The sequence below is a fragment of the Labeo rohita genome, chromosome 5 (genome assembly GCF_022985175.1).
Source record: "Labeo rohita strain BAU-BD-2019 chromosome 5, IGBB_LRoh.1.0, whole genome shotgun sequence".
NCBI classification, from domain to species: Eukaryota; Metazoa; Chordata; class Actinopteri; order Cypriniformes; family Cyprinidae; genus Labeo; species Labeo rohita.
In genome coordinates this window covers 45347899-45408846 of record NC_066873.1, presented here as the reverse complement: position 1 = coordinate 45408846, position 60948 = coordinate 45347899, and the positions used below count along the sequence as shown (strand labels likewise).

Here is a 60948-nt window from a genome sequence, read left to right as displayed (position 1 = left end):
TATGCTTTTATTTTATATCTATTAAAGTTTTTCAATTAACAACTATTGTATTAATATAATTTTAATTATAACCCTGGTGCAGCTGACCTCAAACTTACTGACATGAATCAAACCCATTCAATTCCCATTCTGATTCTATTTAGCAAGCAAACACATCCTGAAAACGCTCCTCTCATTGTTTGGTGTACTGATTTATAACATATCCAGAAATGGGACTGTGGAATGGAGAAAGATAAGACGTGCAGGTCTCAAGAACCTTCTTTGAGACGTACTGAAGTGTGAGTTAAAGGTGCAGAAGTGCAGAACGACTGGAGACGATCAAACAGCGGAGAAACGCAGAGATCAGCAAAGAAACGGCACATGCGTTTATTACTCGCACCTCAATCTGAAAATGCATTGTGAAGCACAAAACTGCCTCTCAACGTGGTACAAAAGCAAAGTTCAGCAGACGTTTCTTCATGAAAGAACATGGGAATGTCATTATTCCACTGTAAAATACAAAAACGCTATAAAACATTGAATAGAACTAAATTTTTCAGTCCTAAGGAGACACTCAGAGTCTTTATTTGATGGTTTTGCTGATGTTGCTGTATCCGGCTCCCACACACGTCATCAGGACCTTCTCTCCTCCTTTCTGTTCATCTTCTCCAGGTTTCTGTTGCTCGATCTTGAACATGATCTGAAAGAAGTCTCTGATGTGTCTCAGGAATTCGATCCTGCGTGGAAAACGGTGAGAGTTAAAAGATGCTTTCAACAAGGAGAAATCACTGCTAACAGTGTCGTTACCATAGTAAGGGACCAAAAAACATGGTATTACCATGGTACAAGAGCATGGTAGTAGGATTTCTCTGAAACTTTATTGCAGGGAGTTTGAGAGTTGATTTAAAGCTAATAATAAGCCAAGGAAATAATTTTCGTTTAGCTTGCTGTGCTAAAATAGCATACTAAAAACTGGAATAAAAATGTATTTAAAAAACAAACAAACACTTAATGTACTAAAATAACAAGCACTGAAATAATTAATAAAAAACACTTGATGTACTTATATAACAAAAAATGTAAATAAAATATTAATAAAAATGAAAACAAAAAATAATGTAATAAAACAAAAACAAAATTAATAATTAAAAACTTCATGTATTAAAATAAAAACTGAAATAAAAAAATGTATAAAAAAAACACTTGATGTACTTTAATAAAAAAATGTAAATAAAAATAATTAATTAAAAAAAACACTAGATGTACTAAAATAACAAAAATATAAATACAATTAATACACAATGAAAAACTTGATGTATTAAAATAAAAACTGAAATAAAAATTAATTTAAAAACACTTAATGTACTAAAATAACAAAATTGTAAATAAAAGTAAAAAAAAAAAAACCACTAGATGTACAAAAATAACAAAAATGTAAAACGTACTAAAACAAAATTAATAAACAATGAAAAACTTGATGTATTAATAAAACAAAAACTGAAATAAAAATTAAAAAACATTTTGATGTACTAAAATAACAAAAATGTAAAAAAAATTAATCAAAAACAAAATTAATAAACAATTAAAAACAATGTATTAAAATAAAAAAAATTAAAAAAAAACCCCGATGCACTAAAATAACAAACTGAAATAAAGTTATGAAAAAAACACTTGATGTACTAAAATAAAAACTCATGTAAAATTACTCAAATAAAAAAAACAAACTCATATACAAAATAAAACTGAAATAAAAATTAACAAATAATTTTTTTAAATAAATCATGAACATATTAAATAAGAAGAAAATAAATGATTAATACATAATATAGCTAATATAATGTAAAATTCGATCAAAAATAACGTAACGTAAAACACCAAAAAGGGTTAACATAGTTAACTAAAATTAAAACTAACATCAGAAAACATTTTTGTTATTTCAAATAAAATAAATGTTAACTGAAATAAAATAATATATTAAAAAATGATTTTTATCTCAGTTAGTTGCCAAGTAAAAATTATTATTTTTTCCTCATTTTTCATTTAGTTTAACCTGATGTACTAAAATAACTAAAATATAAAAATAAAAACAAATTTAAACCATTAATAAAATCTATAACAGTATCTTAATGCTACTAAAACACACTGATCAAAAGGAAAATATTCTGATAATTTTTTCAGCACAAATCTCCTGCGCATTTATGGAGCTGGAGTCCACAGGAGTCGATCCACCGGAGGAGAAACACGTGTTGGCACCGTCAATCTTCAGTTATCATAGTACTGTACTTGACAGGCACACAGCACCGGTACCATGATAACTGAAAATGGACAATTCATGTAAGAGTATCCATGTCAAATGGCACCAAGGTAATAGTAAAAGTAGAGACAGCAGCTTTTCTGCATCACATGGAAAAGTTGCAAGCAGCTTGAAATGACATTTGATTCTTTTTGTATTCTGCATTTCATTTTTGAATGTTTACTTGAAAACATTTCATCTGCTTTTAATCCTTTAGTTGTGTGTGTGAGCGCTTACGTGTAGGGTGAAAGGGGTCCTAACAGTGTTTTAGACACATCCTGCTGGCCTAACGTCATGTACAAGAGAGCCAAACTCTGATTGGTTGAATCCACGCAGCCGCCCTAAAAGAGACAACAAATAAAGGTCAGAATTAAGCCAAAGTAATGCAATAGTTAAATGAAACTAAAACAAACAAAAAATTATTTGATTTTAGCTAGCTGCCAAGGTAATCATTTTCATTTAGTTTAGCTTGAAATAAAAGTTAATAAAAAACACTTGATGTACTAAAACAACAAACACTGAAATAATTAATAATAAAAAAAAAAAACAAACACAAAAAAACACTGAAATAACTAATAAAAAACACTTGATCTACTAAAATAAAAAATAAAAACAAAAAAACACAAACTAAAATATAAAATTAATAATAAAACAAAAACTTGACGTATTAAAATAACAAAAACTGAAATAAAAATGTACAAAAAAGAAATTTGATGCACTAAAATAAACTGAAATAAAAAAATGATACACTAAAATAACAAAAACTGAAATGAAATAAATACAAAAAAACAATTCGATTTACTAAAATAACAAACACTGAAATAATTAATAAAAAACAACAAATGAATAAAATGAATAAAAAACACCTGATCTACTAAAATAAATATGAAAAACTCATGTACTAAAAATGTACACAAAATTTATTTAAAAAAAACCCAAAACTTGATGTTCTAAAATAACAAAAACTAAAATACAAATTAATTTAAAAAAAAAACTTGATGCACTAAAACAAACTGAAAAATAAATATATACATATATACATATATACATACATACATACATATATATATATATATATATACATATATATATATATATATGTACACACACACACATATATATACATACACATACATATACATACACATATATATATATATATATATACTAGGGGTGTGCAAAGCAGCCTTTATTTGTATCTGTATTTGTATTTGTTGAGGGGGGAAAAGTATTTGTATTTGTATTTGCATTCGAGTAAAATTCAAAATAGGCGTAAAAATCCATTTTTTTTTGCGTTACACTTCTACACACTTTTTTTGGAGGACCAAGAGATCTCAGCAACAGCCACACTCTTTTCTATTTGGTTGCCCAAATCCATGTGAGGAGTTTCAACTAAGTTAATGGGTGACGGGAAGCTATGCTAAGGTGAACTGGGGAGTCGATCTCTAAACGTGGGCTATTAAAATTGCTTTTGAATGCGCGCGCGCGTTTTACTTTCGGTTTCGTTTTAACAATGGCGCGAAACTCTCGGCGGTGCTAAGCGTGCATTCCACAATACAAGACATTAATTTAACAAAACTATTCAAAAGTGGTGGGACACAAACGGGATTTTGAAAAGTGTGTCCCCAGTGGAAATTACGCCCCTGCGTGAGTGGAGTTATCATTTGATGTGAATGTATGCCAGAACGTGCGCTGTAGCACAAAATATAGTATATTTCTTCAAAAGCAGATTGTGGAGACATTTTAATTGTCCACAATCAAAAATCGTCATATCACACACCCCTAATTGCAATGTAGTTTGTGCAAATCCGGAACAGAGGTTGGTTAAGAGAGAGAAAAAAACGGCCGGTTCCGAGTTTCAGCGGAGCAGTGTCAGTGACAGGGAGTGATTGACGACTAATATCTAAAATCTGTTAAGAATGTACAGATCGAGTTTCATTAGTTATGGAATGTTGGAGAAAACGGCGAAACTGTCACTGTATCAGCTCACAGCGGTCTGGGCAGTAGTTCGGCTAGCGAAAGTTTTGTAAAGAAATAAAAACAAGTCGCACCGCAACGATTTCTCGCACTCGCACAAATGCTTCCAAATATATTTTGAGGTCGCGCAGATTAAATTTTGGGAGCATATGCCCTGCCCCCAACCCCTCCGACTCCTGAATGTCACCCACTCACTCGCTCATGCGGGCGTGCACTGCGGTCTCATGAGGAAACGCAGCTTTTTTGATATAAAGTTTTTCTTGTTCCCGAATACAAATATTTTTTTAAGTATTTGTTCGAAATAAGTATTTGTAAAAACACGCTATTTGTGCCTTTCCGAATACCGTATTCGGGTTCGGCTCCACCCCTAATATATACATATATACATATATATACACACACACACTATATAACTTGATATACTAAAATAACAAAAACTGGGAAAAAATATATATAGATAAAAAAAAAAAACCTGATATACAAAAATAACTAAAACTGAAATAAACATTAATGATTACAAAAAAAACAACTTGATGTACTAAAATAACAAACACTGAAATAATTAATAAAACCAAAACAAAAACCACGATGTACTAAAATAATAAAAATGGAAAAATTCATAAAAAAAAAACAATGAAAAAAAAAAAAACGTACTAAAATATAAATATTAATTTAAAAACAATTGATGTACTAAAATAACAAAAACTGAAATAAAATGTTTAATACGTTAAATGTTTTAATGTATTAAAAAATAAATAAAATAAAATAAAATAAAAAGTTATGAAAAATATATACATAAACTTGATATACTTAAAAACTGAAATAAAAATTAATACAAAAAAAAAAAACTTATCCTAAAAACAACATCTTAAATGAAATTAATACTGTAAACAACTATTTAAAAAATGTAACTACATTTCAACCAAAAATGGAAAATATAAAAATTAATTTAAAAAAATTAAATGGAAACTATAATAGTAGCTCTAAAACACTACTAAAGTACTAAAATAACACTGAGTGGAGGTTTGTTTAGCAGGTCTCTGCATGTCAAAACTGTTTCTCTGGTGAAAATCATTCACAAGCCTCTGAACACGATGTCACTTTTGTGTAAACGACTCACTGCAGCTATAAATGGACTAACAGCAGTAATCAGCGGGAGAACGTGAGATATTCAGACAAATTTTTCTGGATCTAAAGTCTGAGAGCTTCTCTGACACCAATACATTTATTCTGATACAGCTCCACATTAAACTAATGTTTTACACACTGTAAACCACAAATGCAAAATACATAATTACAGCTTGATCCGTATGCAAACCTGAACTGTTAATATGGTAATATCCACTTTAACCCTCACACAAGAAAAACAACGTAAGAACATGATAATATCTTTGTGTCATTCAATTTATTAGCACTGTGCAAACTCACAAAATGAACCCGGTCATGCAATTAACTAAAAAACACAATTGTACGGTATGTCCTCATTTAAACAGACAGCGACGTGTATCACTAACAAACTGAAAAGTAAAACACATTTGCATTTAGAGCAACAAAATCCTCACCATGAACTGCCACTCCAGTAACATCCAGAACAGACACTCATGTCCAGATGAACAGCTTGATTTGATCATCTAATGTTCATTTTCTGTATCATGTTTGATGAGAAATGATCTAAAACTTTCCCGTAACACCTGGTGGAAAAGTCCCAAACATTTCGCTCCATGAGCGTTAATGAAGGTGAGACTCGAGCCCCGAAAACCTCTCCGAGACCTCGACGCTCCCCACGTGATACTGCTGTCATATTCACCATCTGCGGCTGCACAAATCGTCAAACGTAATTATGAAGCCGCACACTGAACGTCTTTGTCAAACCTGCATAACAAGCGGCCGCATGTTTCCAGGACATGAGATCTCCAGAAACAACCGTCTGTGCTCAGAATCAGGCATACGTGACCATGAAGATCATGGTTCAGCAGAAAAATTCATATTTATTTAACACTTCATCAGCAGCAGAACGAAAATTAAAAAAAGATTTAAAAAAAAATAATTAACAAGGCATTTAAGACAAAAATCCTAAAATACACTAAGGTGCTAACTGCAAAAACTGCTTTTCCTATTTATATACAATATTACATACAACATATAAAATTCTTAAATCAAAAAGGAAAAATTGCCTTGATTTCAGAAAAAATTGACAAAAATGGGGAAGCAAAATAATTTTACTTCAAACAGAAAACAAGCAAAAACTCACTTAATTTTGACTTTAAAATTAATTAATATTTAATATTTCATAATTAATTTTTACTTGTCTAGAAAATCCTTATTGATTTAAGAATTTTTAGACATTTTGGCTGGTAAAAAGTAAGTAAAGCATTTTTTGTAAAAGCATTTTTTGTAATATATGCAACATTGATTTTTTTTTTTTTGTATATTTTGCAGAAAATTCAGCCTAATTTAGACTAAAGATTTTATGCATTGTGGCATTCCTTTTAATAGAACGTAAACACACGTCACCCTAAATTTCTCATTAGTGCAATGTAAAAAAATATATAAATATATTTACATATTTGTTACATATTTTATCCAGCCGTATAAGTGTTAACTAAAACTGAAATTTAATTTAAAACCATTAAAAGGATATTTTTGTTATATGAAATGAAATAAATATGAACTGAAATGAAATAAAATTAAATTAAATTAAATAATTTAAAAAAATGTTTAATTTCAGGCAACATTTCTCACTGTAATATAATTTGATGTACTAAAATAGGAACGAATAAAAAAAGAATAAAACTACTAAAAATAACACAACAAAAAAACAACTTTAAAAAGAGTCAAAACATTAAAAAGGTTCAAACATTAATAAAACTATTAATAAAAATATGAATAAAACTAAGCATCTTAATGATACAAAATTAATTATTTCATTTTCTTTTTTCATTTTTATTTCATTTTATGTCATTTATTACCGATTATATATTTTAATAATAAATATTAAACAATCTGGTGTAAATGTTGCAGCTCAGCATAATTTAAAAGGTAAATAATGTTAAATACTGTCATGATGATGTAGAAATGCTTTACCAAAAATAAATAAATAAATAAATAAATAATAATTAAAAATAAATAAATAAATAAATAAAATAAATATATATATATATATATATATATATATATATATATATATACACATATACATATACATATATACATATATATATATATATATATATATATTTCTATGACAGGTTGATGAGAGTCATACAAGTGGACGCTCTTCTGGACGCGGTCAATGCTCTCGTCCCACTGACACAAACAAGGACAGGAGTGTGTCAGTGACCGTACCGCTCTGCCAAAACACGCTCAATACAAACAAGCGCATGCGTCATTCAGAAAACTGCTGAAAAGAACCAACTCATTCTCAAAAACACACAAAAACAACATCTAGGAATGCTGGCTGATCTGTGACTGACAGACAAAAAAAAAAAAAAAACAACATCTAATGATAGAAGAGATCATTTAAGTTGGCACTTTGATCCTCATCAATGAATTTTACCAAATGAAGATTAAAAATTGCACAATTGCACAATTATGCTATTGTGTTATTAACATGTTTGAGCAACAAAAACAGGTTTCATTTTGGACAAAAACACTCCCATATTTCCTGCAATGCTAGCACAAAAACAGTTTAATTACTGCATGATAAAAAGCCTTTTAAAGCTGCTTTGTGCAGCTTTGGCACCAAAAAAAAATTGCAAAAATAATGACTGTTTTCAAACAGGTTTCAAACACTCCACCTGTCTGCCACTGGATGAAAAACAAGTGGCTCCGCCCCCAACATCACAGCATTGGCTGATGTGTCCTGTCAGCCCATTTAAGAAACTGACTGCTAGTATTTATAAAAATATATTTATTTTAAAAATACAAAAATAATATTAATTAATAATATAAAATTAAAAAGTACTTGCTTTTATTTAAAACTAAAAATATTAATAACTAGCTACTTATTTCTGTAGTTAATGAGCCAAAATTAAAGAAATAAACAATTAATAAAAACATAATTATATATAAAGATTTAAAAATAATAATAATAATTAAAAAAATAAAAAAAAGAACTTGCTTATGCATTTTATGTGCAAAATAAAAAAATAAACAAATTAAATTAAATTTAAAATTAAATAGAAAAAGTAAAAAAAAATATTAAACAAAAAGAACTTTCTTGTATTAATAACTAAGTACTAATAATGGGCTAATAATAACTAATTATGTATTTAACTAACTAAAAATAAACTTGAATTGATTAAAAAAAAAAATACAATAAATTGCTAATAAATTGCTACTCATGCACTTCATGTTCAAAATAAAAGAAACATGCAAAACACAAATATGATAAAACATTTAAATTAATTTCTTAATATTAGCAAAAAAAAAAATTCATAGAAATGCATTAAAAGCAAAACGTGCTGAATGTGCAGACAGTAAGCAAACATCGCTTCCATTTAAAACATAAAACCAAAAAAATCTACATTTTTAAAGATTGCAAAAAGACAGAATAAACTCACATCATGTTTTCTAGTTTATCCAAGCGCAGCACAGTCAGAACCAGTCTGCATTCAGGAGCTGTTTACTACAGCGACCAACCACCAGCTACTGATTAACCTCAACACAAACAGCCGTGTACAAGCGCGCACACGCACACACAAATGCATGCAGTGGCTGTTGTGTGTGATCAGTGTCTTCAAATATTAACAGCCCTAAAAAGACGCCCCACAACAGCGCTGCCGTCCAGCATTCAGTATAAGACAATCTGAATCAGCCCATTTTAACTCAACTCACATGCCTCACAGCGAGAGACTCGTGGCGTTTGTCTTCCCCGAGAAGCGTATGCTGAGTGTTTATCTGGTGTCAGTACAGTGAGTTACAGTGGATTACGGTTAGACGATGGTAATCCCTTTAGCAGAGCGGATCTAAGCTGCGGCCCGCCGGCACTATCAGCCTGTTCTCAACCACAAACACACACTTTCTCCTCCAAAAACCTTCTCTCATAATAAGATGTAACAGATAAGAATCTATTTCAGTCACCAGGAGACTGTAAACAACCAAATGTGGCATTGATTTTAAGATTCAAATGAAAATGTGAGTGGGAACAAGCACACTTCAGAGTAAAAATCAGATCTTTGAACTTTTTGAAAGTTTGAAACACCCCCTCATCTGTCATTGATTAAATGAACTGGTTGCCCCGCCCCCAAACCACCCAATTGGTTGAGTTCATGATGTCACGTCTCAGTCTGCCATTCAAACAAAAAGTCTTTTCATGTCACTAAGGAATTACAAACTTCAGTTTAATTAAAAAGAATTAACTAGGGCTGTCAGTTTAACACATTAACTTAATTACTTAGATATAAACAAAAATTTTTATAATGTATATTTTTAAAAAAAAAAAAATAACGCAATTCAAATATGCTAACGCAGTTAACGCGTTGGCTCCTCCCCCAGATCTGAACATCATATTTCATACAGTTGACTGTTGACAAATATGATGCAGGGCAACGACTCCATAAATGCAGTTACACTCTAAAATTCAAGATACTGGTACAAAAAAAAAAATCTCATATTTATATATATCACATATCACATGGGCAGCAAGAGCAAAATGACACGAGTGCTGATTTTGTCCCGATCTATCGCGAGCTTAAATGTGATTTCATACAACAGTTGAGAAAATAAAAAGTTGATATTGCATTATATTTTACACACAATATTATGTGTTTTGCTCAAATTTGCAGATAATATATTACCTTTGAAGCCATGGCAGAATTGTTGTGTGTCTTCAAGCAACACGGCAGTGGTTAGTTTCTGAATGAATCCACGTTTTGAACGAATCATGTGAATCAAAGATTCAAAGGCCCATTTATAAAGTGAGCCATTTACTTCATTCCTAAATGAATCGGCCGTTTGAACGAATCGAATGAGTGAATGACTCAAAGACATTTACGGCAACCTGCTGGCAGATTTAGTTTCTTATTTGGAGTATCATTTCCTTAAAAATAAATAAATAAATAAACAAGCAAATAATAAAACATTAAAGGGATAGTTCACCCCCCAAAAAATGTTATTCTGTCATCGTTTACTCAGCCTCATGTCGTTTCAAACCTTTCTTTAGTGAAACATAACAGCAGCTGTTTTGGTTGCCAATGACTTTCATTATATGAACTAAAAATACTGAGATGCTTCTTAAATGATCTTCTTTTATGTTTCATATTTTATGTTAGGTCATTGCAGACTAAATGTTTATGTGTAATAACTTTTATGTTGAATCAAATAATATATTTCTTTCTAAAGCTACAATTTGTAATGTCTACTTGATACTTTCTCATTTAACACAAAAAAAGCTTTAAATAATCGTTTGTGGGTATTTTCACAGTCAAATCTATTTTGCGATGAATTAATTGACATCATGTAATTAATTAGATTAAACATTTTAATTGACTGAGAGCCCTAGAATTAACAAAAATATCTGGCAACACTTTACTATAAAAATGTAAATATGTTCGTTTGCATAAATCAGTGAGCACATTTTTAATTTTTAAATACAAATATATTTATTTAATGTGTATGTGTTTGTTTGTGTGTACTTGTGTGTGTGTTTTGTTACACCCATGAAAAGTTTCTGAAAACCAAAAGTGTGTGAATGTGTGTGTGTTTGGTGATGCTCACCCTATAGATCTCCTCCAGCAGTAGTTTAGCACAGTTTTTGCCCAAGTCCTCCGGCAGCACCGGAGCTCCCTGACCCTGCGGCGTGGACATGACCTCAGCGCCGAGAAATGTGCCGTTCACCGTCTCAGCCACCAGCGTCAGACCGAACCCTGGAGACCTGCACACAAAATACAGTGCATTAGTCACTTCACCATAACCACTGAATCACTAGTTACTAGCACGAGATTAGGTTGTTACTATGGTTACTGAGGAGTTGGCTAGGTCATTGATAAACAGTTCAGCTTTAAACCATCAGCTCAGACTGACTGCAGTAACTCACTTCCCAGAGCTGGCTCCCTTCATGTGGTCGGTGTAGATGTAAATATCTGGGATGAATTTGTTGAGGATGCTCCTGGCCGAGTCCACGATCCTGTTGGCCATCTGAGGAGAAACTCGCACTGAGAATCTGGTACATGTTTGTCAAGGATCAACATTAAACTCTCGAAGGCTCTATGTCACTGCTTTGATTTAACCGGTTAGTATTTAACTTTAAAAAGTGTTCATCAAAAACTGGGGCCATATTCACAAAATATCTTGAGGCAAATAGTAGCTGCTAATTTGTCATTTTAGGAGAAAATCTTAAAAATAATGGTAGTGCCAGTCCTAATTTAAGTTTGCTCTAATAGTACTTCACAAAGTGTTTTAGTGCTAAAACCTGTAGAAGCCTGTTTCAAGTTGCAATTACCTTTTTTTATTTATTAAGTGGCAAAAACGGGCTTCCTTAAAAACCAGCTCCCAAATCTGTGAAATCTTAGCTTACATTTTAAACTCTTGATTTAAATATGGCAACATTTTATTTTAAACTTGATTTGAATATGGCGACATTTTTATTTTAAACTCGTGATTCGAAAATGGTGACATTTTTATTTTAAACTCTTGATTTAAATATGGCAACTTTTTTTATTTTAAACTTGATTTGAATATGGCGACATTTTTATTTTAAACTTTTGATTTGAATATGGCAACGTTTTTATTTTAAACCCATGATTCAAATATGGCGACATTTTTATTTTAAACTCATGATTCGAATATGGCGACATTTTTATTTTAAACTTTTGATTTGAATATGGCAACGTTTTTATTTTAAACCCATGATTCAAATATGGCGACATTCTAAACTCGTGATTCGAAAAAGGCAACATTTTTATTTGAAACTCGTGATTCGAAAATGGCGACTTTTTTTTTTAAACTTTTGATTTGAATATGGCAATGTTTTTATTTTAAACCCATGATTCGAATATGGCGACATTTTTATTTTAAACTTGATTCGAAAATGGCAACTTTTTTACTTGAAACTCGTGATTCAAAAATGGTGACATTTTTATTTTAATCTTTTGATTTGAATATGGCAACGTTTTTATTTTAAACCCATGATTTGAATAAGGGGATATTTTTATTTTAAACCCATGATTCGAATATGGCGACATTCTAAACTCATAATTTGAATATGGCGACATTTTTATTTCGAACTCGTAATTTGAATATGGCAACATTTTTACTTGAAACTCGTGATTCGAAAATGGCGACATTTTAACTTGAAACTCGTGATTCGAAAATGGCAACATTTTTATTTTAAACTTTTGATTTGAATATGGCAACGTTTTTATTTTAAACCCATGATTCGAATATGGCGACATTTTTATTTTAAACTCGTGATTTGAAAATGGCGACTTTTTTTACTTGAAACTCGTGATTCAAAAATGGCGACATTTTTACCTGAAACTTTTGATTTGAATATGGCAACGTTTTTATTTTTAAACCCATGATTCGAATAAGGTGACATTTTTATTTTAAACCCATGATTCAAATATGGCGACATTCTAAACTTGTAATTTGAATATGGCGACATTTTTATTTTAAACTCGTGATTCGAAAATGGCGACTTTTACTTGAAACTTGTGATTCGAAAAAAGGTGACATTTTTACTTGAAACTCGTGATTCGAAAATGGCGACATTTTTATTTTAAACTTTTGATTTGAATATGGCAACGTTTTTATATTAAACCCATGATTCGAATACGGCGACATTTTTATTTTAAACTTGTGATTCGAAAATGGCGACATTTTTATTTAAAACTCGTGATTCGAAAATGGCGACTTTTTTACTTGAAACTTGTAATTCGACAATGGCGACATTTTGAAACTCGTGATTCAAAAATGGCGACATTTTTATTTTAATCTTTTGATTTGAATATGGCAACGTTTTTATTTTAAACCCATGATTTGAATATGGGGATATTTTTATTTTAAACCCATGATTCGAATATGGCGACATGCTAAACTCGTAATTTGAATATGGCGACATTTTTATTTCGAACTCATAATTTGAATATGGCAACATTTTCCTTGAAACTCGTGATTCGAAAACGGCAACATTTTTATTTGAAACTTGTGATTTGAAAATGGCGACATTTTTATTTTAAACTTTTGATTTGAATATGGCAACGTTTTTATTTTGAACCCATGATTCGAATATGGCGACATTTTTATTTTAAGCCCATGATTCAAATATGGCGACATTCTAAACTTGTAATTTGAATATGGCGACATTTTTATTTTAAACTCGTAATTCGAAAATGGCGGCTTTTACTTGAAACTTGTGATTCGAAAAAAGGTGACATTTTTACTTGAAACTTGTGATTCGAAAATGGCGACATTTTTATTTTAAACTTTTGATTTGAATATGGCAACGTTGTTATTTTAAACCCATGATTCGAATATGGTGACATTCTAAACTCGTAATTTGAATATGGCGACATTTTTATTTCCAAAATCGTGATTAGAAAATGGCGACATTTTTATTTCGAACTCGTGATTAGAAAATGGCGACAATTTTATTTGAAACTCGTGATACGAAAATGGCGACATTTTTACTTAGAACTCGTGATTTGAAAATGGCGACATTTTTATTTGAAACTCGTGATACGAAAATGGCGACATTTTTACTTGAAACTCGTGATTCGAAAATGGCGACATTTTTATTTGAAACTTGTGATTCGAATATGGCACCATTTTTATTTTAAACTTTTGATTTGAATATGGCAACGTTGTTATTTTAAACCCATGATTTGAATATGGGGATATTTTTATTTTAAACCCATGATTCGAATATGGCGACATTCTAAACTCGTAATTTGAATATGGCAACATTTTTATTTCGAAATCGTGATTAGAAAATGGCAACATTTTTATTTCGAACTCGTGATACGAAAATGGCGACATTTTTATTTTAGACTCGTGATTCGAATATGGCAACATTTTACTTTTAAACTCGTGATTCAAAAATGGCGACATTTTTATTTGAAACTCGTGATTCGAAAATGGCGACATTTTAATTTGAAACTCGTGATTTGAAAATGGCTACATTTTTATTTTAAACTCGTGATTAGAAAATGGTGACTTTTTTTGAAACTCACAATTGGAACAGGGTGACAATTTTATTTGAAACTCGTGATCCGAAAATGGCAACGTTTTTATTTTAAACTCACCATTTAAATATGGCAACATGATACTCCTACAATATTTCTCTGATTATATGAAATACTCTTCCCCTATCATAGTTTGTAATCTTGATGACATCACCCATAGCAACAAGCTCAACCCCGCCTTCTCTCTTAGTTTAGGATTTCTCCCCATTCCTTATTAAAAGTTGCTCTCAGCAGCTTTGTGAAGAGGTTTGATGAGGAGACTTTTACCTAAGAACATTAACTGCTAATTAGAAGTACTCTTAGTGGTAAAATAAAATGTTTTGTAAAATGGCCCCTGATGCAGAGTTGTGAAACTGGTCACTTGCATTGGAATCCAATAAAATCGTGCTCCCTTAAATACAGAATTGTCAGAATTCCTGGTAACTGGTTTTATTATCAGCGGAAGGATACGCCGTTCCTCGGATCCTCTTGATTTTTCCCGGTTCCGTGAGCTGAATGGGTTTCATGGAGCGGCGAACAGGACAGGTGAAGAGCACCTCACCTCCTCCTGCAGGAGCCATGCCTCGCTTCACCACCTACAAACACCAACACCACAACGCTAGAACACAATCCAACCGCATTTATGCATGTGCCAGATGCTTTTATCCAAAGCAACTTGCATTGCATGCAACATAAATGCTTAATCAGTTCATGCATTCACAGAGAAATTAAGCCAAGTTAATAGGTTGACACACACACATACTGACAGACCTTTATTTCCAGACTGTCTCCATCAATCCCAAACTGCTTCATCAAAGGAATAGCAGTGAGCTTCAGAAGATCCACCTAGAGAAAATGGGCAATTTATACCAATTATTAGACATCAAAGTAGAAGAATCAAATGTGATTACTATAGTATTACACACACACACTCAATATAAAGAATATAACGTGCTTTAAAAAAAAGTTACAAAACAAAATATGAACAAGAATGAAATTTATTAAGATTAACAGTGTCTTTAATTAATTTAAATTAAATAATAATAATAATAATAATAAATTAGTTAAATTAAGTAAAAATATAAATATTAAAAAAAATATATAAACTATAAAAAAATATATACATATAAAAAAGGAAAATAAGAATCCAACAACAAGAAATGGAGAAAAATAAACATTTATAGAAATAAAATCAACTTAACTCAAGTGTAATTCAGTATATGATAAGTCCATGCGCTCTGATATAAATTTTCAGTTTTTAAGATGTATATATTTTACCTTATTCTTATGTTTCATTTGCAAAAAAATACTTCATAGTGTTTATTTTGTAAAAAGACAGAAAATATTGTAAAATTATAAGCAAAATGATCAAAATCATAAACCCTTGCAGCAATTTCACATTAACAAGGCTGATATTAGCATGACTTTTATTAACTTAATAACAAGATTGACATAACATCACTCATATTTATCTCAATAACTCATCTCAATCACAACAATAAAAGCTCATTGGATCTGTGACGTCACATTTTTTATTTAAAGGGATAGTTCACCCAAAAACAAAAATGTAGTTATTACATTTAACATTTTTTACTAATGAGTTTCTTCATTCTGTTGAAAACAAAAGAAGATATTTTAAGAACACTGACAATCAAACAGTTGACGGTAGCCATTGACTTCTATAGTATGGAAACAAATACTATGGAAGTCAATGGCTACCGTCAACTGTCCGGTTTCAAACATTCTTCAAAATATCTTCTTTTGTGTTCAAAAGAAGAAACAAACTCATATAGGTTTGAAACAACATGAGGATGAGTAAATGATGACAGAATTCTCATTTTTGGGTGAACTGTCCTTTTAAAATGACAAATTAAAAATAAAGGTTAGAGGTTTCCATCCCTGACCAGACCGCACAGTTTTTTCTCAAGGAGTTGATTAATGGGCGGAAACTCACCGATGGGTCTGTGGGGTCGTTGGTGACGCCCTTCAGCACGGCTCTGAGCGGCGCCTTCATGAACGGGGCCAACATGAGCAGACCCTCCAGATAATACCCGATAGACCGCTGGACGTGACACTCGTGCTCCACGGAGCCGCCGTACAGCAAACCCGGCTGATAGAACAACACCGTTCCTGCGTCAACACACACATGACGTCAAAGAACAACCAACACACCTGTCAATCAGTCAATCAATGTTCAATAAATCTTACCCGTCTGGTTGATTTCGATTCTGGTGCCGTTGGTCACCTTGTCGAGGAGCCTGATGAAGCTCGCTTCAAAATCTGAACAAACACATTTGATGTTTAGATTTCACTCATTCTTTATCAACAGAGCAAAAACAGATGCACATTTTGAAACACTTAAAAATAAAATACAATAAACAATAAAACAGCCACATTTAAGCCACTGTCGGAAGTTGCTGATATAAAGGCTTGTGCTTAAATGCCTAAAACCATACATTTGCATATGTCTTTTTTATTTATTTATTTATTTTTTACAGAACTATAATGTAGTACAATGCATTTAAAGTGATGTGATGTACAGTGAAGTAAAGGGGATCATGAAGATCATCTAAAAGAGTAAAAAAAAAAAAAAAAAAATCTGAAAAATTTTAAATAATAAAAACAATACATTCACAATAAAGATTGTTATTTTAATTAAAAAAAAATCAAAATATGGTGACAATAACTTATTTTATTTAGAAAATAAACCAGGCAAATAAGTCTATAATAAACAGAGTACAAAAGACAAACAAATAAATAAATTAGTAAAAATAAATAAATAGGACATGGAGTAGTAATTACAAAAAAAAATTTAAATGGGCAAATAAGTCCAGAATAAATAGAGTACAACAAGACAAATAAATAAATAAATAAATAAAAAGGTAATAGAGTAGCATTTTATTTAGAAAACAAAAAGGCAAATAAATACATCTAGAATAAATATAACATAGAATGGCAAATAAATAAATAAATAAATGAGAGAATAAACAAATAAATAAATAAATTAATTAATTAATTAATAGAACATGGCGTAGTATTTTATTTAGAAACTAAACTGGGCAGATAGGTCTAGAATAAACAGAGTACAAAAAGACAAATAAATAAATTAGTAAAAATAAGTAAATAGGATATGGAGTAGTACTTCACAAAAAAATTAAAATGGGCAAATAAGTCTAGAATAAATACAGTACAAAAAGACAAATAAATAAATAAATAAAAAGGTAATAGAGTAGCATTTTATTTAGAAAACAAAAAGGCAAATAAATACATCTAGAATAAATAGAATACAGAATGGCAAATAAATAAATGAGAGAATAAATAAATGAGAGAATAAATAAATAAATAAATAAATAAATAAATAGAACATGACGTATTTTATTTAGAAACTAAACTGGGCAGATAGGTCTAGAATAAACAAATACAATAAGAGTACAAATAAATAAGACAAATAAATAAATGAGTAAAAATAAATAAATAAACAGGACATGGAGTAGTACTTAAAAAATAAACTACGCAAATAAATCAAGAATAGTGTACAAAAGACAAACAAGTAAATAAGTAAAAATAAATATATAGCACATAGAGTAGCATTTTATTTAGAAAACAAAAAGGCAAATAAATACGTCTAGAACAACGACAAATAAATAAATAAATGAGAGAATAAATAAATAAATAAATTAATTAATTAATTAATAGAACATGACGTAGTGTTTTATTTAGAAAATAAACTGGGCAGATAAGTCTAGAATAAACAGCACAAACAGACAAACATATAATAACTAAATAAATAAATAAATAAATAAGACATGGAGTAGCATTTTATTTAGAAAACAAAAAGGCAAATGCGTCTAGAAACAAATAAATAAACAAACATATAGTAGTATTTTACTTAAAAATAAAGAAAAATAATTAAATAAAAACAAAAAATGACAAACAAATAAATAAAAAGTAAATACATCGAAAAAAAGAAACAGACACGCAAAAAACGCAGAATACTGAGACGAAAAATCGTCAATCTGAATCAGAGAAGGAATCATAATTCGAATCTTCATCTCAAAAGTACATCACACAACATGTGCTGTAGATAAACGATTCTGTAATGATAACGCATTTCATATAAAGCCTGTACATTTGTTTTGATGGTGATGAAGAGCTGTTGTTGTTGACTGATTACATACTACGTCACATGTGTCATGTGTGATATTGTGATATAAACGCACCTCGCATGCCAGGGTTGTCATCTTTAGATCTGATGTTTCGTATTTTCACTCGTTTTCCGCTCAGTGTGGACAACACGAGTCTCTGTCTGAAACAGTTACAGCCCTCAAACTCCATGATGTGACGAGACACACGTGTTTCTGCAGCGAACGAGACTCAACACGGACGCGCTACGGGAGCCCGCGACTGACAAAACACAAAACGCGAAGGCGAAAAGATGGCGTTACATCTGATGACAACAAGAGGGCGCCAACTTCCTCAACTTGGACACCTTAGAATAGAGATACACTGTAGAAAATGCATTTTAAATTATTTCAATCTATGCGTTATCATCATGCTAAAGAAACTTATAATTAAATAAGTATTAAATAGAAACCAATTGAAAAGCATAAAATATTTAAAAAATAAATATATTTCAATACTTACATATAAATTATAAAAAATTGTGTTTACAAAATAATATTTTAGTGATTTAATATCTTTGTCATGAATATTAATGCTACATTATTTATTTATCTACTGGTATTGTATCACATTTATTTGTGATTATTAAAATGAAAGACTTTACAGGCATTGATTGACACTTTTGAAAACTTCTTGTTTGGAAAAGCAACGGTACATATACTACGTACGATATTTTCATATTCATTAGTGTTTTTGTATCTTTTTTAAACATCATTTTACAAAACCAAGACAAAGCACAAAAATCAAGGAAATATTATTTAAGGTATAGCTCATTTATTAGTTAATCTAATTTCAATAAAACACAAATATGACATTCATTCACAGACCTTTTGTGAATTTACAGCGGATTCAGGTTAGTATGTATTCAGTGACATATTTTATACATTTTATAATTAGCTAAGCAGATGCATTTTCCCTAGTGAAGATATATTTTCCAATTTTAGACTACCACATTAAAAGCATGACGGTTTAATCCTGCCTTGACCTCCTTTAACTTGTCAGAAAGCTTCACTGCATTTATCAGACACATTGCATAAAGCGAACTAAGAAAAAGGAACGACACAATCATGAAGTGAAAGTGTAAATGAAACAAAGTGTGGAATTATAATGAGTTTCCTTGAAAGACTGGTCGAGAGGAATGCTGTAGATCTGCTCAAATAACATGCACATTTGATCTCACTATAGGAAACAGCACATATAAACGTTTTAAACGAACACTTATGGATGTTCATTTGTAACAGATAAATACCAAATGCTAATAATATCAAAGGCTGGATGTTACAAATGTTGCAACAAACTGTGTTACACTCACACTGTATCATTAAGACACTGGCCTAGAGTTTTTATTAGGTTAGCTTGAGAAAGCCCACTGAAAGATCTACTGATCTGCTACTTAAGCTTTTTATTCTTCTTCTTCTGAGCCAAATTCCTGAACGCTACTCCTCCTAGAGCTTTCAAGCTAGAAACACCAAACTCAGCCCAGCTCTTCAGACTGATCTGACTCGGGTTGCTGTCTCTTTTCTAACTGATCCGACGTATAGTTTTCATAAAAGTAAAGATGAAAAATCATAAAAAATCCCTTAGACTTACATCGACGGAATGTTCAAATGAGCAACACTATTCAAACTCCAACTGTCAAAATTCAAACTTAAACTCCCAGAATCCCTTGAGACTTAATCAATCTAACTAACTAGCCAAGCCTAGCAACTAAAATCATGCTAGTAACTTGCTAATTATGCTAGACAAATGCTAGTAACATGCTAATACCTTGCTAATCATGCTAGCAACATGATAGTAAGATGTTAACAATGCTAGAAACATGCTAGCAACTTGCTAATCATGCTAGGAACATGCTAGCGACCTGATAATCATGCTAGGGACATGGTAGCGACCTGCTAATCATGCTAGAAACATTCTAGCGACCTGCTAATCACTCTAGGAACATGCTAACAACTTGCTAATCATGCTAGAAACATTCTAGCGACCTGCTAATCACTCTAGAAACATGCTAGCAACTTGCTAATCATGCTAGAAACATGCTAGCGACCTGTTAATCATGCTAGGAACAGTCTAGCGACCTGCTAATCACTCTAGGAACATGCTAACAACTTGCTAATCATGCTAGAAACATGCTAACGACTTGCTAATCATGCTAGAAAAATGTTAGCAACTTACTAATCATGCTAGAAACATGCTAGTGACCTGCTAATCATGCTAGAAACATGCTAACAACTTGATAATCATGCTAGAAACATGCTAGCAACATACTAGGAACTTGGTAATCATGTTAGAAAAATGCAAGCAACTTGCTAATCATGTTAGAAACATGCTAGCAACTTGCTAATCATGTTAAAAACATGCTAGCAACTTGCTAATCATGCTAGAAACATTCTAGGGACCTGCTATTCACTCTATGAACATGCTAGCAACATGCTATCAACTTGCTAATCATGCTAGAAACATGTTAGCAACATATTAAGAACTAGCTAACAACTTGTTAATTATGGTAAAACATGTTAAGAACTTGCTAATTATTTTAGAAACATGCAAACAACTTGCTAATCATTCTAGGAACATGCTAATTACTTGCTAATCATGCTAGCAACATGCTAGTAACATGCTAATCATGTTAGAAATAGACTAGCAACATGCTAGTAACTTGCTAATCATGTTAAAAACATGCTAACAACTTGCTAATAATGTTAGAATCATACTAATTATCTATCTATCTAAAAAGACTGCATTCAAACTTTAACCTTTTAAAACTACTTTAAACTTCAAACTATTTCAAACTGAAAACTATCAAACTTAAAACTTTTCAAAATTTCTGGTCTGACTTTCTCAAGCCAACTTAAAGTTTATCTTGACAAACGTTTTTATCTAGTTAACCTTTTGAATTATTTTTGTAGTTTTTGTTTTAATCTTAATGTTTCTTATTTCAGTTTTAGTTTAATATTTTTGTACATCAAGTTAAACCGAGAAATGTTGCCATGCAGCTAAACTGAGAAATAAATAAGACATGCACCAAAATTATATCAATTATCTTCACATAATTTGTTTATTTTAATCTTTGTTCAGATTATCACAGTTTTGAAAATCCAGTAATAGCCTATTTTTATAATGGATTTTCATATCCCAAGATAACAAGGTTTAAAGTGACCTGAAGACAAAAGCTGAAATCCGTTTAATCAAAATTAAACTCTGGGACATAAAAGTTGTTGTACTGTAAATTATAATGTACATGAAAGTTAGGTAACACAATTATGCAACAATTCAGAAGTTCCCAGATGAATTTTCAGTTCCTCCTCCTCCTCCAGTTATTAGTGTTCTGTTTTTCACCCATTTTCATGATTCCCTCCCCCCTTGAGGATCTACAGTCAAAAGATCTTCCACAACACAACCACTGTTGTAATTGCTCAAACTCAGGATCTTCAAGACTACACAAAAACGGTGAGTATGTGTTTTAAAGACCAATTCCAATGACCTGCAAAGTAAAGACTATACTACAACAGTGACCTAATAATTGATAACTGATTGATAATTTGAGGTATGAAGTATGTGTAAAGCCTTTTCCTAATAATTTTAAAATGATAGATATTATAGATATTTAATGTTCACTCTGTTGTTTTACAGATGAGTGCATCCAAACTTCAGGAAAGGTTTGTTATCCTCCTCAGATTTATAAAACAATGAACTGCTTCATATAAACTCACAATTCTGACCTTTATTGTTCCAATTCAGACTTTTTTCCTTGCAATTACATGAATAAATTCACTATTCTGACAGTTTCTCTCAGAATTCTGACTTTTTCTCAGCTGTTACAAAGTCAGGACTGTGAGATATAAGCGTTATGAGTTTATCTTGCAATTCTGACTTTTTTCTCAGAATTGAGAGATATAAACTGGGAATTCTGACTTTTATTTTCACATTTGCATTAATAAACTCACGATTCTGACCTTTTTCTACCAGAATGGCATCATATAAACTCACAGTTCTAACTTTTCAGTTGTTACAAAGTTGGAATTGCAGGTTTATCTCCTAATTCTGACTTTTTTTTTCAGAATTGAGATATACTGTAAACACAATTCCTGCTTTTTTCTTGCAAATGCATGAATAAACTCTCGATTCTGACATTTTCTCTTAGAATAGCATCATATAAACTCACAATTCTGACTTTTTCTCAGTTGTTTCTCAGTGTTTATCTCCTAATTCTGGCTTTTTTCTCAGAGTTGAGATATAAACGTGCAATTCTGGCTTTTTTTCCACAGAATTGTGAGATAAAAATGTGAAATTCTGACTTTTTCCTCCTAAGTCTGACTTCTTTTCTCAGAATTGAGAGATATAAACTCGCAATTCTGACTTTTTTCTTGCAATTGCATGAATAAAATCACGATTCTGACATTTTCTCAATTGCAACAAAGTCTTGCGAGATATAAACTTCACGAGTTAATCTCCTAATTCTGACTCTTTTTTTGTCCTCAGAATTTAAATATAAACTTGCAATTCTGACTTTTTCACAGAATTGTGAGATTTATATGTTGCAATTCTAACTTGTTTTTCGCAATATAAAAATCACATTTTCGAGATACAATGTCCAATTCTGAGGGGAAAAAAAGGTGACTTTTTTTTTTTTTTTTTTTTTTACAATTGCGAGATATTAAATTGCAGTTCTGACAGAAATTAAGAACTGTGAAGTAAAAAGTTGCAATTACATTTTTAAAATTTTTAATTTATGATTAAGGGGAACTAACCCTGTCAGTCTGGTGTTTATAGCCCTGAAATAGCAGTAAGTGATGTTAAATTCAGCACTGGTCTGTCTGTCTTTGTGGCCAATGCAGTGGTGAGGTGAGAATCGCAAACTCTCTACACACGAACGAGAAGGAGTTTGTAGCCAGAAGGAGAGAAAGTGTTTTTCAAAGCCTGCAGAAACTCAAAATACACTGCAGTCAGGTCAAACATCTTACACTTCATATATCTGCCTGATATTCCTATTACCTCTTTAAATTACCTTCAAATGGTTCTGTAGCTGATGAATGCAAAACCAAGCTTGTGCGTTTCAGGATGACGTGCCGAACATTGCATTACTGGGTTCTGGAGGAGGACAAAGAGCCATGGTGGGTTTGCTGGGATCCCTGATTGAGCTCGATAAAGTGGGTCTTCTGGACTGCATCCTTTATCTGAGCGGAGTCTCTGGATCCACCTGGTACGAACCCTGAGACACAACAAACACAAAGAGATTAAATTGGGTTAAATGTCAAAAATGACAGCAGTATGTTCTTCTCTGAAGGTGCATGGCCTCCTTATACAAAGAACCAGACTGGTCCACCAAACTAGACACCGTGAAAGACAAAATCATCAAGAGACTCAGCGGTCCTAAAGTTAGCCAGGGAGATGCATTTGAAAAACTGAAGAAATATCACATGAAAGACAACTTCACCTTGACTGACGTCTGGGCAGCGATGGTCATCACAGAAAATGTGAAAGAGGTAACTATTCATAACACAAACCTGCATGATCAGACAGTCACATTCAGTCTTAAACAAGTACTGTATTTTTTTAATAGACCGTTGATCATGGGGTGCCAAGGAACCTGAAACACATATAAACACATACTGCAACATTTTTCTGATTACAAACCATTGCAAATCTACCTGCGATAGGAAACATGCAGTGGGGTTTAAAGTCTGAGAGTGAGACCACATTAAAAATAAGAGATTATAATCTGAAACTGGAGATAAAGAACATTTTTGGACTAAAAAATATAAATAATTAATTTGTTATAAGAAATTGTGAATGTAGGCTACATTATCCCGCTTGGACACAAAATACAGATTTAAGTTGACATATTTTATTAGCGCATTAAGCGCAAACCTTCCGCGAAGAAAAAAAAAATCCTAGCAAGTGGTTCGGAACAATTTCACATAAGATGAACATTTTAATATACCATTTTATTATACAGATTTTTTTCACCAATAAATAATTATGGAATTGAAATATTAATAACAATAATCCTTAAGAGGTACTTGAAAAGTGCTGAAATATCATTGTTTTTTTTTCTTTCAAAAAGCACATATCTTTCCAGGCAACATTTATGCAAAAATATCATACTTTTTAGCTTATTTCAATTAATGTCATAAAACTAGCAAGCTAAGCCAGTAGTAGCACTAACAGTGTCGTGTAAACAAGGCTGAAGACGCGAAAAGAGGAACAGATGGACTGAATCAATTGAGTGAATCATTTACGCTGGAACCGCTCCGATTGACTCAAACTCGTGACTTCGATCATTCAGTTCAATCGATTCACTAGGAAAAACCAGGTCAAATTAAAAGATCGTTTTCAAATTTCGACATCGCTTGTTAACGATTTTAAAAAGCACGTATAGTAATGAGAGAAGCGGAGCTTTACGAAACTCAGAATCATGAAAGCTCCGAAATGATTCACTATTTCGAAGCGCTCCAATCGGATCGCGTATCATCATGAATCATTTGATTTAGATCGGAACTTCGAGCGGTTAATGAATCATTTTGCGAATTAATGATTCGCGATCCACGCTCCGAGTCCTGATCTGAAATGATGGTTCGCAAATCAGATCGAGACTTAATTGCGAATCATTACATTTAGATCGGAACTTCGGAGCAGGTTTGCGAATCGTTTGTTTTAGTTTGGAACTTCGACTGCAGCGCGATTCGCAAATCAGATAGCAACTTCAGAGCAGGTGAATCATTTCGCCAATGAATGACTCACAGTCCGCGCTCCGAGTCCTGATCTGAAATGATGGCTTACAAATCATTACATTTAGATCGGAACTTCGGAACAGGTTCGCGAATCATTTGATCCAGATCGGAACCTCGATGCGGGTTTGCGAATCGTTTGACTCAGTTCAGGACCTCGGAGCACGTTTCGTGGATCTTTTTTTTCTGATTTTATTTACTAAACAGTAGAAAACATCAAACCCTTAAGGCAGTAGAGTTCTAAAAGAATTAAAACAAATAAAAAAGGAAATAAATACAAATCCCTTAAGAAAGCTAACCATGGTTTTACTATAGTAAAAGTGTAGTAACCATGTTTTATTTTGTGTAACCACAGTTTACAAATACCATGGCTTTCTACAGTAAAAAAAAAGTGTAAACTAGTGTAAAAAAAATAAATAAAATAAAACAGTGGTTAATTTATGATTACAAAGGTTTAATTAGTATTTATTTATTTATTTTATTTTATTTTTTTGGAGTAAGGGATGTGTTGCCAGGTTAACAAAAACAAAACACAAAAATTAATATATTTACACCTTAAGAGCAAACATAGGATGTATACAGAGATACATTTTTTCGGATTAACAAGCAAATCAAACAATTAAATGTCTGCTGTCGGCCATTATGTAAAATAAATAAAAAAGTAGCCCAATTACGTTACCTAAAATGTAATGAAAATGAACCCCTGACAGCCTTTAAAGCTCTTGCAGGAGTCTACTCTGTTTTGTAAGTTCCTCAGTGATGTTGCACCAGTGTGGCGATCTGAAAAACATAAAATGGAGCCTTGACTAACATGATAGATAGTTATATAGATAGATAGATAGATAAATAAATGAATAAATAAATATATTTTCTCTACAGATTGATGAACTCCCGCTCACAGATCATTGGGACCCTCTCAGTAAAGACCCGTTTCCCATCTACACAGCGATCGACAATCAATGCAAGCAGGAGGAGGGTGGAGGTCTGTGTTGGATTGTGTATGAAAGAAAGCTAGTGTTCTCATATCAGCTGTTATATGGCCATGTTTCCTGTCTGCAGACCCCTGGTTTGAGATCAGTCCACAAGAAGCAGGTTATTCGCTCACTGGAGCATTTGTAGAAACATCCAGCTTCGGCAGCCAGTTTGACAAAGGCTCAAAGAAAAAACCTCAGCCTGAAATGGACATGCTGTACCTGCAAGGTAACAAACTCTGTCACAAAAGATTATTAATATTGTAATATCAATGTACATTGAACTTGCAGTGTGTGTCCAAGCTGAAATATAAACATTACAAACGCATTGTTAAAGCACATTGTTTTTCATTATTTATGGTGAACAATTTCATCCTATATTTTACATTTTGTAAAAGTGATACGTTTTTGTTCTGCAGCTCTGTGTGGCAGCGCTTTAGCTGAGAAAGACACGATCCGTAAATTCCTCTGGGAAAAAATAAAAGGTGAAGCTGCATTTAAAGATTCAGTTCTGCCTAAAGACGACAGTCATTTCATCATCATGTGAACTCTGATTACATTTGATTTTTCCCCAGATTTTTTGCAACATGTAACATCTACAGTAGAAAGGGATATGTCTGAGGAAATGAAGACAGGTGAAGCATATCTTTGCATTTATGCTTTTATTTATGGATAAGACTTATTTTTTGTCTATTTATGTGTTCATGCTTCCTGCTGAGAAATGAAACATCAAGATGAAAAATAAAAGATGAGCTGCAGAATAAGCATACTGTGTCACTTTAAACTAAAATTCATGTTTTTTTTTTCAGTGAAAATGTTTCTAAAGCATTTATTGATCTTAAGTGATCTTAATGTCAACATTTACTTATACATAAAAATCCAAAATCTTAAATTACTTTTATCGGCGATACCGACTGTTGGCCGATACATCGGTGCATCTCTACTTTAAAGTGTTACCAAATAGATCATGAGAATAAGTGTATACTTGCTTGTGCAAATGATAAATTTAAGGGTGTAAAGCGCTTACATTCGAGACATTTTGCAGTGTGTTCATGTTTGTTCAATGTGTGTTTTCTTCAAAAGATCCAAAAAACACACTTGTTTACAAGTGTTACCAGGTGCTTATGGGTCTTGTGGACATGAATCTCTCGGTTTTAAATGGCAAAGATTCTTTTGATCTTGATCAATCAATCATTGACACACTGAAAGGTGAGCTTTTTGGCAGAATTCATTTATAGAAGTCTAGATATTTTTAGTTCATTTTACAGTAAAGTTAGTTCATACTAATTTGTATGATCTGCTTATGTTTAGGGGTGGGCATTCATTCTTTTTTTCTTAAAAAAAAACAACAACAATAAAACGAAAAAACATTTTAGGTACATATAAGTACATAACTTGTACAAATTCAAGGTTGCTTGGCTCTTCAGCAAAATTTAAACCATAGAACAAGAAAAAACTAATAAATGGAATAATTGCACAATACAACGTGCAAAAACATCTGAAACCAGAATTATAGAACTCAATAATTTGTTTCCCTCATTCACAGAGCTCGGTGGAGAAAAAAGTCACCTGACTTTTCTAGGGCAAAAAAACAATTTTGATGAAAAACAAGCTGCAATATTGCATGTCAAGGAATTCACTGAGCAAATATGCAAAGATTTGAACTGGTTCCACTCGGAGACTCTCGGTAGGTTGAATCGTCTGTACAGTTGATTTTTATATTGTACTTCTTTTGTGATTTTATATCCAGATTAATGTTTAAACCAAGAAGTGCTTTACTCTAAGAAATAGGTTTTAACCTTTGCTTTAGACAACCAATTAAATGAGTATAGCAATAAATAAATACATCAATCCAAATACTACTACTAATAATGATTATTTAAAGAGACTCAAAAAGGATATTCTGTCTTCATTTAATCACCCTCATGTTGTTCCAAACCCATAAGACTTTTGTTTATCTTCCAAGCACAAATGAAGATCATTTTCATGAAATCTGAGAGATTTCTGTCCCTCCGTTAAAAGTCTGTTCACCCAAAAATTTGACGCTTCAAAACATTTATAAAGAATTGTAAAATAAACACACGGCACACAATTGTCTCGATTATTGTGTTTTCACAATCATTGAAAGCCGAAAGTGAAACTAAAATTTGATTAATCACACAGCGCTGCAGTATTTTAAACTCCAAAGAATCATGTAGTCAGGTGAAAAACAATATGTAAAACAATATCAGAAATGAAGAACCATATACTAAATTTAAGAACCAATTTTGTATTTCAGATCTTTCCAAGAGAATTTTGACATGCATGCATCACTGGATCTGGGGCAGGAATTATAACTTCCTCCACAAAATAACAGGTGAGAAAAGACCTGCTATCAAAGACATTCAATGTGAATAATATAATAAACAGACTCATTTAGTGCTGTGATCCTTCAGATCAATCTGTGCCTTCGGCTCTTCTAAAAAGTGAGACGAGAGACTATGAAGATGCAGGACTGTTGCTGAACTCACCCTACTTCTCAGTGCTGAGAGAAGAAAGACAAGTTGATCTCATCATTTCCCTGGATTTCAGTGAAGGCGATCCTTTCATGGTATTACACACATTTATAAGACGACATACTCTAATAAAACTTAGTCTAAATGTTTAGTTCACTCCTCTGTCATCGATTCTGTCATCATTTACTCACTCACATGTCGTTCCAAGCCCACAAGATTCTGGCTGATGTCTGTTTATACACATTTTGAAGCATCAGGTTAATCTGGATCAGAATCATCTTGATATGGAAATCCCATGTTTTGCTATCCAGGGGCCAGTTGTTCAAAAGTGATCTGATTGGATTTTGGCCATCGGATTGGATCAAATCTTGAAAATGGGTTGCTCTACAGTGCCCCTGAAGTTTTGCATTGTAGTTGCATTGCATTTTCACAAACAACTACTTCTGACTGGTCCATCTCTGATGATTGTGCCAATGTAGTTTACAATCAGTGATAAAAAAAAAAAAAACACTAAAATTTAGGGCTGTCAATACATGAATGCGTTTGTATTTATATATACATGATAATTACACAAGACACACATATATTAGGCAAACTCAAACTGAGATTTTATATGCAATGAGTCACGATTAATTGTTAGACGGCCCTAAATTTTTAAGTGTTTTTTTTTTAATCACTGATTGTAAACTACATTGGCACAATCATCAGAGATGGACTAGCCAGAAGTAGTTGTTTGTGAAAATGCAATGCAAAACTTTAGGGGCTCTGTAGATTTGAGGATTTTAAAGTTTTAAATTGTATTAAATGTTCGTTCCTGAAGTCTGCCCTTCTGCTGGGATCAGAATAATCCTTTTTTTTTTTTTGGATCAAAAGTATCCTAATCTTACTAAAACATATTGAACAACACAAACTGAGGATTTAATCCAGATCAAAAACAAGATTAGATTTTGTGTGTTTTCTTTAGAACAACCCATTTTCAAGATTTGATCCAATCAGATTACTTTTGAACAACTGGCCCCAGGTTTCAAGGGAGATTGTGCTCTTTGGCCGCTTGGTATCAAAAACCTGCTTTTTATTGAAAAACTAGAAAGCATTTAAGTCTTGCTAGTTTAAGCATTCAAATGATTTTAAACCGTTCCAGTGCAATAATAAGTGAAACATTACTCGCACACACACAGAGAGCCTTTTTGCAATAACTAAAAAAAAACGTTATCTGTTGCGTCCAGAGCTGGGTAGTAACTGACTACATGTAATCTGGATTACGTATTCAGATTCTAAAAATCGAGTACATTGCATTTATAATCAGAATATAGTTACTTGTGGATTACATGATTGCATATAATTCATATTGTTACATATTTCTTTCTTCAGTAGAAAACGACAGGAGATGTTTTTTTTTTTTTTAATAATCTTGCAGTTTTTTTTACTTGTGACCATCAGAGGTTGCACTATCCTTAAAAACACTGACAGATAATTACAAATATGGTAAACAGGTATAAAGCAAGAAAGAAAACCATTTAAATGCGTATGTGCATATACTATCATGTAAACCGTGTTTATCTATAGAACCTGGAGAGAGCATCCGTTAGCCTTCCCGTTCTCACACTGCTCCGGGTGTGTGTTCACGGTGTGTGTGTGCGTGTTTGATCACTTCTCACTACTGTGTGTGTGCACTTGGATGGGTTAAATGCTGAGCACAAATTCCGAGTATGGGTCACCACACTTGGCCACATGTCACTTTCCTTTCCTTCCTTTCCTTCATCTCAAGCTGATGATTTAAGAGAATAAGAAATAAAAATTTCCAGCCCTTTTAATGAAGTGATACCGCTGTGCTTTTTCTATTACAGTCAGTGACTGACACTCACAAATTGTGTGAGGAACTAAACATCCCTTTCCCTGAAGTCAACATTCCTAGTGAAGACCTGAAGAAACCGAAGGACTTCTATGTGTTCAAAGGCAAAAACGCTCCAACCGTGATTCACATCCCTCTATTAAATGTGGTCAACTGTGGAGGCAAGTTTGGATTGTCTATTGAATAAAACTGAAATATCAACTGTTTTCTGATGTAAGTGTGTTACTGTTTCAGATAAACTTGAGACCTACAGGGACAAATATAGGACTTTTCAACTTCCTTACACCCATGACAACATCACTGAACTTATGGAGCTGGCTGGACAAAACATCTTAAACAACAAGGAGAAACTGAAGAAGCAGATTGGTGATGCTGTTCAGAAAAAAACAAAAGAGTGATGACAATCTTAATATCCTTCATGCTTGACGTTCATTCAGCAAATAGATAAGCATTAATAATTAAATCAGCCATAACACAGATGTGATTACAATTATGATTGCTAATTAAAATGTTGTATTACTCTAAGTCTGTTCCAGTGAATTAATAAACCATTCTGTTAAAACAACGTTTTGTCCTGGTCACTTGATTTCAAACAGCACAAATGCTCATTATCATAAACTGTTTAGTTGTGAGGAGCCACGCCCCACACTTACCCCATTGGCTGAATCAATAATGTCATGTCCCAGACAGCCATTTAGTGATCAGTGATCATCTCAGGGCTATTAGGACCTTGAAAGATGCCATATTTGTTCCTCCAGTCCTCAATATCATCTGAAGAAAGCGCAGAACACTTTAATGAGAACATATCTGAAAATTCCGTTTATTTAACTAGACAATCTTAACTTGCCTCTACAGTTGGCCAAATTAAACAGTGGGTTGAGAATCGTGGTTGGAGTGTTTTGACTTTTGACCACATTGAAGTCTTCTGGTTTCTGTGAATTCTCACTGGTAATGTCAATTTCAGAGAAAGTGATGTTTAGTTTCTTGCACACATCAGCAGTTTCAGTCACTGTCTGCAGAGGAAAAGCACAGCAGGATCAGTTCATTAAAAGGTTAAGAGAACCATAATTTGAGTATTCACTGAAATCATAAGGTTGAGATAAATAGGAATGCTAGTGGATTCTCTCTACTGGTATTATAGATAAATAATGTTAAAATGAAATCATATGCACTTATGTTTAAATGATACACAGCATTTGTAATGATCTTATCTTTTCTTTTAAGGTTAGTGTGACCTCTGCGGGTCATGAGAAAAACAGTGGTTTTCTACCGAAGATCTAATGTCATATGGGTTTTAACCATTATACTTCATGTATGGTATATATACTTTATGTGTGGTATGTTATTTTATTGTTTGTGTGTGTGTGTTTTTTTAATTATATTCATTATTTGTATTATTTTTGAATGTTTGATTGTGTATATGATATGACTTTGTTAAATGTAGTAGGATATGAGGGCTTTAGCTGTTACAGTGTGTTGACACGTTCTTTAGTGGCATTTTTCGACATTAGCGGCATTTTTGCTGTAGAGAAAAAAACTGCGGATCTGGCAATGCTGGCTTGAACTACGGGTGATTCATATAGTCAAATGACCTGCTTTAATGTGGCTATTTGTAACTGTTAATGCCTAATTGTCACGTTAATTTTGACAGCCCTAAATTTAGACATTTTCTCCACTCACAGTATGAGTTGCAGTCTGACCCGCTGCCTTTCGATTGACAGGATACTATAGTGAAATAAATGACTTTTATCGGCGATACCGATTGTTGGCCGATACATCGGTGCATCTCTACTTTAAAGTGTTACCAGATAGATCATGAGAATAAGTGTATATTTGCTTATGCAAATGATAAATTTAAGGGTGTAAAGCGCTTACATTCAAGACATTTTGTTTTCTTCAAAAGATCCAAAAAACACACTTGTATACAAGTGTTACCAGGTGCTTATGGGTCTTGCGGACATGAATCTCTCGGTTTTAAATGGCAAAGATTCTTTTGATCTTGATCAATCAATCATTGACACACTGAAAGGTGAGCTTTTTGGCAGAATTCATTTACAGAAGTCTAGATATTTTTAGTTCATTTTACAGTAAAGTTAGTTCATACGAATTTGTATGATCTGCTTATGTGTAGGGGTGGGCATTCATTCTTTTTTAAAAAAAAAAAAAAAAAAAAAAAAAAAAAAAAACAATAAAACGAAAAAACATTTTAGGTACATAACTTGTACAAATTCAAAGTTGCTTGGCTCTTCAGCAAAATTTAAACCATAGAACAAGAAAAAACTAATAAATGGAATAATTGTACAATACAACATGCAAAAACATCTGAAACCAGAATTATAGAATAATTTGTTTCCCTCATTCACAGAGCTCAGTGGAGAAAAAAGTACAATCGATTTTTATATTGTACTTCTTTTGTGATTTTATATCCAGATTAATGTTTAAACCAAGAAGTGCTTTACTCTAAGAAATAGGTTTTAACCTTCGCTTTAGACAACCAATTAAATGAGTATAGCAATAAATAAATACATCAATCCAAATACTACTACTAATACTAATTATTTAAAGAGACTCAAAAAGGATAATCTGTCTTCATTTAATCACCCTCATGTCGTTCCAAACCCATAAGACTTTTATCTTCCAAGCACAAATGAAGATCATTTTCATGAAATCTGAGAGATTTCTGTCCCTCCGTTAAAAGTCTGTTCAACCAAAAGTTTGACACTTCAAAACATTCAGAAAGAATTGTAAAATAAACACACGGCACACAATTGTCTCGATTATTGTGTTTTCACAATCATTGAAAGCCGAAAGTGAAACTGAAATTTGATTAATCACACAGCGCTGCAGTATTTTAAACTCCAAAGAATCATGTAGTCAGGTGAAAAACAATACGTAAAACAATATCAGAAATGAAGAACCATATACTAAATTTAAGAACCGATGTGTTTTTGTATTTCAGATCTTTCCAAGAGAATTTTGGCATGCATCACTGGATCTGGGGCAAGAATTATAATTTCCTCCACAAAATAACAGGTGAGAAAAGACCCGCTATCACATTCAATGTTAATAATATAATAAACAGACTCATTTAGTGCTGTGATCCTTCAGATGAATCTGTGCCTTCGGCTCTTCTAAAAAGTGAGACGAGAGACTATGAAGATGCAGGACTGTTGCTGAACTCACCCTACTTCTCAGTGCTGAGAGAAGAAAGACAAGTTGATCTCATCATTTCCCTGGACTTCAGTGAAGGCGATCCTTTCACGGTATTACACACATTTATAAGACGACATTCTCTAATAAAATAATATTATATAACATTCTCTATTAAATAAATTATCTAATTATCTGTCGATGCTTTTTTTTTAAGGTTAGTGCTGTTTTCTACTGAAGATCTAATGTCATATGGGTTTTAACCTACATGAGAGGAAATAAATGATCACTTATAGGTGATCTATTCCTTTGACTATTATTGTAGTATAACGAACCCCAGTGTGGTATGTTATTTTATTGTTTGTGTTTTTTGAACGATTTCGTTATTATTTGTATCATTTTTGAATGTTTGATTGTGTATATGAAATGACTTTGTTAAATGTAGTAGGTTATGGTCGAGGCCTTTAGTTGTGACAGTGCGGTGACATGTTCTCACCAGTAATTTTGCCATTATTGCATATATGTTGGGGTGTGATTTTTCAATGTAAACAGTCACAGGTTTTATTTATGAAATATATACACATTTCATTATTTACACATTTATGAGTACGTAACCCAAGCCCTGCCCCTAAACCTACCGTTTGTTAATAAAACACAACAACTGGCAGATACGGCTACAGTCATAATTTATACAAAAAGTATTAATATTCCAAGTCTTCTGAGGCAAAAAGATTGATTTGTGAGAGGAATAGACGCGATCTGTCACCGTCCGCGATAAAGCTCAGTCCGTTTGTGCGTAAATAAATTCAAAAAATGCCGCCCACCAGAAGAAGCGTTACGTCAGCCTTGGTTGTTAAATGCCATTGGCTCTTGTATGTCTCGTGACCGATTGTGTGCCATTAATGTTCGGGAGTATCTTTTTGAATGAGATGCGAACGCGTTAACGGAACAGGATCATTTTCAGCGATTAAAACTTAATATACTGCTTGTTTTTGGTCTGTTTCTGCAATAAATACCGGTGACTGTACTTGTATTTGCCTCTTGCCTGTTTTAAATTGTTCAGAAGTGGGTAAGTTTAGGGTAATGGTGGGTTTAGGTCAGGGATGGGCAATTAATTTTCCCAAGGGGCCACATGATGAACTTAGGCGTTTGCAGAGGGCCGGACCAATACACTTAACTCAGTTCTGCCCAATATATGTTATATCTCTTTATAAAAACTAAATAAAAAAAACATTAAACAAAACATTACAATCAAACAATGCAAATGTGGAGCACATATTTATATTACTTTTTAATTAACATTAACAAAAACAGTTCAAAAAATATTGCAGTTTTCAAAAACTATACCATCACAACTTTGTAGGAAAAAAGCAAGTATTACAAAGATTAGCATGACGCAGTTTCAGCGTTATGGACGTGACATTTGCAGTCAAAACCTGAAACATAAGTTCTCATAGAATGCATTCATACCAATAACTTGTACAATCTATTTTTCTAAAACCCTGAGAAAAAGCATCAGTATAAAAGCAACAATATCCGGTGAATGGAGAAAGGTTGGCAAGTCACAAAACATAGGCTATATGGCTTTTTTGTTTTCTTCAAGAAATTCGTTTCATGTTTCTGAGGAAAATATCGAATTTATCCAACTACGGAAATCCGTATGAAATGCTTTAAAAATGCAACCTTCATACAGATTACATAATCAGGGGATATTTGAGGGGGTTTTAAAGTAGACATTTTTAACTTTCTATATTTCTCATGCATGTGAGGCAGTCATACGATGAGTTTCAGTTCTTTTTTGTGACGCGCTTCAGAGACAGATGGGAGAAAGCGCGTCCTGTTTGTTCTCACTCTACGAAAGCAACATTTTTTGTTATTATGAGTTTAAAGAAATAAAATTAGTTTAATTATCAGGAAAAATGCAAGTGATCGCGCGGATGCTTCTCTGTCATGCAGGTGAACTCCACACTCCGCATAAAAACGCACACTCCGGTTTATTCAAATAAATCTTGACCAGTCTACATCCGGGACATATGCAATTTGACGTTTTAAAATGATCTTATGGACGGATGCCGCTTGTTGATCATTATTAGTTGCTGTCCATTAAGATGTGGCTTTAAAAAAAATAAAAAATGCTAGCCTATGTGAATAAGACTGCAGTTTCACATTTTGCATCTGCATAACAAAGTACATTATTTTTAACATGCAGTGATACGAAATAAGACCAAACAAGACGTGTAATGAAGAAAAATATTTAGACACAAATAAGAAAAAAGAAAAAAAAAATGAACCTCTTACGGTTAAGGGCAAACTCACATTTCTTGAAAGCTATATGATCACGAACATATTTGAGATACGGTTACACGAACGGACGCAATTGTTAATAATAATAATAATAAAATAATAATAGCACTTTGAAAATAAAAGCAGTGCGGTTGTATTTCGTGCACATAATTACACTTATTTGCGATTGACTTTTAAGGGCCGGATGTGGCCCGGGGGGCCGTACAATGCCCAGGTCCGGTTTAGGTGCTCCAGTTAAATTACAAATTTATATAAAAGTGTTTATATTTTTTACAAATGCACGCAAACCATTAAATTAAGGCAAACAACTGAAACCAATGGAGGACGCTGCACGTCCAAAAGTGATGCTAAAGGGGTACCTTGAACGTCAAAAAACGACGCCAAGTGGACATGACATGCGTACATCTGGAAAATGCCAATCAAGTGTCTGCAACGTGCAGAAGTGAAATGCATGGTTGTTGTCCACACCGGAACTACTAAAGCACAAGAAAATCATTTAGCCTTTTCCAAGACCAATCTTTACAAACTACAGACCTCTGGGAATCCATATTCTGGTCTCATGAGACCAATTCAATCATTTTGGATTTAATGGCATCTAAAATGCTACAGCGTTGATAAGAGTACAGTGAGAAGTGCTTTAAGTGAAGTTCGGTGATAGTAAAGCTCTTATGGTATATATGAGTGCTGAAGCTGTGAGGGAGTTGTGCTTTATCATTGCTGTCATGAATTTATACATCGTATATAAAAACTTGAAACGGAAAATGCCACCCTCTCCTCATTCCCTGCATTGCTGGATGTTGTTTCAACATGACAACAAGAATCGTCTAGGTTACTTATAGTAACCCTCGTTCCCTGATGGATGGAACGGAGACGTTGTGTCGAGTAGTGTACGACACTAGGGGTCGCCCTTGGGAGCCCAAACACCTCTGATAGTTTGAGAAAAGGCCAATGAAATTGGGTGTGCAGAATTTGCATAGCTGAAATCATTGTTGAAACATGCATTTAGCCTGTAACGTTTCGAATAAAAACACTATAACAAAACAGCACAAACAATTATTAACTGTGCAAGGCAAATTATATGTCTACAAAGCATAAATCTTTCAGTTTTCAGAATGAGCATTTTGTCATTTGTAAACATGGTGAACGTCCGATGTTTATCATGTTCATGATGTTCGCTACTGTAATGTAACTTTTTAATAAGCAGAGGGAATTCCCGACATTAAACAATAACCGTTTACATGCTTACAACATTTGCGTTGTGAGAATGTACAGTGAGATGTCTGATATGAAAACGCTGACTTGTTAGGTGATGTTTTCTCATTAAAGTTGTATTATTTCCTATTCATTCAATAGAATGTTTGCAAATACTAGGGAATAGCAATATGGCGGCGCAGTGGCTTCACTTCTATGACGTCATGAGCTATCCAGTTCTCTATTATAGATCAGTGGTCTCAACTCATTCAGAGGCGGTCCAGAGTTGGCATGGGGGACACAACGTCTCCGTTCCCTCCATCAGGGAACGAGGGTTACCATACGTAACCGAGACGTTCCCTATCTGTCGTACACTCCAAGTCGTGTCGAGTAGTGTACGACACTAGGGTGTTAACAAAGTGTTAACATAAATAACATAAAAGCCAAAGTGTTCACCTCTTCGTGACCTTCCAACGTCCAAGAACTGACCTGTCACAGGCAGGGTTACCTGCAGCCGGGCCTTTCCTCAGTGGAGCGGCTGAGTGTCTTGAGAACGTTGGGAAAGTGCCTGTTTCCCGCAGGAAAGAAAGGCACTACGGAGATCACAACCTGCCCAGAGGGGGGATATAAAGTGAATATCATTAGATATGGGACCTGAAGTGGGTCTCACGCTAAGGGAGACTACCAAATTCAGATCTTGGAGACAAACCTGTCTTCAGGGAAAACACCGCACCATAGAGAGTTATAGGTGGAATTACACACATGGGGCCACATAAGGAGCCACTACATATGGGGCACAAATCCAACCAAGAGTTAGTAAAGTAACCATACCTCGTGTGGGGTTTTTGCAGCGAGTTCCTCCACCGAACTCTGCCTCGTACTGAAACTTAGAAACGTAATCACCATTAGAAAAAGCGCTTAAGCAAGCAAGCAAGAACTTGCGTGTTTAAGACTCTAGCCAACACTGGTTCCATGCGCAAATTGTAAAATCTGGCAAGTATATAGGTGTAGCCCAACCTGCAGCTCTGTAGATGTCTGTTAACGAGGCCCCATTCGCAAGAGCTGCCAAGGCAGCGATGCCCCTGGTCGAGTGGGTTCTCACTCCCAGGCCGTACGGATCGCATCCACAAGACAGTGGGAGATCCTTTGTTTGGAGACAGCCTTCCCCTTCTGCTGTGCTCCATAACAGACAAAGAGCTGACCAGAACGTCTGAAGTGCTGAGAGCGTTCCAGGTAATGCGTGGGACACGGACCGGGCATAATAAGGTCAGGTTGGGGTCATCTTCCTGGGAAGAACTGCTTGCAGGGTCACTACCTGGTCTCTGAAGGGGGTGGTGGTTACCATGGGCACGTATTCAGGCCGGGTTCTCAGAACAACGTGAGAGTTTACCGGCCTGAATTCCAGGCACAAATGTTGATGGAGAGGGCTTGAAGACTTCCCGCTCTTAACAGAGGTGAGCGCAGTCGGGGAGGCCGTCTCCATGGAGAGGGCACAGAATCAACCGACTGAAGGGCTCAACAGATCTTACTGTAGGTCAGAAGGACCACAGACAGATCAAGAGGGGATATAGTGCTACCAGGGAGGGTTCACCTTCCGGGCACCTCTAACAAATCGTGCCCCACGATCTTCCGATCTTCTACCAAGTCACGGGTGGCTGTACACGGGCCTTGGTGTAGAAGCAGAAAGGTGCCTATCCAGGCCTCCTTGGAGGAGGGATAGCACAGATTCTGATGCCGCAGCTCCGTGGGTTCTACCCTTAGGAAGAACCGCTGCGCCATTTCCAGGACATGCCACCGCCTGGTGGAGGGGGCTCAGTCCTGTATAAGGTGCTTACCACTGCGGGTGGAAGGTTTCCGGAGGCTTCCTGGTCACGTCCAGGGACCATAGAAGGAAGTTCCAGAAATCTGAGCGCGGGTGCCAGATTGTGCCCTTCACCTGAGGAAGGAGGTTCCTTCTCAGGGGGATGTGTCAGGAAGGAAACGATGGTAGGAGCACGAGCTCCGAGAACCAAGTTCCGTTGGGCCGAACAGGGCTACCAAGAGAATATGTTTTGAGACCTTCCTGACATTGCACCGTGTCTGTGCAATAAGGCTCACTAGGGAATAAGCTGTACGGTCAACTGAGTGCCAATGGATCTGAACCGAGGGAGTCCTTGGTCAGGCCGTACTACCACTGGCAATGAGTGGATTCTGGTGAGGCAACAGATCTACCTGTGCCTGGCCAAATCGACTCCAAAACAGTCGGACCGTCTGAGAGTGGAGCCTCCACTCACCTCGGGGCGAACCTACCGCCCGGAAAGTAAGTGGCGCACAGAAGCCTGAGTCTGTGCTGGCTCTAGGGCAGAAGATGGCGGGTGAGTTGTGACATGCGAAAGTAGCATACACCGTCTTGACGGTCAGTGTCTGCCACAGTCGCTGTGTTGTCAGCGCCGACCAACACATGCTCGCCCTAACAGAGGCTGAAACCCCTTCAGGGCCCAAAGCATTGTCAACAACTCCAGGCAATTGAATGCCCAAACAGCCAAAGGGCTATTACTATTACAGTTTTTATTAATATTTTGAATGTTTTAGAAATTGTGCTTCTTTAGAAATGAAATATCCATTTTTAAATTATTATTATTTTATTTCAGTTTTGATTTGGTCTTTTGGTACATCCAGTTAAACTAAACTAAAGACATACAGTACATGGTACTTTTTGAACCATCTGAAATAGAATGAGCTATAGAAGAAATAGAAAATAAATATTTTATTTTATTTCAAGCAACAATATATATTTTAAGTTTTATTTACCTTTAACAACCCTGCGCCAGATTCACAAAAATCCCCTAATTAAGAAGGATTTCCTTACCTTTTCTATTCAACTTCTGCATTCATGGATGAAATCTGATTCTATCTATGCAAGCCTACCCTGTGCAACAATTCACAGCAAGTCACCACACAAGATTTTTTGGATGTTTTCTGTTTTTCCGCCTGATCTGTGAGAAAAGGGCAGCGGAGTTGTTGTTGGTGAATCTCATGACTTTACAAGACTAATCAAGAAAGGTGAGTATATTATTTAAAGCTTTTACAACAGGCAAGCTTAATGTTATTAAATTTATAGTGACACCAATAATGAATTTAACTCTAATTAAAACTTGGCCAATACCAAGAACCTCCAAAAAAGGCTATATACACAGTGGTTTAATAATTGACATTTGATATGGCTTGTGCAATTTTTCCTGAGTTTATCAAAAGACAGAGTTGGGGTTGGGGTCTCGAATACACGTGTCACGGACTTGAATGCATTTGTAGTCGGACTCGAGCCTTTCGGACTATAACCGAGTCCAGGCACAGTTGACTGAAATGGCACTGAACCGATGCATTATCACGAAAGTGATATTAAGTATTTGCACGAGTTTTGTGTCCAGTACTTGAAAGCTGATGTGTCAAAATATTTGATCTATGCATCAGATTTTAAAGCGTCAGCAGCGTAAACCTGCAGCCGTTTTAACATTTAATCTAAAAGCCGTATTAGTATCTATTTTCATGCTACTAGTACTTATTCTTTAGGTACTAGTATCTTTTGTAAAGTTACTACTGATTACTCAGATACTAGTATATATTCCAAAAGTGACTAGTATTTAGCTACACTCTTCATGTTAAGAAAAAAAAAAAAAAAAAAGAACTATTACTTTATTTTTAGTTACTAGTAACTTTTTAGATTTTACACCAGAGATATCCTGAACTTAATAGATACTAGTACTTTTTGAATTTGCATTTCTGCCCAGTATGGTCATCGTACGTTGAATATTAATGAACCAGCAATATATAGCAGAGAGATTAGATGGAAACAAGGAGACAGATGTACTTTTTTTGGAGGAAACCACATAGAAAAGATACAATCATTTGTACTCAAGCACTTAGAAAACATATTTTTGTCAGTTTTGTAGACACTGTAATTTCATAAACATAGTAGCCTAATGTGTTTGTTGGTCATCGGGTGACCTCTGGTGGCAGGATGGAGATAAGACACTATTTTTATTATTATTAATTTCCTCTTTTTCCTCCAGTAAAAACAATTAATATCATATCAGGGCTGTACGTTAGCTTTTGCATATAGTACTGGTGCTACAGACACTGAATGTTTTACATTAACGTTCTGTACAGAAATAGATTAAAATCCAAACCTAATGGTTTTCAGACAAACTTAAATTATTTTTCTAACATCTTTGCGGCAATAGTTTTTATGGGTCCAAAACCACCCTGAGTGTGCATGACTTTCTAATAATTCAATGGCCTGTCATCAATTATTCCTTACATAATATAATATATTGTAATGAATGTAACTATAAATGCATTCAAAAATAAAACATTTGAGTTGACTGTGACTTATGGAAAGTATCTGTAGGGCTTTTAAACACAGTTTTATACACATATCCCTCACAGCCTCATTTTCATCCAAGAAAAAAAAAAAAATCAAAATGCCCTCTCTAAGGTCTAATTTTTTGTCAAATAAAACCCAAAACGCACACAGTCACAGAGATAAGAGGTGAAATTTCTGCTCTTAAGGTCCCATTTACCAAGATACCTACTCTATTTATTGTATGGATAAATAAAGTCCCGCCTTATAATTTTTCACATTCTAAAACCCGTTTCATTCTGAAATTTGTCACAATACATAAGTCAGCCATAACTTCTGTTACATGACTTTAAGTTTGCTAAGCAGAGCAGGACACTAATTGAGATGGTGTGAAATCAAAAATCAAAATAGCAAGATCCAATAGAAGTTTGCTTTTTGATTTCAACTGACATTGTGTTTTTCTAGTTGTAAAGGTTAAAACAATCTTAAGATACTGACAAACAGTAGTGTTTCATTGGACTCGGACTTGACTTGGACTCGACTTAGGTGGACTCAAGCCCAACACTATCAAAAGACTTTCCCTAGCAGTTTTCAAATTATTTTAACTTTAATGTCAACTCTTGTGTTTTACAGATGAGTGCATCCAAACACCACGAAAGGTTTGTAACTGTGCTCAGATTCCTAATGATGGAAGCTGTGCACTTCTTTGTAAATAAATACTGAATGCTTGTTACAAACTGGAACATTCTGTGAACAAATTCAAAATGAACTTTAGAGTTAAATTCAAATCTAAAATCTAATATATATTTAATAGCACAAGGCCATGAATGGAGGGGTGTCTTTTTATTTAATGGATGATTAATTTAAAGAAATTAAATAAAGGATTTAAAAGGATTAGGGATAAAATATGCATGTAAAATTCAATTGTCAAAACTGCTTCTTGTCTCGTCACATTCAATTATGCATTACATGAATCATGTAAATGCCAGACCATGACTGGAGAGTACTGGATATTATTTGGTTTTCAACAAAAATGTAAACAATATTTAATGTTTATCTTACCTTGCACATCAATAAGTGATGTTAAATTCAGCACTGGTCTGTCTGTTTTGTGGCTATAATGCAGTGGTGAAGTGAGAATCGGACACTCTCTACACACGAATGAGTGGGAGTTCGCAGCCAAAAGGAGAGAAAATGTTTTTCAAAGCCTGCAGAAACTCGAGATACACTGCAGTCAGGTCGAACATCTTATACTTATACATTTATGAATTTATTCTACAAATGCATGTTTGCACATTCAGACTGTGTGCATTTCAGAATAAGGTGCCAAACATTGCATTACTGGGTTCTGGAGGAGGACAAAGAGCCATGGTGGGTTTGCTGGGATCCCTGGTTGAGCTCGATAAAGCGGGTCTTCTGGACTGCATCCTTTATCTGAGCGGAGTCTCTGGATCCACCTGGTACGAACCCTGAGAAACAACAAACACAGATTGAATTGGGTTGAATGTTAAAAATGACAGCAGTATGTTCTTCTTTGAAGGTGCATGGCCTCCTTATACCAAGAACCAGACTGGTCGACCAAGCTAGACACCGTGAAAGACAAAATCATCAAGAGACTCAGCGGTCCAGGAGTCAACTTGACAGATGCATTGGCCAAATTGAAGAAATATTACTATGGAAAAGACTTCTTCAGCTTGACTGATGTCTGGGCAGTGATGATCATCACAACGTACATGAAAGAAGTCTGTAAATAATTTGTGCATGATTTCCGGTAGTATTTGTAATAAACTGCTGGAACAGGTGCAATCATTAAAAAATGTTTTTCCTACAGATTGATGAACACACACTGACAGATCAGTGGAATCAACACAGCAAAGACCCGTTTCCCATCTACACAGTGAATGACAAGCAAAGCAAACAGGAGGCAGGAGTAGGTCTGTGTTTTTGCCTGAAAGAATTAAAGAGTTATTGTGCTTGCGTCAGCTGTTATATGGTGGTGTTTTTTATGTTTACAGACCCCTGGTTTGAGATCAGTCCATATGAAGCAGGTTATTCCCTCACTGGAGCGTTTGTGGGAACATCCAGCTTCGGCAGCCAGTTTGACAAAGGCTTAAAGAAAAAACAGCAGCCTGAAATGGACATGCTGTACCTGCAAGGTAACAAAGTCTGTCACATGAGAGTTTATTAATATTTGCAAAATCAACATACACTAAACAAAGTTAATGGGTGTTAATGTAAAAAAATCATTTAAAGCAGTTTTAACTGCACAGCAATATGCTGTTGAATATGCAATGAATTAAAGTACACATCATTTATGGTGAACTTTTGAAGGGGTCAAAGAATAATTTAATGCTTTAGATTGTTATATCACACTTTAAAATTGGTGTTTTGTTTCACTTGTTGTAAACAATTGTGTTTTCTGCAGGTCTGTGTGGCAGCGCTTTAGCTGGAGAAGATGAGCTCTTCAAATCCTTCTGGGAAAAAATAAAAGGTGCAGATGCATTTCAAGATTCAGTTCTGACTAAAGCCAACATTGATTTCATTATCATGAAACTCACAATTATTGATTCCCACCCCCCAGATTTCTTGAAAGGTTCAAAGCCAACCAACGAAATTAATATGTTTGAGGAAATGAAGGAAGGTAAAGTATTTCTTCACATTTCTGATTTTATTTATTGATACGTTCTATATTTTGTATCAACTGACCTACTAACATACTAACAAAGATGATGTAACAAATGTACTGCTCATGCACATGTGTGCATACACAAATAGATCAAATTAATTTTTAGCTTCAAATCAAAGCATCCTAAATGGCTTTTGGACAATGTTGTGTGTATGTTTGCATGTGGGAAACTCCTGATATCTGAACATGATGAATTTGTGGGTGGAAAGCACTTACATTCAGGACGTTTTGCAGTGTGTTCAGGTTTGTTCAATGTGTGTTTTCTTCAAAAGACCCAAAAGCCCCACCTGTAGAAAAGTGTTACCAGGTGCTCATGGATCTTGTGGACACAAATCTCTGTGTTTTAAATGGCAAAGATCCTTCTGATCTTCATCAATCCATCAGAACAAATCTGAATGGTAAGAGTGTGTTATAATTCATATGGTTATCACACTTATTGTCAATATTTCTTAAGGTTTCACTGCAAAAAATGCTTTTCTTACTAGATTTTTTGTCTTGTTTCCAGCCAAAATATCTAATAATTCTTAAATCAGGAAGGATTTTCTAGACAAGAAAAAAAAATCTTGTTTTCAGAAAAAAAAAAAGAAGTGAAAATTAAGTGAGTTTTTGCTTGAAACAAGCAAAATAATCTTATTTCAAACATAAAACAAGTCTACTTTTCTTACCCCATTGACAGATTATTTTACTTGTTTCAAGCAAAAACTAACTTAATTTTGACTTGTTTTTCTGAAAACAACACAATACTTTTTTACTTGTCTAGAAAATCCTTCTTGATTTAAAAAGTTTTAGATATCTGGGCTTAAAACAAGAAAAACATTTAAACATTTTCTGACTTAGCATTTTCATCTTGTTTTCTAGTATTAATAACTAAAAATTCTTGATGCATTTACTTGTCAAGTAAAATGACTTAACATAGGTCTTGTTTTCTAAAAAAATATATCAATTTTTTTTTTGTTTTTGCTTAAAAAAAAAAGCAAAAATAACTGCCAATGGGACAAAAAAAATAATCTTTTTTAGCCTTGGAATTAAGCTTGATTTTGCTTGATTTAAGCAAAATGTAACAGAATTTGAATATTTTTTTCAGAAAACAAGACGTGAGTGCACATTTTTTTTTTTTAAATTTTACTGGTTCAGTAAAAAAAAAAAAAAGAAAAGAAATCTACGTACTACTCCGTTTTCTTGTCAAACATCTTCCTTTAATCTGGAGTGATAAATAAAACAAACAAAAAAAGCAAATAAACAAAATATAAACGGATGCGGTAAAGAAAACTGCGCGACTCTAACAGGCGCGATTCTTAAAGAGCCAGTACACAATTTTATCATAGTACATATTTTCAATGTAAAATACAGAATATTTGTCTAAATTGTACACATTAAGTAAGTTTACAGATGCAAACTATCCAATCAAAGCTGACATGCACTACATAAAACATGGAAAAATTATGGAACCTAAGCAAAAATAGGCTCAAGACATAATATATAAGTCAATTTACTTGTCAAGAATTTTTAGATATTTACACTAGAAACAAAACAAAAATATATATATATATTTTTTTTGCAGAGTAGACAATCAAAAAAGTAACAGATGAAACTGCAAAACTGTAACATGCAAAACATCTGATTAAACAAGATCAATCAACATCAACTTGAATTATACGTTGCCAGATAAAAAAAAAAAAATGTTTCTCTCTTTCACAGAGCTTGCTGGAGGCAAAAGTCAACTGATTTTTTCAACACAAAAACTGAATCTTGCTGATAAAGAAGCTGCAAAACTGTATATTAAACAATACACTAAGGATGTATGTAATTATTTGAGTCAGTTCAGTTTGGGGCCTTTCGGTAGGTTGAACTGTATTTACAACGTATTTGATTTGCATATTGTCATTTTTAATGTGTAAACAGAGAAGTGCTTTACTCTAAGATTCAACAGAGATTTCAATTAGCAACAAAAAGGTTTTAACTGATGGCAACCAGTAAAAACCAGTGAAGTACAATTATGGCAGAAATCATTATCATGATTATTTTAAATTGACTGTTCACACATCATTTACTCACCTTCAAGTCGTTTCAAACCTGAGACTTTGGTTCATCTCCAGAACACAAATGAAGATAAAATTGAATGAAATTGGAGGTTTCTGTCCCTTTGTTTAAAGTCTGTTCACCTAACGATGCTCCAAAACTTTCAGAAAGAATTGTAACATAAATATGAATTAGATGGTTTAATTCGAGTTTTCTGATGAGATACAATCACTGTACAAGATGAATAGATTTAATTTTGGCTTTTCTTCACATTTGATTTCTTTCTCAACTGACACATTTTAGTATTTGTATTTCAGATCTTTTCTTGAGCATTTGTAAATGCATAGTTCTGTGGATCTGGGGCAGAAATTATAACTTCCTCCAGAAAATGACAGGTGAGAACAGACCTGCTATAGACATTCAGTAATGTGAATAATGTAATAAACAGACTCTTTTCATGCTGTGACCCTTCAGATGAATCTTTGCCTTCTACTCTTCTGGAAACTGAAACAAGAGACTATGAAGATGCAGGACTGTTACTCAACTCGCCCTACATCTCAGTACTGAGAAAAGAACGAAAGATTGATCTCATCATTTCCCTGGATTTCAGTGAAAGCGATCCTTTTGCGGTATAATGCATTTCCTCTAATAAAAGTTAGAGACATAAACAACCTAGAAATCATCATTCACTTTCCCTTATGTCATTCCAAACCTGTATTTCTCTCTCTGGTCAGTAGAAAACAACAGGAGATTTTTTTTTTAAATAACAATCTTGCTGCTTTAATCCTCATGACATTCATTGGACCACCGGGGTTCACGCTAACCTTAAAAAACACTTACAGATAATTACAAATGCTGTGTATCATTTAATTAGATAAACCTGTTTAAACAAACGTGCATACATTTCATTTGGACTGATATTCACCTATAATACCTGGAGAGAGCATCCGCTAGGATTCCCATTCAACTCAACCTTATGATTTCAGTGAATAACAACCTTAAATTTCAATCAAAATCTCTGTCGACCCTGTTCAATAATTAACGTTGTGCTGCTTTTCCACTGCAGACGGTGAGAGATACTGCCAAGATGTGCAAGAAACTAAACATCTCTTTCCCTGAAGTCAACATTCTCAGTGAAGACTTGGAGAAACCAAAAGACTTTTATGTATTCAAAGGCAAAAATGTTCCAACTGTGATTCACATCCCTCTGTTTAATGTGGTCAACTGTGGAGGCAAGTTAAGACTGTCTATTTGAATGAAACTGAAATGCATATATAATATACGTTTAAGCAGTGTTGGGAAGGTTACTTTGGAAATGTAAGAGGTTACAGATTACAAGTTACTTGATTTAAAATGTAATAAGTAGTGTAACTTTTCAATTACTTTATTAAAGTAATGTAACATTACTTTTAATTACTTTTTGATTACTTTTCTAAATTTCTAATATTTTCAACCGATTAATCATTTTGAAACATTTAAACCAAGCAGAGTGAACCTTACAGTAGCACTCAACACTGATTACTGTCAGACTTTCAAAATCCTTCATCACTTGAATTAAGATTATAATAAGTAAGGGATAATATACATCTTTATTTTGCGACAACAACTGGCTGAATGTACATTATCCCACTTATTACACAGCTGCTTGATAGATTATTTAGATGTTTTGTGTCAAAATTATTAGACACAAAACACTGATCTGAGCTGAAATATTTGAACACAAAGCTTCCATGAAGAAATCAGTTGCTAACAAATGGCAAGTTCAAACTAGACATTTTTGGGATACAGTGCAGTCATACCAGTTTTCTTACACAACATTTCACCACATAAATAATTAAGTAGTAGTACTAGTTTGTTAGTTATCTTATAATCCATTACAATGTACAAAAAAAAAAAAAAAAAAAAAAAAATGGCAGCAGCTGTGTTTGTATGAAACAATAGAGCAAGTCCACGATACCAGGATGACAGAATTAAGAAATTGTCCACATAATATTGAATTAAGCTTTAATATTTTATTAGTTAACCAAACGCAAAGTTTCCACCAAGAAAAATTATCAAGCACATAGCACTGACTTAAGTTGCCCCAAAAGAGTCTGAGCTGTGTAATAATTTAATTTAAAGCACAGCCACCACAAATTTAGACTTTTCTTTTTTTTTTTTTTTTTTTTACTTATATTTTTGGGCTTTTTATGCCTTTTATTGTGATAGGACAGTAGAGAGATGACAGGAAAGAGCTGGGAGGAGAGAGGGGAGCGGGATCGGCAAAGGACCTCGAGACGGGAATTGAACTCGGGTCACCGTGAGCGCAGTTGTGCTATATGTCATAACAAGAGTAGTTGTTATGACATATAGTTTAATAGCTATGATACTGGGTTTAAAATCAAATGTTTGCATATTTATGACAGAAAACACTAGCATCTAACAATGCCTTGGAAAAAACTATCTTAAAAAATAAAATTTATGCATAAACCAAAATAGGAAATAAAACAGTTATCGAATAAGCATGTGTCCTAAACTCCTGAAACACTGGTGTCTCATTTTAGAGCAGTTAATGCAATTTAAAAGAAGCCAATTAAATCTGTAAGTGGGGGTGGGTGTGTGAAAAAATTCAGATGTAATCCCCTTTGTAATCACTGGCATTTTTCAAAAGTAACTTATTTAATTACATATTTTTCTTAGTAACTGTAACTAATTACAATTACATTTATTTTGTAATTAAATTACGTAATTCTGTTACATGTAACTAGTTACTCCCCAACACTGCGTTTAAGTGTTTTACTGTTTCTTTAGACGACGTTGAGACCTGGAGGAACAAATATCGCACCTTTCAAGGTCCTTACAGCGCTGAGATGATCACTGATCTTTTGGAGGTGGCTGGAAAAAACATCTCAAACAACAGAGAGAAACTGAAGGAGCAGATTCGAGTGGTCGTTGGGTGAAAAGGACAGCTGATGAAAGTCTGAATATCAGTGGCGCGTTCTTACTGTTTATTTTAATGTTTATGTAAAATTATGTTCCAGTTACACTTAATGTTTACAGATTTTTCAGGTTAAATAACTGATGTTAAGCTGTTCTTTAGTCAACTTATTTTTGGACCATCAGTTAGACATGTTCCTTTATTTCACCAAAATGAGTGCTCAAAAAAAAAAAAAAAAAAAAAAGTATATCTAAGGGAGTTGTTGAATTTGAATTAATTATTTGTTTATTCAGACAGATTTGCAGACACAACACAGTTTTGCCTCAGTTCCAATGAATTAAAGTCTTCTATAAAAATACGGTTTTGTCCTTGTCATTTGATTTCAAAAGCACAAGTGCTCACTGTTAATCAATTTTATTATTAATCATTTCTCAAAATAAAACTCTTTAATCTGAATCAGCCAGGGAATACTTTGAACTTAAATCTCAAAAGTACAACATAATAACATGTGCTGTAGATATATGACGCTATGATGATCATCATAGACGATTTCGTTGGGTTATTGATTGATTGATTGACTACATACTATGCCATGTGTGATGTTGTGATATAAACATACCTCGCATGCCGGGATTGTCATCTTTACATCTGATGTTTGGTATCTTCACTTGCTTTCTGCTCAGTGTGGACAACACGAGTCTCTTAAGTAGCTGCAGCCCTCAAACTCCATGATGTAAGCAGACACACGTGTTTCTGTAGCCATATTTGCAACGCCTCCGGGCAGCTTTTTCGGGTAAAATGCACGTTTTTTTGGCGGGGTTTCCCTGGTAAAGTTCGCATTCCAGGGGATAAATATAACATTACTGGGGTCGCTTAGTGTTCAAGCTGCCCAATTCCGCAGGAAAACCACGGACTTAGCAACACTGTTCTAACGGCAGCTGCAGTGACGCAATGAGTTTACCGACTAGCGATTGGCTCTTTCATTTAGTAGGTGGGACATATATTTATGTTCATATACATTTATTGTTCAGATTAACAAATTGATATATATCAACATTTTTACGTTTCCATTTCAAAATTAATTTGTCATGAATACTGATACTATATTATTTATTTGTTTATTTGATACTTTTAAGATCTTTTATTTGTTTGGAAAAGTCACATCACATATATAGTACATAAGAAATTTTCAGATTCTTCAGTGCTTTTCCATACATTTTTTAAACTTTGTTTTATAAAACCAAGAAAAAACAAAAAAACCAAAAAAAAAAAAAAAAAAAAAAAAAAAAATCAAAATCAAGGGAAAAAATAAAAATGTATTATTTACAGTTTAAAGCAAGGCAAGGCAAGTTTATATATCACAGATCATACACAATTCAAAGTGCTCTAAAAAAAAAAAAAAGGAATGAAATAATTATAAAAATAATCACAATAAAAGCAAGGAATTTTTTTTAATTATTTAAAATATATATATATATATATATATATATATTTTATAAAGTCAAATACACAAACATTACAACCATTAGACCTTTTGTAAATTTTACAGTGAATTCAAGTTAGTATGTGTTCACTAACATAAATTTAATACATTTTATAATACCTTTTATTTTTTTGGCTAAGCAGAATAATTTTCCCCAATTCAAATATTTCCAAATTAGACTAATAAAAGCGCACAGGTTTTATCTGGTCTTGACTTTCCTTTTAATTTGTCAGAAAGCTTCACTGCATTTATCAGACAAAGCGAGCTAAGAGAAAGTAACACAATCATGAAGTAAAAGTGTAAGTGAGACAAAGTGTGGTATTTTAATGAAATTCCTGGAAAGACTGGTTGAGAGAAATGCTGTAGATCTGCACAGATAAACATATAAACATTACATCTCACTATAGGAAACAGCACATATAAGCATGTTTTAAACAAACACTTATGGACTTTAATTTGTAACAGATAAATACAAGAATACCATTGGCTGGATTTTACTGATGTTGCAACAAAATGTGTTACACTCACACAGGGATATTATAATTTTTGCTTAATACTTTGAATTAGATTTTATTAGTAGATTTTCAATTTTTTTAGTAAAAGTATAGTGTAATGTTTTATGGTATTTTTGTATATCAAGTATTAAAATAAGAAGTGTTGCCAGCTAAAATGAGCAATAAATACGTATTTTTTTTAAATGACAGTTTTAATGTAATAACCCCCATATTCACAAAATCTCCTTATTTAAGAAGTTAAAAACACTTTTACATACATGCACCAAAAATATCAATAAACTTTACATAATTTATTTTAGTTTTTGTTCAGATTATCATGGTTTTAAACAGCATATTTTTATGATGTATTTTTAAAACTGAAAGTCTGGAGCAAATGTAAAACAACAAAATCGAGACATAAAAGTATAAAGTAGCTGAAATAAAGGAAGGCGTAACGGTAACACATTTCCAGGAAACCTGTTTATTTAAAGTTAACAGTTAATCTTTGGGAAATAAAAGTCCTGAATGGTAAAGAAACACAATCATAGATAAAATATTATTTAATCTGTGCAAGCCTAACCTGTTTAACAATTAACAGCAAGTCTCCACATGAGTTTTCACTCCTCCTCTCATCCAGTTATCAGTTTTCTGTTTGTCATTCATGTACATCATCTTCAGCCCCCATGAGGATCCACGGTCCTATAAAAGATCTTCCGCCTGATACGAGAGACAAAGGCTGCTGTCGTTATTGCTGAAACTCAGGATTTTTAAGACTACACAAAAACGGTGAGCGTATTGTTTAAAGCTTTTAAAAACAGGGCAACTAAAAAGTTTAATGTCATTATATTTATAGTAACAATGATATAATAAATGAATTTAATTCTAGTTAAATCTTGGCCAATATAACCTGCAAACTAGAAACAGTATACACTAGTATAAAAAACAGTGGCTTCACATTTGAGATATGACTTGTGTAATTCTTTAAGAATTTATCAAAATATTTAGTTTTTCAATGATAGATTTTAACTTTAAATTTTGTTTTACAGATGAGTGCATCCAAACTTCAAGAAAGGTTCGTAATCCTGCTCAGATTTCAAGAACGATGGAAGCTGTGCACTTTATATACAGCCAAACACTGTACTGCATTACTTAAATGATGTTTATTACAACCTGGATGATTCTGTGAATAACTTCAAAATAAACTTTAGTTAGTTAAAATCTATTAATTAGCATTAAAATCTAAAATAAAAGTATATTACTTAGCACAAGGCCATGTCTTGAATGATTTATTTAAAGATGTAAATGGATTTATGGTAATAAAGAAAAAGAAAAGGAAATAGAAAAGAACAGGGATTAGTAAGGCTTTTGTAATCAATTATACTTTTTTTAAATATGCATATCAATCTTATTTATATGCCTAATATGTTCTTGTCTTGTCACATTCAGTTATGAATTACATGAATCACCTAAATGCCATATTTTGCAAAAAACATTTTCATTTCACTGTTATGTTCTTCTCAGAATTGTGAGATAAAAACTTCAAAATTCTGGCATTTTTTATCTCGCAGGTGCAAGTTTATATCTTGCAATTCTGACTTTTTTCTCAGAACTTTTTCTCACAGTTGCATACATAACCACTTTAGTGTTTTTTCTCAGAATTGCAAGCTATAAATTGCAAGATATAAACTTGCAACTGTGATAAATAAAGTCTGTTTTCTATTGTTAATGCCCTGAAATAGCAGTAAGTGATGCTAAACTCAGCACTGGTCTGTCTGTGTGTCTGTCTTTGTGGCCTATGCAGTGGTGAGGTGAGAATCGGACACTCTCTCAATACAAATGAGAAGGAGTTTGTAGTCAGAAGGAGAGAAACTGTTTTTCAAAGCCTGCAGAAACTCAAGATATACTGCAGTCAGGTAAAAACATCTTATACTTTAGATATCTGTCTACCATTCCTTCTTGAAATGGTGTTGTAGCTCATGTTTGTACAATCAAACTGTGTGTGTTTCAGAATGAGGTGCCTCACATTGCATTATTGGGTTCTGGAGGAGGACAAAGAGCCATGGTGGGTTTGCTGGGATCCCTGGTAGAGCTGGATAAAGCGGGTCTTCTGGACTGCATCCTTTATCTGAGCGGAGTCTCTGGATCCACCTGGTACGAACCCTGAGAAACAACAAACACAGAGAGATTGAATTGGGTTGAATGTCAAAAATGACAGCAGTATGTTCTTCTCTGAAGGTGCATGGCCTCCTTATACCAAGAACCAGACTGGTCCACCAAACTAGAGACCGTGAAAGACAAAATCATCAAGAGACTCAGCAGCTCTAAAGTTAGCTGGCGAGACACGTATGTCAAACTTATGAAATATTACCAGGTGAAAGACTTCTTCAGCTTGACTGATGTCTGGGCAGCGTTAGTCATCACGACATTTGTGAAAGAGGTCAGTAAGTATTTGAAGAGTTCAGACGCAAAACCAGTTAAAAGCCATCTCAGTCAAACTATTGATGAACACATTAATTTGTTTTAAATGATCACCCAGTGTATTATTGTGACATGAAATGCAGGTAAACAAATAAAATATTTCATACTTTTCTTAGTAAGTGTTTTACTTAAAATGACTTATTTTAGTTTTATATTTTTATGATTTAAAAATTAGCTTTCCATTAAACTCACGCACCCCCTGCGGTAATGTAAGGTTTAATGCACTTCAGGTTGTTAGTGACACTAAATAAAATATATTTTCTTTCTCTTTGTATTTTTTATATCAATATGGTAGAAGATTATCTTATTTAAATCGACAACTTAGATCAAAGGTAATCAAATAATACTCAGTTTACATTGGCTAAAATGTGAAACGTAATGGATTATGTTTCTAGCTACAATTTTTATGGGAATGTGGAGAAACAGATGCAACAGATGTATTGCATTGATGATAAATTTATTAAAAATAATAAAACTATTTTTCCCATTTAAAATAAATTGATTTAATAAGTAGTCCAATTACATTACCTAAAATGTGTGATGTAATTGATTATGTTACTAACATAACATAAAATAATTACAGAATTCAGTTTACTTTCATAAATTGAATAAAAACATGAAAATGTTGTATGTATAACTTCCCAGAAGGACTTGAAAGCATCATGGTAACTGACTTTAGGAATGTCACGACGGACCAATCAGAATCAAGCATTTCAGTGAGCCGTTTGGCAACTCGAAATTCGGGTTTTCCCACCATACACTTGGAAAAACCACCTGAACGCGGGGCAGATTGATTAACAACGACCTCCGAGACGCTCCATTTACTGTCACTTCCAAGATGTTGGCAATTCCTGCTGAGTGTGGAGCAAGCTACCTTATGTCAAGATTAAAAAACACTGATTCCAAAAGGAAAAAAAAAAACTGATTCCAAAATGTAGTATAGTTGCGCAATATTTTTAGTATTCTGGTATGTTTTAGTTGTGTTTTGGTATGCAAGTTATTGTGGTTGTGGTTGCCACCAAAGCATACGGTCACTACTAAAACACAGGATGTTTTGTCAAAAATGAAATATATCAAATTATCAAGATGTTATAATTTTGTTTTTGTTCAATGTATATTTGAACTATTGAATACTTAACTTTTAAATCAGTATGATCAACTTTTTGCCTTTTACAAAGAAAAACTGGACTCAAAATCCAACAAATCTCATAAATGACACTTGAAATATTGTTAAAAATGTTATGTTATGGATTTACCTCTAAACAAATGTTAATAAAATAGCAAAAATATATATTTACAATCTAGATGGAAGCAAAATCTTAATAGGCCAATAAAACCCTTCTAATTAAATTATCATCACTGTATTTTGGTAGTGAAAATTTGAGGAGAGGACAAATAATCCAAAACTTTTTGAAAATACAATGAGAATTAACTACAAAATTACTAGAAATGTGTATCTTGGATATTATACAATTAGCATACATACAATTTGTTTGGAATTATTATTATTATTATTTTTTTTTTTTAAAGATGTTTCCAAAATTTGTAATGGTTTTAATGGAACTTGTATTGGATTTAATGGAAACTGTAATGGACTCTGTTGGTCTCTACTGGTAATTGGTCACCTGGAATGGAATATATCCCAAAACACACTACAGAAAACCATTTTTTAATGGTTAAAAGTTGATGATTTGTAATGTTTGTAATGGTATTTGTAGTGGAAACCATTAGAATTATCTATGATAGTTCTTTTGTTTTTTCAGCAGGGATATAACTAGGTTATATACCAATTTATAAATTTGTACAACTTAGACATCATGTGGTCAACATGTGAACTCAACTGGAATCAGGTTAACCAATGCTGACTTGGCAAACCCAATACTTGCTGTTTTAGACTCTGATGCTATTGTCTAGCCATCACTATTCAGCCCTTGTCAGAGTCACTCACTTGTCCATTTTCCCTGCTTCCAAAATCTGAAATTCAAAAACAAAATATGTTTCAAAGCTTTTATTTTGTGATGAAGTTACCAGAAGAACTGCTCAGTCTTTAAAGTTCTTGCAGGAGCTTATGAACTCATCTTCAAATATGAAAAACGCATCAACCTTGATTGACATGATAGGTAGATACATAAATAAACAAATATATATATTTTCTCTACAGATTGATGAACTCACACTCACAGATCATTGGGACCATCTCAGTAAAGACCCGTTTCCCATCTACACAGCGATCGACAAGCAGTGTAAAAAGGAGGAAGAGAAAGGAGGAGGTCTGTGTGTTAGTGTATGAAAGACTGTTATTGTGCTCGTGTCAGCTGTTATGTGGTCTTATTTTTTGCTTGCAGACACAGCAGACCCCTGGTTTGAGATCAGTCCATATGAAGCGGGTTATTCGCTCACTGGAGCATTTGTAGGAACATCCAGCTTCGGCAGCCAGTTTGACAAAGGCTCAAAGAAAAAACCTCAGCCTGAAATGGACATGCTGTACCTGCAAGGTAACAAACTCTGTCACAAAAGATTATTAATATTGTATTATCAATGTACGTTGAACGTATAGTGTGTGTCAAAGCTGAAATATAAACATCATTACAAATAGAAATGTTAAAGGGGTCATCGGATGCCCATTTTCCAAAAGCTGAAATATGTTGGGGTCTTAAAGAAAAGTCTATAATATACTATAAAAATTCTCATTTTTACCTTGTCCAAATGAGCTCTGCAAAAATCAACCCATTCTAATGGGTTGTTCCTTTAAATGCAAATGAGCTCTGCTCGCCCCGCCCCTCTCTTCTCTCTGTGGAGTGACGAGCCTGTTTACTTAAGCCGCAAAACTTGCTAACTAGCACGTTATTAGGAAAGTTGATTGCAGAGATTCATAAAAAAAAAACCTTAAACTCACTTCTGCTGTGGGTGAAGCTGGATCACTAATGATTTGCGCGAAAAAAGGCGCATTTATGTAGATCGGGAGGCGCATTCCCTTCACAAACAAACGTAATCCAGTTAGACATATTCTTGTCTAACTTACATCCCTGCTCCGGCATCGAAACAATGGAGGTCGGACTGTTACAGCTGACTTAAGGCGGGTGTAAGGTAAGACGCTCATGTCAATCAACTATGGTGGGAGCGGCCTCTGTGGGTGTGACGCCACAACGACAGGCATCTGAGAATGGCTTGATTTGAAAAAGGGAATAATATTTGTACAGATTAATTAAAAACCACTGCATGGATTTTTATCATTATAGGGTAGATTTGTACATACACTGCCAACACACATTAATGTTCAAACAACATGAAAAAGTGAACTTTGCATCCGATGACCCCTTTAACAAACATTTAACAGTTTTAACAGCACATTGTTTTTCAACATAAAACATCTCAAATTTGACCATTTTTTCCTTTATATTATTATTTTATTTTAAAATTGATATGTTTTTGTTCCATTCATTAAAAACGGTAAATGCATTTTCTGCAGCTCTGTGTGGCAGTGCTTTAGCTGATGGAGAGGAGAATAAAAAATTCCTCTGGGAATACATAAAAGGTGAAGCTGCATTTAAAGATTCAGTTTTGCCTAAAGAGGACTGTTATTTTATCATCATGTGAACTCTGATTACATATGATTTTTTCCCCCCAGATTTCTTTCATTATTTAACACCTATAATAGAACTGGAGATGTTTGATGAAATCAGAAAAGGTAAAGCATTTCTTTGCATTTCTGCTTTTATTTATTACTAAGTTTTATTTTTTGAGTCTACTGATGTTCACCCATAACACTTCAAACTTGAAGTAAAACTTCACAATACAATTCCTTTTCCTTTTAATGCAACATTTGCTGATGCATTATTCTAATAAAAATATTAACAGATGCAACTAAATTAACCTGAGCTAACAATGAACAATTGCATTTTTACTAACATTAACAAAGATTAATAAATAGTGTTACTGTGTTACTGAATAGATAATTGAGAATATCATCAAATTGATGTTAGCTTCAAATCAAAGCATTTGGACAATGGTGCATGTCTGTTTGCTTGTGGAAAACTCCTGATATCTGAACATGATCAATTTTGTGGTGTAAAGCACTTATATTTAAGACATTTAGCAGTGTGTTCATGTTTGTTCAATGTGTGTTTTCTTTAAAAGATCCAAATGACCCATCCGTACACAAGTGTTTCCGGGTGCTCATGGATCTTGTGGACATGAATCTCTCTGTTTTAAATGGGATTGATTCTTCTGATCTCGTTCAATCAATCCAAAAAACACTGAAAGGTGAGTTTTTCCTAAAGTCTGCTAGAATTTATTTAGAGAAATCTAGTTATTTTTAGTTTATTTTTAATATCTATTTGAGGCAGTCAGTGTTGATATTGTGGTGGGCCGCCACAAATAAATCAATACATGTGAAACACTTAGGCAACATGCAAAAACATCTGTGTTGGCCAACAAAAACGGAAGGAAGGAAGACAGACAAACTAGAATTATACATTATTAACAATACACCTCAATAATGCACATTTCCCTCATTTACAGAGCTCAGTGGAGGAAAATGTCACCTGATTTTTCCAGAGGAAAAAAGTGATCTTGCTGTAAAACAAGCTGCAAAATACACTGAGGATGTATGCACTCATTTGAGTAATTTGTTCCATTATGAGCGTTTTGGTAGGTTTCATTTTTTTATTTATTTATTTTTTTTAGATCTTTTAGCAATATTAATGCATGAACCCAGAAGTGATTTACTCTAAGATACAATAAAGCTTCCAATTCACAACATAACAGGTTTTAATAGACTGATGGCACAGAAGAACCTTTGCTTTAGACAACCAATTAAGTACAATTATGGCAATCATAAATCAAATAAATCAATAAGTAATCATGATAATCTTAAGGGACAGTTCACCCCAAAATGAAAATCAGTCATCATTTACCAAACTCGTAGGACTTTTGTTCATCCTCCAAGCACAAGTGAAGATAATATAGTAATTAATAATTTAATAATGAAAGATGAGAGATTTCTGTCTTTTTGTTTAAAGTCTATTCACCAAGAACTTTCACTGTACAAAAAAAAAACAACTTAAAAACAAAGTAGTTTCAACTTAAAAAAAAAAAAAAAAAAAAGTGTTCGTTCTGCCTTAAAATTTTACGTTTACACAACTCAGATATCCACGTTTTCATTTAAGGCATCCATTTAAGGTGTTGATAGTGTTTTAGTTATCACTGAAAGCCGAAAATTGAAACTAAAATTGGATTAATCACACAGCCCTACTTTAAAGTCAACTGAAAAACAGTATACAGAATATAAAACAATATCAGAAACTCAGAACCATTTAGTGTGCATTTGTATTTTAGTTTTTCAGATGTGGACATGCATTTGTAAATGCATGGCTAAGTGGATCTGGGGAAGGAATTATAACTTCCTCAACAAAATGACAGGTGAGAACAGACCTACTATTAACTAAAAAATCAATGTGAATAATGCAATAAATATACCCATTTGATGCTGTGATCCTCCAGATAAAACGGTGCCTCCTACTCTTCTGCAAAGTGAGATGAGAGACTATGAAGATGCTGGACTATTGCTGAACTCACCCTACTTTTCAGTGCTGAGACAAGAAAGAAACATTGATCTCATAATTTCCCTGGATTTCAGTGATGACGATCCTTTCACGGTATTACACGCATTTATAAGACATCATACTCTAATAAATGTTAAAGGTGTTTTTTGAAGAGAGACTATTACTTCATATGATAAACAGACATTGAAGTGAGTTGCATTTTTTTTGTTTTCCACTTTTCTGAGGAAGATTCATTTACTTGTTCTGAACCCACACAGAGACAGTTTTTTTAACGATCATCTAATCTCATTTTGAAAATGATTTTTCTTTCCGTTTTAAGGATGTTTTCTTTGGATTGTTTGACTGCTCAAAAGAGAATTTAGGAAAATACTTAATAATTACTTATTAACTAATTTGTGTTTCCATGCTCCGAAGACCCAATATAAAGATTTGCGAACCTGCTCAGAAGTTCCGATCTAAATCACATGATTTGGGATCCGCGCTCCGAAGTCTCATCTGAATGATTCACAAGCCATCATTTCAGATCAGGACTTGAAGAGCATTTAATTCCGATCAGATCAAGTTCTGATCTAATCAAATGATTTATGATACACGATCCAAATCAAATGATTTGCGATACATGATTAGAGGTCACAATCCAAATCAAATGATTCACGATACATGGTTTTAAGTTCTGATCCGAATCAAATGATTCGTGATACACAATTTGAGATCACAATCTCAATCAAATATCAAATGATTCGCAACGCGTGATTTGAAGTCCCGATCTGAATCAAATAATTTGTGATACACGATTTTAAGTCACAATCTAAGGTCACAATCTAAATCAAATGATTCACAATACATGGTTTTAAGTTCTGATTCGAATATACAAATCAATCAAATAATGATCTGAATAAAATCACATGATTTTAAGTCCCAATCTAAGGTCACAATCTAAATCAAATGATTCACGATACAATTTTAAGTTCTGATCCGAATCAAATGATTCGTGATACACAATTTGAGATCACAATCTCAATCAAATATCAAATGATTCGCAATGCGCGATTTGAAGTCCGGATCCGAGTCAAACGATTTGAGATACACGATTTGAGGTCACGATCTAAATCAAATGATTTGCAATTTGAAGTCCCGATCCGAATCAAATGATTCGTGATACGCGATCTGATTGGAGCACTTCAAAACGATTAATCATTTTGCGACGCAATGGTTTAACTGATTCAGCATTTGGAAAAGCTCTGTTTTACCCATCACTATAAGTGCTTTTTAAAATCATTACAATCAATGTTTTGAAATTAAAAAATGAGTGGCTCTTTAAATTTGATCTGGTTTTTGCTAGTGAATCACTTGAAATGAAAGTCATGAGTTTAAATCAGTGACCAGTTTGAATGACAATTCGGTTCTCTTTTTGCGGTTCTCAATTGATTCAGTTCTCTTTTTGCATCTTCAGTCATGTTTACACAACACTGTCAGTATTACTACTGGCTTAGCTCAATGGTTTTATGACATTAAACAAGTGAAACAAACGAAAAAGTATGATGTTTTTTAAATGATGAAAATTCAATGAAATTCAAAATTTAATGTAAAGTTTAAAATGAACTAGGTAAAAAGTCATCTAAAAAGTAGGCAGAATACATTAGGCCTAACTAAAACGAGTAAACTAGATTATGTTACAAA

The 60948-nt window shown here is 33.5% G+C and overlaps 4 protein-coding genes and 1 long non-coding RNA gene across 5 annotated transcripts in view; 3 read left to right on the top strand and 2 right to left on the bottom strand.

Moving 5' to 3' along the window:
- Positions 1-342: 342 nt before the first annotated feature.
- On the bottom strand, positions 343-18800 carry rcl1 (RNA terminal phosphate cyclase-like 1). Its single transcript, XM_051111075.1, has 9 exons — positions 18633-18800; positions 16621-16692; positions 16367-16542; positions 15184-15258; positions 14884-15008; positions 11286-11411; positions 10967-11123; positions 2510-2613; positions 343-716 (listed from the first exon to the last, which is right to left on the bottom strand). The coding sequence occupies exons 1-9, from the start codon at positions 18745-18747 to the stop codon at positions 563-565; spliced, it is 1104 nt and encodes a 367-aa protein (XP_050967032.1). The 5' UTR covers positions 18748-18800; the 3' UTR covers positions 343-562.
- A 3155-nt stretch (positions 18801-21955) lies between these two features.
- LOC127165245 (cytosolic phospholipase A2 gamma-like) lies at positions 21956-31189 on the top strand. The gene is made up of 15 exons (XM_051109642.1): positions 21956-22044; positions 22228-22253; positions 23433-23544; positions 23655-23797; positions 23882-24080; positions 26205-26307; positions 26385-26525; positions 26716-26781; positions 26872-26931; positions 27380-27505; positions 27843-27983; positions 28575-28652; positions 28732-28886; positions 30639-30804; positions 30878-31189. Exons 2-15 carry the CDS (start codon positions 22228-22230, stop codon positions 31039-31041), a joined length of 1680 nt encoding a protein of 559 aa, XP_050965599.1. The 5' UTR covers positions 21956-22044; the 3' UTR covers positions 31042-31189.
- Positions 31190-40201: 9012 nt separating this feature from the next.
- LOC127165246 (cytosolic phospholipase A2 gamma-like) lies at positions 40202-49487 on the top strand. The gene is made up of 15 exons (XM_051109643.1): positions 40202-40330; positions 42261-42286; positions 42754-42865; positions 42945-43087; positions 43168-43369; positions 43459-43561; positions 43643-43783; positions 44053-44118; positions 44209-44268; positions 44586-44711; positions 46012-46152; positions 46650-46727; positions 46807-46961; positions 47399-47564; positions 49123-49487. Exons 2-15 carry the CDS (start codon positions 42261-42263, stop codon positions 49269-49271), a joined length of 1668 nt encoding a protein of 555 aa, XP_050965600.1. The 5' UTR covers positions 40202-40330; the 3' UTR covers positions 49272-49487.
- Positions 49488-50791: 1304 nt separating this feature from the next.
- On the bottom strand, positions 50792-53385 carry LOC127165249 (uncharacterized). The gene is made up of 3 exons (XR_007827757.1): positions 53250-53385; positions 51807-51943; positions 50792-51100 (listed from the first exon to the last, which is right to left on the bottom strand). It is a non-coding gene; the product is annotated as an uncharacterized LOC127165249 (long non-coding RNA).
- LOC127165244 (cytosolic phospholipase A2 zeta-like) overlaps positions 51512-60948 on the top strand; it is a 10313-nt gene continuing 876 nt past the window's right edge. The window contains exons 1-13 of the mRNA XM_051109641.1: positions 51512-52012; positions 52273-52298; positions 53028-53139; positions 53235-53377; positions 53462-53663; positions 55866-55974; positions 56050-56199; positions 57174-57239; positions 57333-57392; positions 57842-57967; positions 58226-58354; positions 59042-59125; positions 59207-59361. Coding sequence (XP_050965598.1) covers positions 52273-52298; positions 53028-53139; positions 53235-53377; positions 53462-53663; positions 55866-55974; positions 56050-56199; positions 57174-57239; positions 57333-57392; positions 57842-57967; positions 58226-58354; positions 59042-59125; positions 59207-59361 — 1362 coding nt within the window. The 5' untranslated portion in view covers positions 51512-52012. The remainder of the gene's footprint in view (positions 52013-52272; positions 52299-53027; positions 53140-53234; positions 53378-53461; positions 53664-55865; positions 55975-56049; positions 56200-57173; positions 57240-57332; positions 57393-57841; positions 57968-58225; positions 58355-59041; positions 59126-59206; positions 59362-60948) is intronic.

Bases quoted from the DNA above. Each gene is read 5' to 3' on its own strand.
- rcl1 (XM_051111075.1), bottom strand. From the start codon at position 18,747: ATGGAGTTTGAGGGCTGTAACTGTTTCAGACAGAGACTCGTGTTGTCC. The intron at 16,693-18,632 runs GTGCGTTTATAT...GTGTTTGTTCAG, and splicing joins TGACAACCCTGGCATGCGAG to ATTTTGAAGCGAGCTTCATC. The intron at 15,009-15,183 runs GTCTGTCAGTAT...TGGTGTTTGTAG, and splicing joins GAGACAGTCTGGAAATAAAG to GTGGTGAAGCGAGGCATGGC.
- LOC127165245 (XM_051109642.1), top strand. From the start codon at position 22,228: ATGAGTGCATCCAAACTTCAGGAAAG. The intron at 26,526-26,715 runs GTAACAAACTCT...TTTGTTCTGCAG, and splicing joins GGACATGCTGTACCTGCAAG to CTCTGTGTGGCAGCGCTTTA. The intron at 30,805-30,877 runs GCAAGTTTGGAT...TTACTGTTTCAG, and splicing joins AAATGTGGTCAACTGTGGAG to ATAAACTTGAGACCTACAGG.
- LOC127165246 (XM_051109643.1), top strand. From the start codon at position 42,261: ATGAGTGCATCCAAACACCACGAAAG. The intron at 42,866-42,944 runs GTCGAACATCTT...TGTGCATTTCAG, and splicing joins TCGAGATACACTGCAGTCAG to AATAAGGTGCCAAACATTGC. The intron at 44,269-44,585 runs GTAAAGTATTTC...TTTCTTCAAAAG, and splicing joins GTTTGAGGAAATGAAGGAAG to ACCCAAAAGCCCCACCTGTA.